Below are 60,661 nucleotides of genomic sequence, written 5' to 3'. Positions count from 1 at the left end.
GAAAACAGGTGTTTTAGCAGTCTTATCGCTCCCTTTCTAGCTCGAAATGTGTAGATGGCCAAGCATACAGTATTGCAAGATGGTTGACGTGAACAATGTGGTTGTGACTTGTCTTTGGTTTTGGGAGAGTTCCTCGAAAAAAGCTTAGAGGCGTCGAGATTCCCCGGTACCACTTTCGTCTGTTGCTTGATATTCCGTTGGCATTGCTCGGGTTGAGCACTCTTTGCATGGTCTAAATAACAGCTATTTTTTCATACTAAAATCAGTAAATCGGCCTCTTCATCAGACTGACGCAGTAGTTTGTGCAGCCGCCATAACGAAAGCGAGTTGAATGTTAAAGGTATACTGTCACCTGTTCCAATTTTGCTGCAGTTACCATGGAAAAAGAAAATCTAACCAATCACACATTTTAAGCGGGTGGCCGCTTTTTAAAAACAGCGCCCTCACATGGGCATTTTGAATACCACGGAACACCCCTTTGACCATATATGGGCATATCTAGATTACAGGTAACTGTATACCTTTAAACGTTACTCACACCTGACGCGTGAGGGAGTTTAGAACGTCTCTAAAACAGCTCGGTCCGTTCAGAAACCGTGCTGCGGATTCGACTTTAATCCGTACACCAGCTCAGGCCCGGGCGGGGTCCGGCCGGCAACACCGTCTCAAATCTGAAACGTTCAAGGATCACTAAGGACTCGGCCGTCGTACTTGTTTTAAGCTAGTATTTGATCCGAGACGTTTCAGAAGCGTTTGAATGAACCTTGTACTGCACATAAGATAAGGCCGTCCGAAAAAAACCGTAACGGTACCAGTCAACTTTTCGTGATAGCCAGCAAAAATACATCGATCAACCTCAGCCTTCAAGTACACCTCGAGCAAAAATAATACGCATATTATATAGGTAGAAACCGTCAACTAACTCGTACATGGTGTCTGAAATGATATATATTATGGGAAGCTGTGCTGTTCAGGGGCTTGCCAGTTTGAGAAATTATGTGAAATGAAATGAGGATTTTTTGAAAGTTCCGTTCCTTCGAGAAAAAGACTTGCCCTACAGGGAAATTAAGAGTGTGGTACTTAATTACATTGTAATAATTAATGGCAAGACTATATTTGTTCCCCGTTTTCGCTCCATCGGTTCAGATCTTTTACCAAACAGTATCTAGACTTGTTTATAAAGAACATATCCCCGTTGATTTCTCCCTGGTAACCCGTGAGACTGCATTATCGGTAACTCGTTTTTATTTTGTACTATGACGTTGAATATATTGGTCTATACCGAAATCCAGGTTTTAAAAGTTTAGATCCTTAAAATAAGGAATATATTAGGTATATATATATATATATATATATATATATATATATATATATATATATATATATATATATATATATATATATCGTGCATACTTTGACGTGTTTTCGTGATCACCCCATATTCTTGCAAGATATCATTCGAATGTATGGCTCGGCCGACATCACCTCGACTCTCTCAGGATGCGGGCAACACGCTGTCCAAGATGCCGTCACGTTTACAATGCTCAACATCTGTGTTTTATCAGAGTGAAATAAAGTCTGCTTTAAGGCAATGAAATATGAAATTAAATCTATTTTTTATACATCTTCCATTTTTTCCGTCACATTTTGTTTCTTCTACTACTCTAAGTCATATTCAAATGACAAGTGGTCACCTTCACCTTTCAACTCAGTGTGTTTGTGCATGACGTCAAGTGTTACTGAAAACGTCTGAATTTGATTGTATCCAGAACAGAAATTATGAAAATGGTGTGAAAACCTTACGGCTATTTTTTTCTTTAAATAAGTAACTTACGATAGTATTTCACCGAATTGGACAATAGTGACTGTACGTCTTAAAATGCAATGCTTTAAGTTGTAACCAGTCAGTGCTGAATTACTGCTCACACTGTCTCCCTTCGAAGCTTCGGGTAACAGCTGGCGAGAGGATGTTGGGATAGAGAAACAGAGTAGTGGCTCAAGCTCTTTAAAGATAACACCGTGTATTTCTTATACATGGATTTTACGTATTGTGTTGTCCCTTCTTCCGTCTACCTGCTGCTCTCTCCCAATACGTGCAATAACTATATGAACTCATCATATCATCCTAAGTACACGTGGACATCATGCGTGATCACTGCGTTAACATCATTACCATTTTATGGTTTTGTCCATGATTTCCTGACTTATTGGTCACTGGGCGAAAGGTAACAGGTATAGGCCTACTAGGTATTACGTAACAAAAGCAAAGTTGACGTTAAAGTAAATGACATCTGTAGCTCCTGAACAACTAAGTGTTTTTGTAACATTGCCTTTAAAGGGCTAATAGTACTAACTTTCACTACTTTTGTTTTTAATGTCAACCATAATTTCTTGTTCTACTCCCCAAAGCATGTTGATATACACAGTATTAGGCTTGTCAGTTCAGCCTGTTCATGCGTAAACTGCATTGTTATTGTTGACAAGTGAATTCTGGTCCGGACTAGAATTCAAATAGGAACACAATTATAATGCATTTTACACAGTTAGACGCTGTGTTTACAAGCTAAATACTGGGTGTTTCAACATTCCTGAGAGAGTGGAATAAGAAATTGCTATTGACATACAAAATAAAGATAACGGGGAAAAATCATAAAAAATAGCATTACTTGCCCTTTAAAGTCATGCTATGTGATACGTTTAATTCATTCTTGTTTGCAGTTATTATCTTGTCAGATCTCTACGTAACCATCAGTCAAATGTTCCGGGCAAATGGGTCTACGAGATACGGCACATTTGTCACTCGCACAACGCACATCATTCTCGGCCCTGTCTTAGCCTCAAAACATTGTCTATATAGTTGTCAGGAAAAATGAAGGGTACTTTTTTACTAGATTGCCATTGAAAATGACATTGCAACAAAGGCCTTGAGTCGCAAAGGCCTTGAGTCGCTAAAAATATCCCTCAAATATACAAACATAAAATCATCAGTTGTGTTTGAAGTTTTTAAACGGTGATAATTACGAAATTGATTTTAATTTATTTCTATCACACTCTGGGGCTATCAGCTTAGAATTCGAAATTGCCGAATACTTCTATATTCTCAGTTTAAGATCTGAATCGGTTCCGTGTGCAACCGATTTGGCCCTCTGTTGTTGTAATAATTAATTGTCTGTAATGTCGTGCCATGGAGCTACCTGCAACACACACTTACTGGATGCTCTCCAAGGCGTGGCATTCCCTGGGCATTGGAATAACTGTGTGCTTTCTCATCTTGTCTAATTGGCTGTCGTTTTCTTCATCAGTAGTAGTTCTTCAATAATAAAAATCGGCTCCGGGCAAACATTGAGAAAATTATCTTTGAAAACAAATTGTGTGGGTCTACAGATAATTAAAGCGACCTAACCAACTCAGGTGCAGCAAACGAAAAATGCACTTTTAAAGCGGTCCTTATTATGATAAGATTTATTGTGCAGGACAAGTAATATGAAATGACTAATTTTAAGTCCAGAGGTGTAGTTAGCTGTTCATAATTAGCCCTCCAACTGAAAATTTTTCGACTTACCCTCCCGCACTCAAACTTCATTTTTACCCACTCCCAACATATTCTTGCCTGTTTCCCCTCCCCCTTGTGAATTTTGAAGCTCCCCTGCCCTGTGGCAAACAAATTGCCGATTTTCCCTGCTCTGGAAAAAATTCCCCTTAAAATTTTATCATTTCCGTGCAGACATGAAGCTCCCCTCACCTCTCCCCTCACCTAAACGACTGTTCTGAAGCGCGAAAATCTAACAACGATATCATGAGCTAGAATTATTTTACAACCCTAACCACATTGCTGAAATTGGTTTGTGGAAGGTTAACTGGATTTTGAAAGAGAAACATTTACAAACAACATGCGAAGGGTCATTAGGTTGTACTCTCATACATGGCGTGACCGCTTGCGCATGACAATGCAGCTACATGTGCACCCTACCTTCGTGACTTACTTTCGGAGGTTTGTGTGTACGTGTTTAAATCATTCACGCCACTGATGGAAAGCATGTTTTGGAGGCCCGAATTCCACACAAATAGATGTCATATCAGTACCATTGCAGGGGTTCTCCGCCGGTGATAAGCTATCGGGTTCAAAATCGGGGGATGGCGGGCTCAGTACCCGAACATGGTATTGTGCCCCTGAGCAGACGATGCACTGTTATTTCAGTTGTATTGGGCTGTCGCTACCGTATCCTGCCAGTAGATTTCCACATGCATGTATAATATCAAATGATGATGAAGCTCTCCGAATGAAAATATAATCTCACACGGCAGAGAGAATGCATGAAGTACAGAAGATTTTGTAGTAAAGGGCACTTGGGAGCATTTGTGATGAGGATAGGGCCCAGCGTTGAGTTTTTAGAGTACGAGATGTAAAAAAACTACTTGATAGGGCGGGATTTTTTTGCAAAGCCTATCTGTGGTTGTGAGCAGCTTTTACCGAAAAAGAGATTTTACAAAAAGTATCGAACTATATTTGCGTGTTAAAATACACAATAACGTTTAAAAATTCTCAAAGGTGACTCCACTCCTGTCGCAGTGCGATCTTCTCTTATTCAAATGTATATTACCCTGTTTGAAGTACCGCGAGACTATATTTTGTGAGTCTCAGCTAAATCGCGTGAATTCATCGATGTCACTCTACAGAAAGATGTGCAACGCCATTATTGTTACTAAAAAGATATGCACAGTGCATTTTAAAACCTCACTATTCCCTGGCTTAACAAATAGTTATAACAGCGTAATTCAAATCAGTCAATGCCATGGCATGCCATTGGTTGATTTGCATTTAATGTTACCGAAGGGTTTAACCCTTTGAGTGCCAAAGTCTATTTTTGTCCCCTTTATAAAAGAAACTCCAGTCAATTTTTCTCTTATTTTTACCAAAATTTTGAGAAAAAACTGTAGTCAATGAAATGTGATATCCATTTGGTCCAAAATTATCAAAAAATTACAGAAAAATTCATAAAATTTGTTAAAATTTTGCACTAAAATTTTGGCGAGAGAAAATTACAGCGCTCAAAGGGATCATTAGTTAAGATAAGTTGCACTTCTGCTGAACTGAACCTATACAGGATCTTTAAGGTAACATGTTTTGAATTCTAGTCACGTAAAAGTGACGGCTGCCACGGCTATTTTAAAGTTTTGATAGCCTAGGGGGTCCCCTACAACCTGAACTGATGTTCGTCTATATACACAAACTGATGGCACATAAGCTCACTACAGCACAGGGTCATCGAGTACGACGTAACTATTCGACGTGCACTATGAAGTGATGAGCACAGCAAAGAAACCGCCCTGAAGATGGTGTCGACGTGTCCGAACGCGTGGCTCCTGAAGGTGGTGATTCTGTTTTTGGTAGCCGCCGGTGGTAAGTTTTACCCGCTGAAATTCACTTTCAAGTAGCCGTTTTCCGACATGCATATATTATAGAAAGCTATTTCTGTTCATGCGACCGGCTATAGCACCTACCAGATAAAAAAACAAATTTACTATACCAACGATATGTTTATTTTGGTGTCTTTAATATTCAAATTTCGACAGCGTGTTTTCAGGATATCCAACTAAAAAAAATAAAGCTCAACGGCCTAAATTAATTTTAATTACGGAGGAGAAATTAAAGAACACTATTAGTGATTTTACTCAAGTGTGGCTACAAAAGCAATAATGATCTGTCATTTTACTCCCCGAAAGGAAAAGTCATATTTTCGATACAAAATTTGTCATCGTTTCGTGATTAACGTCAGTGACCCGATTGGAATTATCTCGTGCTGGAAAGTGCCTTAAGCACGAAACCATCTATTCACACGAAACACATATGACTGGCAATCCACCACGTGGTACATCTGCTGGTAGCTGAAATAGATTCTCTCGGGGAAGCCAAACGAGGTGCTTGATCACAATGGCCGATGTTCAAAAATACACCATGCAAAATTTATATATGTATAAAATTAAGGCGACACCATCCATTATCAGATAGAAAAAAAACAACCCATCCATTATCAGACAGAAAAAAAGGCGAGTTGGTCGGAATTTTGAGCATGGAAGTTTGAAGGCAGTTACCTTAACGCTACGGTTGTACAAATGTAGTGATGTATTGGAGGTCTGCAGTGCGTGAATATAGTGTTCCACAGGTCAGTGCACTCACTGTTCACATTACATAGTGTTGTCTCGATATCCACTGGGTGACAGACATCATCTTTATTTGCAATGTACAAAAACAAGATATATGTTTATATAAAATGATAAAATGTATGAATTTGAAATATATATAAGTATATATATACATATATATATATATATATATATATATATATATATATATATATATATATATATATATATATATATCTTGTAAATATTCGTCGGATGGGTCATTACGAAATGGTTGCTATAGTTACAGGCCAGACAAAACAACATCCTGCTTGACCTTGACCTTTTCTAGGCTAACTTTATAGGTACGTACAAATGTATGATATATACATGTACGTACGTAGACAGACATGCACGGCATACCCCATATAAGAAGAATTGATATTCCATTGCTCTATCCAAGGTTTGGTATCACTTCTGTATAGCTTTATATCTGTGGACATTTTTGAACAGTCATATGTGATGTAGGTGAAGATTACAGTACATCGTGTTACCCTCTCTCTACAAAGCTATTTAACTTGAATGTTCTAAATTAGATAACCGGTTTGTTTTAAGACTTACAGTAGGGGTTTTGCTGGTGCAAATATAGGTATCCGACGGCTGCGCGGTTTTTTAAAGTTCTGTGACCTCATCAGCCGACGCGATATCGCCAATCTAGCTTTGAAACTATGAGCTCTCACAAGTTACACGCACAGACGGTGTTCAGACCTATCATTCTTTGTACCTCATTTGAATGTCGGGCCTAGGATAATTTTTTTTTTTTTTGTGCTCCTTTGAAAATGAGCGAAGGGCGTGGTGCACTTTACGCGTCAGGATTATCTCATTAATGCTATTCATCGGTTCTCGGCATATTTTTGCTTTCGAACTCGAGAACGAATCACAATCTGTATGAGCTACTTGTTGTGCGATATTTTGCTACAATTTTGCGGGCCTCGAAAACAAGCGCCATTTCCAGATTGTGGTGTCTAATTGATACTAATTCGATCAAACTATCACGACACGTTCCCAACATCTCCCATTATATTTTATCAAAAACTGGATGCAGAGTCCGACTAGCATTCAATGTGTTATAAGAATTCTTTTGTCTGAATTTGTAAAATGTACAGAAAAAGTTATTAAACAATTTGCAATAAAGCATAGGAAGTTATCACTTGTTATAGCGTTTGCATTACACGGCAAACGGAGACAAACTTTCAATTGGCAAATCGAACCTGGCGATGCCAACTACATCCCGTGATCATGAGAGGAACGTTTAACAAACCTTCGGACATGCAGAGTGCGACAACACAACTTTCAGCGTCTGGCCTCTTTGATGACACATTCTTGTGGAAACAAAATAACGTTATTGTTTTTAGATCTGTCAACGTGTTTTAGAAGCACCATCGAAATGTCACATATACCACAAGAATACTGTTCAAATTATCAAATAGCAAACTCACGGTTCATATTTGCACCATCGATCGTTACATGGAGATATTGATTGAGTTTCAAATCAATTTAGTTTTCTAATAGAAAGCTATTGCAAATCCGATCAATATTATGATATTATATCTTTACGTAAATCGGTGTATCTATATCCGTATTCAAGTTGCTATTTACTTGTCTCGCTATCTGTCGACGACACGGTACTCTGTCTCTTGTAGTCTCATATGAGAAGAGCGACGTATTTTGTATAAAGTGTATCGATAAAAGAGTAAATAACTAAGATTATTGCGAATGGTTAAAGTACAAACGTACTTACAAAAGTGTATAAGTATATATTAAACGTTAAGTTCCCGTAGGAATCATGCCAAAGCGTAGCCGGTAGCTTCTGGCTGACTTAATTTAAAATATAACATGTTTGTGGCGAAAGGTTGATTAGCACGCTAATACGTTGCATTATGCAGACTGATTACCACTTTGGCTGTAGGTCTTCTCGCACTGACTCGTACACTATAGAATAGATGAATTAATGAATAAATCAATGAATTTTATCTTCCCGATGTTATCATCGTCGAAAGACTCTATACAAATGAGAATTGAAAAGGGAAGATAATTTGCTCGGTGATGTCGCAGACAGATAAAGAACAAGTCTTTGCCAGAGTCTGTGTTCGCCTTTCTTTGCCTTTCCCGGGCCTCGCGTTCTTACTTCAACCCCAACGTGATAAACAGCCTCCCGAAAGTGTACGACGTCTATAAAAGGTTCACATACCATTAACGAATACCGAGCGCTGGTTCCTCACTTTTATTGGTCGGCGAAATGTGCGCCGTGTTTACCGGTATTTATCTGTCATGTATCAGTACGGACGTTGCACGCAAATGTCTTTTTTCTTCTGTCGTTTACTCTTGTCACTTTTCCGGGTGCCCCGTCTGATAGAAATCCGACTGATATCGGTGTTAATTTCGTTCAATTAAATCTGCTTTGCCTGACTGACCAAGTGCCTCACCTGTTTCGAGATAAGGCCATTTAAAGAAAACTCTTTGTTTGCCGTCATAGGATCTTTGAAAAACTAACAGCCAGCCAGAGGAAAAAAAGAAATAGACAAAAATACACGTGTATGAACATAAGCTCAACTTTTATTTTATTTCTTTTGGAAAAATGATATTTTTTATTTGTAATAGTGTTAACATTGTATTTGTTTTCTTAATTTTCTCTGAAAACCTACCAGCATGCGGACGGCAAACAAAGAATTTTATTTAAAGCGCCTAATGGTGAAAGAAGAGTCACAGACTCCCGCGACTGTGCTAACGTGTAGTCGAGCAGGTGCAATATATACGGCAAGGGACTCTCCCTTATATTGTCACCAATTCACAAAAGAATAGTGCAATCACGAAACAAATGTTTAAAATGATAAGACTCACGGGTTGAGAGAAGGACAAGTCTCATTTGCCCGACACGGCCTGTACAATGACTTCAAATGAACTCCGCGAAAAGACGACTGTCTCATTAGAAGGGAGCGATCGCTGTCTCTTCAAAGTTGAGTGTAGTTGCGGCGTGCGCTTTCAATCACCGTGTATTAGGTTTCAGATGACGCAAAAATCACTTCGCGCGGATCTATTCATTTTGCGAGTTTCTAAAGACGGAAACGACATTTGCATCCTGCAGTGCAGTTTCAAACGTATCGATCCGGAACAAACCTTGCATGTATGCATGCATGCATACATACATATTACGTATACACGTACTTACGTACGTACATACATACATACATACATACATACATACATACATATACATACATACATATATACATTAATTAATTAATTATTATTAATTATTTATTATTATTAATTAATCAATTGGTTTATTTACCTGATTTGAAAAAAAGTCAATTACATGACACATGAACTCGAGAGGGAGAAAGTAACAAAGTAGAGGGTAAATGGAGAGTCGGGAAATAGCTTACAGCTAGTCTAGCCCAAACCCCGTCATGATAGCTTGTCTGGAAAAACTGAGTTAGCAAAGGGGGCTCATGATAACCATTACAAGTAGTTCTTTAAGTAAATAAAAGAAAAGTGCTGAAATAATTACAATATCGTAGAAGATCACTAAATTACTATATGGGAAAAGTGAAATCTGTCACTGATTGATCAAATATTGTCTAAAAGTGTGTTTGAAGCTATGTAGAGAGTTTGTGGACTTTATATGAAAAGGTATGTCATTCCAAACTCTTGCTCCAGAAAAATACATACATACATACATACATACATACATACATACATACATACATACATACATACATACATACATACATACATACATACATACATACATACATACATACATACATACATACATACATACACATACACACACACACACACACATACACACATACATACATACATACATACATACATACATACATACATACATACATACATACATACATACATACATACATACATACATACATACATACATACATACATACATACATACATACGTTCCTAGGGACAGCAGACAGGCATACGAGGGCCGACAGACATGCCATCATTATTTCCTGTAAATTTATTTTAGCTCTTGTGTTTTATTAATGCATTGAGTGTTATCTTTATTTTTACATTTTGTCACATAGTGTCCATGATACTACACGCTGGTTGTTATGCATTGCTTAGCGCCTTCTTTGACACCTGTTCATGCCTGAAAACACCGACAGTATTAATAGCTTCGTAAATGATATTAAAATTAAAAGAGTACCCTGTCCTAAGCATGAAAGCCTCACTTAAAAATAGCATAGTCACTTAATATTTCATATGACGGAATAAAAACGTGTATTTTAAAGGTGACGACTTGGCATTCCCATTGATAATGTAGTTGATTTAAGCAATAATGTACCCCTACCCCGCCCATAATGGACTAAAGCAAACTCTACACACGCAAGTTTGCTTGAGTGCATTTAGGGCACAGGTTGCCCAGACATAATTAATGTTATTGAGTTTTTCTCACTGTTTTTTCTATCAGTTCATCTCCTTTACTTCATGCTCTGACTAATCGGAGTAAATAAAATAAATGATATAACCAAACCTAGTCTATTGACGCTTCATATATTTTACACCCCATCACAAAGACGTTTATCTGTCATACACACATCTTGTAATTAATTAGTCAACACCACTAATTATGCTAATCCATGCATTTATCAGGGATTTTATGGGTTGGTCAACACTGCAAAAGATAGGAAAAGTTCCTTTTTCATTTACATCTCCATCTTTCGATAATATAAATAACGTCTGGGCCGCCTGCGTTATGGGCCGAGATGGGATACATTATTGCTATTAGTCTATAGTTCTGGCAATCCTGGGGAATTTGTAGATGTAGGTAACATCTGGGGCCACAGTACTTGATAATTTGATAAATGATCGGTAATAATCGTGGCATGACGTCATAAAATTCACTTGTACTGACGAAGCCGTAATAAATTTTGAAACGAGCGAGACTTGATTAGTATTTTATACACACAATTTTAAAGAATAGATGAAAGCCTCGTGTACTCAAAAGCATTAATGCCAGTTGATAGAAAGGGGAGCCATTTTCTATAGATAAACAACAAGTGTCCTATAATGCTGTTATTATCTTATGTTCTCAAGTGATGCAACGTCTCTCGATAGTTGGTTCTTTCAACCGACTCCGCAAATTGCAATTACTTTTTCTTTTTCTTATAGAACTAATTATTGTCGTTTTTTATCAATTTGCAGTGGCTTGTCAATCACACGAGAAGCAAATCGTCGACTCTCTACTTGGGAATTACGACAAACGCCTACGTCCAGTGAAAAACGACAGCACCGTCACCATAGTTACTGTGGACGTGTCCGTGAAACATGCCATAAATATGGTGAGGTCTATTTCACTCTTCTATATCAGGCTGAGCGCGCATCATGACTTTCCGATACGCTTTCCGTGGGTCAAGGGTCATTAATCGCTCACCGTGCAATAAAACGATGCATCTTCCAGGCTGAATTCAGCTAAACCGTGTCACCTGTTGCTTCTTTCGGCAGCCCGTACATTCGAAAGTCGTCCATCAGTTTTAATATGCTACTAAAACTTGTATTGACAATTTAAATGTACACTTTCGATTAAATGCTAGACATTGTAGTACCGTACCAGCTGTTTTCAAAACAGTAGAGCGTTGAAACGATACAATGGAACACTTGTGTTTCGTCGAATAATATTCCCTGAATGAATGAAATGCAAGTTATGAAATATATAACGTAGCATGTGCTGCATCTAATTGTGATATTGGTATATCAACATATCTTCAAATTTTCTCAAACGTTCTTTGAATGTGACTATCTAAACGAATCGGCTTTTCACTTCAACCTAGAAATATCGTGTTTGTGACAGAATGGTTGCAACGGGTAAATTCATAAGTTTTCACTTCATTTATGGTTTCCTGCTATTTATAAAAAAAAAACTGGCCATATTACACAAAAAAATAGACAGTGCTGCTGGGTGCTGGGTCGGCAAACTGATGATTGTTGCTTTTAGGTTGCTGATGCGTACATGCTCTTTGCCAACAGTGTGTGCATAAAAATTGGTAAAAGCGGCCATATTATGCCGATTGATCACCCGTTTATTATTTGTCCTGTTCAAACTTGCGAATGCAGTTCACTTGTATGATTTATGGCGTTTGTATGCCGGTACTTTGTTAACATGAAATAAATGGTAGTTTCAGTGCACAAAATTCTGAAAATGATCCACATTTAGCGAACTCGTACACCTCTATGGTATCATTCATTCCAGGTTTAAAAAAAAATCAAGGAGTTTTAATGTAGTATTTAAAGGTATACTGTCACCTGTTCCAATTTTGCTAGAGTTACCATGGAAAGAGACAATCTAACAAATCAGATTTTAAGCGGGTGGCCGCTTAAAACAGCGCCCTCACATGGGCTTTTTGAATACCAAGGAACGTCCCTTTGACCATATATGGGCATATTTAGATTACAGGTGACTGTATACCTTTAAGGTAGTACGTGCCTCGAAATTTAAATACTTAACAGCTTTTGCTCAATCTTTCCTAAATGAAACTTTTCAGCATTCTCTGACCAAATCAAGAGTAAAAATCAGAGGCAACCGCGCAAAGTTTGGTACTAGAGAAACAAATTACCTAACACTTATCGATATTTGAAATTCAAAATGGCCGCCATCTCTGTGTTTACTCTATAGGGGAGATACAATCTTGTATTTCCAAAAAATTAAGAAGGCGAAAATTTCATTTACTCCAAGAGCTATAAAATGAACCCCACAGGTGACAGGGCAATATAGAATTGTAAAATTTTGAGAGTCGGGATATTTGTCCCCAAGGCGCGTTCTACGTTAATTGAAGGCAATCTTCTTATTTTGTTGCTTTCCGTAGTGCGGAAAATTCAACGTCATGATGCTATGCTCAGAATGTCTATATGAATATTACGTATACATATTGTATGAAATAGATATACGACGTTGAATGCGAGACCGTGAGTCCAAAGACATTGACAGATCATGCTCTGCTGTTTAAAAATTATCATATTTACTAAAACACATTCCATCAATACCTCTGAATAATCGACGTCCAAGTTTTCGATCAAACTTAACCTCAGACATTGGAAATATATGTATATCTGACCTTCACGCCATGCACAATGTCATATTCTAAAAAAAGTATATTCACCTATCCTCGTCGCCAGCCCATTTTGAAAGTCATTTTTCATGCTGTCCTGCTCATATAGCTAATATTTGGTTTCGAAGTCAATAGGGTAATAACAATATAATCTATCTACACACTTGAATAACCATTAAAATTCATCTCACCTAATTTATAAATGATGCATGTACTTTAAGCTACATTATTTGCAGGATAGAAAGAAGAAATTATTTTTACAGCATGATTTGGCTCATGAGGCCGGACTGTGAACATTTGTATGTCGCTTAGAATTCGAACGAACTCAGCAACATGACACAGTGAGGTTTTTATTTCTCAGTCAGGCAAAGCTAGATTAAAACTCAGCCCAGACAGGTTGAACGATACAAATATGGTAAAAATAGATGCATGCATAAAAAGCGCCGCAGGCAAAAATGAATTACCGACGGGTACTGACGTTGGTAAATGAGTCAAGCGCCATGCCGCGCGTTAAGGCCATTGATTTCAAACATGAAAAAGAACAAAGGATACAAAACACTCTATTCTTCAACAAAAGACACAGATTGGAGAATGAATTGTGAACCTGTGGAGTACGATGCGCACAAGGCTTGTGGGTTCATGCAAGGGTCAAGGACGTGGATGTGCCTATCTTGATGTATTGATGGCATGCTTTAGCCGGGAATATGAAAGAACTTAATTTTAGAACGTAAAACATACATGTATAGATACATGTAGATACACAGATAGTCAGGTACATACGTAGATATACACATATTCAGGGCTCAAAATTAGCGGTAGTCCCGCGTCCACAGACCACCAACTTTTTCCTGGGGCTACTAAAGTCCATGAAATGGTAGCCCACATGGACTACCAAAGCCTGGGACATGAAATTCAGTCAATACTTGGCGTGCTGTGTCCGGTCTTTCACTTTGGGGCGAGCTAAATGCAGTCAAATCCAGCTGGACACAGTAAGGCCAGACTGTGACTTTGTTTTCCAAATTACAAAGACGACCTTGCGATGGAACTTTGCAAGAAAGTTTCAATATCTCAACTGATGTACTTGGATGACAGGCATAGAAAATGATAGCCAATGAAAACGTGTTCTCATCGCATTTTGATCAAAATGTACCAATCACAAACTCCTCCCTGCTACAGAAAGCCCATGGTCTGTTTTAGCCCTGCTGAGAAGGTGGTGGACATTGCCATGACGACTATCAAAATTGGCATACTACTCTGAGAATGAAACGGGTTGTCAATGCAATGATAGGTCAACAAACTTTTTAGTGTCTTTGTCGTCAATTATACTAGTTTCCTTTGGGTATAAAGGTTTGCAAGTATTCACATCAAATGACTGACAAATTCACTTCATGGGCAGAACCTTGAAAAATAGCTTTTTCTTCTCTGGTAAATGAACCAAATCCCTAAACTAAAATATGCATGGGCTACCAGCCATTGTCACTAGGCTACCAACTTCAGAAAATGGTAGCCAAAGTGGACTACAAGGAAAAAGTGAATTTCGAGTCCTGTACATGTATGAATGCATGCATACATAGATACATAGACAGATACATAGATTCATAGAAACTGCATAGCATAGCATAGATATAAACATATGTTCATGTGTATGTGTGCATGCATGTATATATGTACATACGAATATGTACGTACGTATACAGAGACAGACAGACAGACAGACAGACAGGCAGGCAGGCAGGCAGGTATGAGATCACGAGTATGTACGCGCACAGTGGAGACACCTTCAAAATGACCATACTTTCCTAACATCTCTTTATACAGCAAAACAGGAAACAAGTTTTGAACGCGCTGATTGATTTAACATTGGTAAGTACTTGTTTCTTGTTACCAAAGGAATACGAAAGATAATAAAAGTGAAGGCGAGACAAATAAAGACATATTCAGAAAAATACGAAGACGAGCTCATACATTTCCAAAATTGCATGACCACTTATACAGTACCGAAGTTATTTTTATGCAGTGCTATTTTGAATCTGATTTCAATTTGTGAATCGAGGTTTTAAGAGATCGTCTTCAGGGACTTTTTCCTTTCAATATTAACCCTTTCACCACCATGGTTCCACCCAAACCCATTGTTATCAATGGTGATCTTGGACCTGTATACAGGGAACTGGGGGTGAAAGGGTTAAAAAAACACACTGTAGCAATATTACGACTTCGTAAAATTAACTGCTGCCTTTTGACGTCGATCCTTTATATATATTTTTTTGATCAAAGTTTTGGAACGATGAATACTTGCGATGGTATCCAGAAAATTATGGCGATGTACAAAGGATTGTTCTACCGTCGTCCGAAATATGGATCCCTGACATTCGTCTTTATAACAAGTAGGAATAATTATCTTTAGTGGTTTGTTTTTCTCTTATTTGTCTGCGTAACGAGGTACACTTGTTATTGTTATGCATGATTGCACCAATTACCTGCCTACCTGCCTACCTGCCCATCTCATTTAATAGCATCCCAACCATCCATCCATCTAAAAGTGCAGACCTGTCGTGTGGGCCTGTCTATATATCCTTTGTGTGGAGTGAAATAGAATAGAGGCAGCATATTTTAAATTTACCTGCAACCTCTCAGCACATAAAAATATCACATGAGCTGGTAACGATAATCTGGCAAAACAGGAGCAATGGCGCCACGTAAATGTTGACTGTCGGTGAAGCAGGAAAAATGAGAAAGAATTTAATGTGATTATACTCTGAAAATATACGAATATGTTGTCCATGTTTTTTTCTTTGAAAGGAAAAAGTATTTCTTCAAGAGCATAATCTAGGCTCGAGATGCCTTGTTCACTAACTCACAGTATACGGAAAGGGCAGATCATCCTCAGTTCGTTCGAAATGCTTTTCAAGTGCATCATGTATATCTTTATGAAAAGAAACGTGTTTACGACAACGAAAAATTAATTTATTGTACTAGTCTGTTAACATTATATAGCGTAAAAAGTTAAATTATCGTTGCCGTACAAGTCGTGTGATGATTGCAAACATTTTCCCTTTGTGTTTTACCAGCGTTGATGATAGCGTCGATAACTACGCGGCGAACATCTTGGCCAGCGTCTATTATGATGGTAATGCGACGCTGTCATGGCGACCAATCTTTGCCGAGGTGGCTTGCCGAGTATCGGTTCAACCCTTCCCGTTAGATACGCAGGTGAGAAAACAATATGGGCTTCAATGATGTTTGGAGTTGGCTGTCGACTTTAATTTTAGGTAGAAAGCGCTTTGGGGGCTTTCAAATTTTATCAATTCTATTCTGATCTACCAATTGTGGGGGTTCATTTTAAAGCTCTTGATGTAAGAAAACTTTCAACCGTCTTAGTTTCTCGAAAATCGACGTATTTCATTTTTCTCCACAGAGTTAACACAGGGATGGCGGCCATGTTGAATTTTAAATATCTGTATATCTTCGGTAATTTGTTTCCGTCGTACCAAAACTTGCACTCGTGACCCGTGATTATTTCTTGATTTTGAAAGAGAATTTATAAAGAGCCCTTAAGTGAAGTTTGGGCAAAAGTTTAAAGTCTTTCACTTTTGAGGCGCATATCACCATAACCCGTCTTCAAGTACATTACCGCTTCACACAGATGGCTCCCTTAACACTCTTCCGAGTGTGTGCTTAGTTACCGGTCAAGTAGCTGCAAATTTGCATTTAGTTTTTCTAGTTTTGCTAACTAAAATGAAGAAAATGTAATTTTCAATTTTGACAAAAAATGTCATTAAAACGACTTTTACTCGATGAGCCTGTCCCCATAAGTGGTAGACCAAAAAGCAATGTAAAGGTTTGAGAGTCCAAATATCTGTTTTCGAGACGCATTCTACCTTATGTTAGCGAACATTTGAATATTTCGAAAGGGTAGTCGACAACTCGATGCATCAAGAACACTGGCACTACGTAAATGATATTCACAAATTAAACCATGATTGTATTTGTATCAAACATTACGATATCCGACACTATGACATGCAAATTTTGATATCGTTCTTGATATACGGGAACAACCCTGGATTGGTTTATTCAATTTAGGTGTGCGAGCTGCCTTACGGCTCGTGGATGTACGACAACAGACAAATAGTGGTGAAGCAAAGACATCTAGAAATGAATATTTCGGAGTTTGCGGCTGTTGGAGAGTTCTACATGACAAACAGTACATCGATGCTGACAACCCACAGCGGCAAAGACGGTAAGTAATTTATTTTCTACGTTTGCTAACTTCCAAAAATATCGGATATTCTTTAGATTAGACATTTTAGCGCTCAGTAGTAAGCTACCTCTTGCAATGAACTGGCACTGATCGGTTTATGTTCGCCTCTTGTCTGCATTTTAGTCGTTGGCGGCGCTCTGACAATGCTGCATTTATACCAGGGCTGACCAAGCACAACTGCTTTTGAGTGGCAAAGATGAATTTTTTTTTGATATTTTTTTTAAATTTCAAATCACCACTTTCCTTCGCAGGGCGAATGTACAGCCTGGTGAAATTCTTATTCGTCCTGGAAAGGAAGAGCGTCCTCTACGCTACCTGTTACATCCTGCCCTGTATCGTGATCTCCTTGATGATGACCTTGAGTTTTATCATCCCTTACAAATACGGCATCCAGAAGATCAGCATAGGGGTGACATTGTTCCTGACGGGGATCGTGTATCTCCAATCCGTCATCAAAATTTTGCCCGCGACGACCGACCAGCAGATACTGCTAAGTAAGTCTGTCCATCACAATATGCCACTGCCTATATGGAGTACATGATCTTTACAATGACAAAGTCCACAATGGGTCTTCGTTACGACATGCGCACTCATAAGACAATACATAATTTACATTTACAGCCCTGTACAACTAATATCACATGAGTTAGTAAATAGTGCGAATGTTATTCACACAAACACCATGTCATTGTGACGTACTCTCAGTTAAATGCCTTCCAAGAATCTCTAGATGGTTTCGCAAAAGCAAAAATATGGTCATTTCAATGAGAGGGGGCGACTTAAGTACTCATGGGGTGCGTGGAGGGACTGTGTTGCATTCTGGCATTTTGACATCAACTATGAATACATTTTTTAAAAGCGGCTGCTCCTACCGACCGAGTCTTTTGTGATTTGTTTGCGAAAATGACAATTTTACAGTAACATGTTCTTGGGTGTCTGCGTGCCAGTAAGTGGAATTAGGCAACACTGCACTGCCAATGGCAACCCTAGTGCGTGCATAAATCTCAAATTTAAAGGCCTGCAGTCGCCTAACGCTGTTTTACATGACGCGATCACTTGGAGTGACAGGTTGTAGATTATTGGCAACATATTTTGGAGAATTTTTTGTGATGCTATAGGTAGTATCAGCACGCTTAAAGACCAAGGGGGGTTTGTTTGTAGAAAATGGTCTAAAAATTAAAAAAAACAAACAACCACTGACCTAGGGAGTCTCCCGACGATTAGGAAAGTCTATTATGCACATTAGTAACGATTTGATCCATGATAGTCATCCAGTCCACTGTTGCACATTTATACCGTACACTGCACATCAAAGTTTTAGTTATTTTTTAAATTTTAATTGATCTGATACTGCAGATCCGATTTTCTGAAGTCAGTATTTCATACCTCAGCAAAATAGGGTCAAAAATGATAGTTAACTCACTTCTAACCTTCCAAGAGTATATCAGTATGAAATTGCATGAACTTCTTTCTAGAACTTGACAAGTTTGGTTTGCAGGTGAAACAAGCACATTGCTTCTGGCACACAGCAGGCACAAAAACTTGCAACGTTAAAGGTACATCCATAACGTATGCTGGTTTCATTTGTTACATTGCACACATTTGTCTACACTGGTATAAAAAATAACACGTGACTTTTTCCCTCGCCAGGTCAGTACTATATGTCAATGTTGGTTGTGTTGTCGTCAGGCACGCTCATTAACGTGTTGTCCTTGATCATTGCAAACATTGGAGAGTGCGGCAAGCGTGAGGTAAGCTACAAAAATCGGAAAGGGACGAGGTCATCGGAACTGCGCTGAAAGGTCGCATGGGACCCATACGGCCAATGTAAACATTGTATTTAGGGTATGTTGGGGATTGATGAAAGTTAAAACATGTTTGTCAAAACGTACGTCGTAAAATTTAAATGTTGCAGCTAGGTTGATGTGATGCTTCAAGATATCGTACTGTATGATGAAATACACTGTTTGTAAACAAGCAAGTCCCAGAAAGCCGCACAGGCGCAGTTTCCCTCCATTCAATGATACATATTTATGTACCCAAAACAAGAAAGATTCTCTTCAATTTCTTCCGATAATATTGACTGTTTACAGTAGTGTCTTATCATTGTGTTTATTAGTCGTGTTTTGTTATCGTTTTTTAACGCCACACTGTATGGATACAAATCAAACGCAAGATTAGTTTAGCAGGCAATGTTCCTTAAGCCGAATATTTCTACATCGAGAAAAATAGCTTGCGTCTATTGTTATATAAGTTCGTATGTCCTCAATGCACTAGAATGTAACAGGACAAAACTCATGTTTTCTTCTCTTGCGAGAGTTGCTCAAATTTTGAAAATGCCTCAATTGATAATCTATCAATGAAATCATGTAATTCAAAAAGTCAGTTCGAGTGCGAACAGTGAGGGCGCTGTGATACACAGGTTAAAAATAGTCACCTAGAAGTGACAATGTATTTTGTGCTAGCGTACGTGTATATCATAAATTTATGTGAAGATCTGGACCCCCGTCCTTGCCACAGTTGAGAAAATCCAAACTTTTCACGATATAAACTTTTCTGCGGATAGTTTGACTTCAGCCTTGGCGTGAAACAACAACTTACACAATGTACTCACTAGTAATCGGTACGTTTATCAGCAGAAACTTGATGACTTTAGTTATGTACACATGTCTTTTCCCTTTTTGTTTACACAGAGGACAGTATTTACCATACATGTTTATATGTCGTTAGTTTATATTGCAGTTTATTCAGTGTTGATTGTAAAACTGCTTTCCATCGGTCCAAAAAGCACCAGAGCAACGGCAAATTGCAAAACAATAGAAATTTGATCACCTAGCTCGGACTTTGCTCGCGAAAAATATGAAGTATTGTCGTTCATTTTTAAGAATAATAAGCATGGCTGAGAATGTTAATATTAGGATTTAGAGATATCAATTCCTTAATAGTAATGGCCGCTATGCCCTATATGTGAACTCTATAAGGAAACATTCAAAATATTCAATTTTCACCTGTTGGACGAAAACTTCATTTCAAGATTCACAAAGATTCACACAAGAAACAGACCAGCGAAAATAAAAATGCTGAGTGTCCGAAACCTGTGCCAAAGGCCCACACTAGCGCAATCGCGAGCTGATCGGAAGGTCGAGAGGAGGGGGAAGGGGTGAGTGAGCACTTGCGATCAATTCCGTCTGAAAGGTAACCCCTTGTCGGTTCTTATTTAACATTCAGGTACCCTGGTTGCTGCGGAAAATCTGTTTCCTCGACGACAAACGAATGGGAACTTCGGCTCGGAATCCGGCCATCAACCTGGACGATCTCCACAACGACAGCAGGAGCACCAGTTCGGTGTTACGGCGACGTTCCCAAGGCAGTGTTGACGTACCGCAGACTACATCCCTGTCGCAAACCCTGACCAACATAGAGGGCGTCGCTTACGATATCCTGCGCTCCATGCGCCAGCATAAGAAATCGAGCGCCCACAAGGCGCGCATCGTGCACGAGTGGAAGACCGTGGCCAAGACTCTGGATCGGGTGTGCCTGTTCGCGTACCTAACAGAAATCATTGTTGTGAATGTTGTGGTTGTTTTTAGGGCCAAAATCTACGTAGAATCATACATAAATATTGACAACAGTGATTCTTGGTCGTTGGCCTAGCAACAATCGGACTGAGCCGTAAGGTAACGTTTGCCTCGAAATTGCCGAGACGCGTAAACTGTTGCTGCAACTGTCGACAAGGAAACTTCAAGCCATTCTCCTTCGAAATGAAGAATAAAATTAGGGGTTACCACGCAAATTTTGGCACTATAGAAACAAAATACCCAATATTGACCGATACTTGAAATTCAAAATGGCGTCCACTCCCGCGTTATTTGTACGAGGAAAACACATTTTCAATTTCTCAAAAATAATTCGTAAACTCTCCGTAAACTTCATAACGAGTCTCACAAGTGGTAGACAAAAAAGAACTGTAAAGGTTTGAGACTCCGAACATCTACCCCTGAGGCCCGTTTTACCTTAAACATGTCAATCATTTATCAACGTTCCACGATTTCTCACTTCATCAAGGTGCGATTAAAAGAAGACGAGTCAGAAGACGAAATATTTAGCACAATTTGACCCTACATAATCTTACATCCGGGTGATTACATTTTGCTGTTGTCCTTTTACTGTTCGCTTTTTTCGCTATTCGCTCTCACGGGTGAGCTTCTAACAAATGTGTGAATATGATAAAATAGCACGAAGGTAGTGCTTTTCCCTTTCGTCCAAGTTTCAAGTTGATATCGAAAAGTTACTACGACTGAAAACAAAACCATGCTAGGTCTCGCAGGGGCCAAGAAAATGGTTAGTTTCGTCTAATATATATGTAAGTTAAGTCTCTGTAATGAACATGAAATTCAAATGAATAACATAGAAATATCGAATTAATGGAATATATGTGCTCTAGTGGGGGCAGTAATTCAAACACTGGTACATAAATCAGAGGGTTATAGCACTTTCATTCGGTATGTCCGTCGTTGTCACATACACTTGTTTTTGTATAGGTAATTTATTCACCTATAAATATTACCCACCAGCCTTATGTGAAAAGACATCTTTGATTCGACGGAACTAAACTTAAGACACAAACGTCAACTCATGCACTCAATTAATATGCAATTTCACGATTTTGAAGTCCAATTTTTACTACACCAGTTAGTGTTTAAGACTGCATATCTTTTTCATTCAACATTATAAAGGGGTCACTGCTGGAAAGAAAAGTCTCACAATATCATTTTCCAATGCAATCAACTCGTGCATGTTAATGTCATTTTAAACTTTAATATCGTGTTGGGCCATACCATCGAAATATTCGAAATTAACTATTCATTTATTAAAAGATAGAAAACTTAGGTCGAGTTTGTTATGATGTGATGTATCATTTATTTATTTATTTATTTATTTATTTACATCTCTCTGTGTTTATGTAAAAACAAGCGTAATTTCTACGACCTCGATATGGTAAATAAATGAAATCTCGTTAAACGAACATAAGAAGGTGTAATGTATTGTCTTAAAGGCCCATTCGCTCATCTAATGCAAATTTGGAGGTGCAAAGTTCTATGCAAATGAGAACAACTGTAGCGAAGTGTAGCGAAGCTAAATTAACACTACTATTGAAAGCTTAATGTGTTAGGAGTGTTGGTTTATAGCATTCTGTAAAATTTGTATATTCAGATTCTTTGATGTATTGTCAATGTCAATTGTCAAGAATGGCGTACTTGATTGCTTGTCATGGAAGGATATGCATTGATATATTTCACTGTAATTAGACTTCTTTTCCTAGCTTTCGCTACACTCGCAACACTTAAATACGTAGCGAGAGGGTTGTCTATAAAAAGTTTGCACCTCGGATCTTGCAGTGTATACATTCGCTACATCTCAACGAAATTTTTGTACGTCAAACCATCTTGCAATTTTACCACTTTTTTGTGACTTCTATCCCTCGAACAAAGTAGCACCAAGTTTGACTGCTTCACACCAATATTGAATTGTGGCTGAATTGCAGATAAATGAAGCAGTTTACTCTTCAAGTTTAAAATTTCCGGCTATCTAACAAATAGCCATATAACTTACATATAAGACACATTCAAAAGCAAGGAGTGCCATGTGATCCAATGGATGACAACACTGCTTTGTGGTGAGGATTCTAACGTGTATAAAATCATGCATAACTCGCACTATTTATTGCGCATACGTGTGTGAGTGGAGGCGGCAGTCATATTTGACTGGGACCCACGTGTATTATTTATATAGTTTAGTTTTTATTTTTTATTTACATCAAAATCATAAAAACAATACACAATTAAAAGTTATGAGACATTCAATATCCAGATGTTCAAGTGTCTAAAATCTAATCGAGGGGATGTTGTTCCGCATATTTAGAAACCATATTAGATTGTTGTAAACCAACACATCAATACCAGACAAGAAATGTCCATAGATTTACTCTACCCTCCTTCATAACAGCTACAGCATGTAATTCCTTAATTTATGGTGCAATTAATTATTTCAACAGTTTACCTGCTGTTTCACGAGATCACCTCTGTACAGCAATTTAAACAAATGCTTTAGAGACATCCTTCTATGTGATTTTGTGTAGGATTTTGCAGTGTTGATTTTTTTGGCATATATCTCACCTTTTCTTTGCCACGGGATTTTGACTTTTCCATGTCGTATATTTTGCCCTTTATTCCCTCTAATGTATTTTGGGTTTGATTAATTACAATATTTTATTTTATTTTACACTGGTCCTACCTGGAAATCAGTAAGTTGACTGATGGAGCTAACTAGTATAAATAAATAAATAAATAAATAAATAAATAAATAAATAAATAAATAAATAAATAAATAAATAAATAAATAAATAAATAAATAAATAAATAAATAAATAAATAGTCTTTAACTCTCCACTAAATTGTAAAATTTACGTATGGTAGAACGAGCAGGCCGAAAAAATATTGTGAAGGCTGGAAATACAAGATTTACCGGATGGTCTCCAAGAAGTGCTCAGCTTGTTCACAAATAACTTTACTGCTGAAATTTAGGACTGGTGATCGCCCTCATCGGCATCATGTCACTTCAAATAAATAAACATTGGCTGATTTGCACGTCTAAAGGTGTCCCCAAGATGAAAACACAATATCAGAGTGATTTTGACGGGTTAAGTTTTCTTGGCAGAGAGACAGAAACAGACTTAGACCTTGCCCTGCGCTAGTTAAATATCAACCAGAGATTTGGCTCGGTTCGCCATCTTTTACCAGTTGATGACGGTGTTCATACATGTGTAGCACAGGTGCCAGCATTTGAAAATATCGTCTTGTCAGACTGGCATTGTTTCTGAAGATATCTCAGCGTTTCTGACCAACGCCCATCCGGAAAAAGAATACACCTTTGTTCATAAGTGGTACTGCGTGTGCACCACAATAAGCTGCTCGCGGGGAAGAAACTTTATCCATGCGGTCTCTTTAAAGGTGGAGAGGCTCCCCTGAATCCACTGACGGAGAAAAGGGGGGGGGCAGGGGACGGAATTTTATTCATTTGTTGAGAGTGGAACTTTGAAAAACTCAAGTGGCGGGCAGGTTTGGGACTCATCAAATCATACCCACAGGAAAACAAATGTCAATGTCCTGCCGGTTTGTTTTCGAGCGACCCGCCTTATTGTCTGTGTCTCCCCACTCATCAGTCATTCTAGATACTTATATAATTACTAAGGTCAAATATATATATAAAACATGTGTTCCCGTACCCCGAACTACCCTATATAAAACCCCGAACCCTAAACGTTTTTTTCTCACAGTCAAAAATCCAAAAATTATTTTGCCGAAATTTGCTGCTTTTTTTTTCGGCCACACTGAAATAAAAAAGAAATTAGAAAAGTTCCCAATTGACCACCCTATTTCCTTAGGGCTTGTTAGCTGAAACATAAAAAAAACTGTTTTTACTCCTTATGGCTATTAACAAGTGTTCTCACAGGGAGTAATGTAAGTTCCTATTGGAATGGACACGACAAATAAACTATCACACATGAAAGGAACAAAGTCACGTTTTTGAGCTTTTTTGCATGAAGTCTGTTTTGTGTTGTTTCACTTCTTGAAACATGCTGAAACACTGGTTAACTATGCACAACCTAAACTCTACTTTCAGCCAGACAAGATTAAACATCAAGTGACATTTCACGGTCTGTACCGAAAATTTTTTTTTGAATCAACCTCTGGAAAAAATTGCTGCCAGGGAGCACGAGTAGATAAAAAATTGTCACCATACCCATTTCCTCCAGCCCTCCCTGAATCAAATGGGCTGGCCCTTAATGTACAACCGCCACCATGCATGGCCGAACACACACTGATGTATAACGTTCGGACCTCATGCAAGCTTTTGTATTAGAATCTTAATCGGCGATGCCTTCAATATATATAACGACAACAGCTTTCCTTTATATTGTGCCAATGTATTTATATGTCACAGGAAAGCGAGAACTAGTTGTACAGGAAAGCTCCATTTTGTTGATAGGTCACAATCCTATCGAAATCATCTGTTTGCATTCTACAAAGGCGTGGTTTTTGACACTTTTGCAGATAAGTATCGTCGTCATATTGTACACTGAGTAACTGTATGCAAGTATTGCATGTTTTCTTGATATATGTATCACAACAGACAATTCTCCTTGTTTGTGATATCACAATAGGTAAAAACGGGCGACCTCGTTCCTTTAATCTGACATAAGGGTATCGTCACGTGATCTCAGAAAGCCGTATGTAAATTACAAGGCTATCATTCTCGACCAGGACCCAGTTTGCGCATTGCGTACAATGTTGGAACGATAGGGGAATGCCCGTTTGTATTTCGGTAGGCAATGACGCATTTAGTTTCACGATCCACTGTCTCAAGATTCTGTCTCTAACTGTATTATTTACTACAAGCGATGACCTTTGTTATGTCCGTAGCCCAGATAATCAATACCATCCTTTTAATCTACCGCTGACACAAGGAATAGTTGGTCATTTCGGGATTATTCGTTTACCGTAGTACCCTGACCGCAAGTGTTAGTAGTGTACGTCATAGTCCGTGGTGTCACGTTCGACCCTCCTCCAGTCCAGGGAGAAACACTACGGCGGTGTGGCATAGGATTATGTGGGAGGGTTACAAGTATTGCCCAGCAGAACCGAAAAACACGGTGGCGTATGAAAAGGTTTCCAGAGCTGTGAGAGTGTTACAGACGAAACATTTCCTAATTGCCTTGAATATTATTTTGTAATCCCGAAGTATGTAGAAAGGTCAGTGAACGATAAGAATTTTACTTCATCACGGCAAAACTTAGTTGTCCGGGACATTGATAATTGTATTGCGTCATTGACACCTGATTCCCACTTCAATACGCTGAGAAAAGTACACAAGGAAAGATATGACATAGTTTTTTTTAACAGTTCGTATACGAGACTCAAATTATGTAAATTTCATATATCTGATACCCAATGAGAAATATTATATAGAACACTTTCCAATTATAGAATATTTGAATTACTTTTTACCAATCAAGGATTATTAGTTCCTTAGTGACGAGAGAATAATCCAGATCATTCTACAAAAAATTAAAGGATTCTTTTTCAAAGGAGAGGAATACAGACCATCTTTCAGTTTAGCGGGACATATCTGACGTGAAACTTCACACTTCAGTGATAAACTGTCATCGACTGACTATCAACTACTTTGTGAGTCTCTACTCTGTCAAAGAACTCGGTACAAACTCTCAGCAATGAGTGAAACTCCCCAGACCGAAGAATCGGGACATAACACAAGGGTGTGAGAAAATAGGTTTGCGGACATTCTCTGCTCTGTTTAACAATGAGAGAGGGGGGAGACAAGCACACAGAAAGACAGAGACTGACAGACCAGTTGACAGATGTATTGTTTCTCAAAAAGGTTACCAACCGTTTCCTGTCTTTTTTCCTCGAAGACCCCATTCTAACTAGCCCAACCTCAGTTCACTTCCGTCCTTCTGAAGGTCGTTGTTTTCTTCATCTCACCACCAAACGCAGGTTTCTTTACAATGGTAGATGCAAGTTCTGACAACTATTATCATTGACATTTTTCTGTGTTGATATAAAACCAAGCTTTATTTCCACAACCTTGATATGGTAAATAAATTAAACCTCGTTAATCGAACTTAAGAAGGTGTAATGTATTGTGAATTCTATCCCTCGAAAAAAGTAGCACCAAGTTTGACTGCTTCACACCAATATTGATCGTGGCTGAATTGCAGATAAGTGAAGCAGTTTACACTTCTATTTTTTAATTTCCGGCTATCTTAGCAAATGGCCATATTACTTACATGTCAGACACATTCAAAAGCAGGGAGTGCCATGTGATCCAATACATGACAACACTGCTGTGTGGTGAGGATTCTAACGTGTATAAAATTATGCATAACTTACACCATTTATTGCACATGCGTATTTGAGTGGAGGTTGCAGTCATATTTGACTGGGACTCACGTGTATCTAGTTTCACATGCAATTCCAGTCTGTAAGTATAATACTTCATATGTGTTTCTATAAAGAAATTTACAGTAACAAATTTTTGATTTACATCAAAATCATAAAAACTATACACAATTAAAAGTTATGAGGCATTCAATATCCAGATGTTCAAGTGTTTAAAATCTAATCAAGGGAATGTTGCGCCGCCATATTTAGAAACCATATTCGATTGTTATAAACAAACACATCAATATCAGACAAGAAATTCTTATAGATTTCCTCTACCCTCTTACAGAACAACTACAGCATGTCATTTGTTTATTATCGTGCAATTAATTATTTCAAAAGTGTACCTGCTGTTTCACGAGATCAACTCTGTACGACTATTTAAACATCCCCTTTATGTGATTTTCATGTAAATTTTTTCAGTGTTGATTTTTTTTCATATGTCTCGCCTTTGTTTGCCACCGGATTTTAACTTTTCCATCTTGTTATATATTTTGCCCTTTATTCCCTTTAATGTATTTTGGCTTTGATCTATTACAATATTTTATTTTATCTTACACAGGTCCTACCTGGAAATCAGTACATTTTGACTGATGGAGCTATTCAGTATGAATATGAATGAATGGATGAATAAATAAATAAATAAATAAATGAAGTCTTTGACTCTCCAGTAAACCCAAACGTTTACGCACGGCAAAACGATCAGGCTGAACGAATACTATGCTGCCCTGGAGATGCAAAATTTATAGGATGGTCCCCAAGAAATGCTTAGTTCGCTTACAAATTACTTTGTGCTGAAATTTGAGACTGATCATCGCCCTCACCGGCAGGTCAGTTCAAAAAGAATAGATATTGACTGATTTGCACGTCTAAAGGTTTCCCGGAGGTGAAAAGACAATGAGTGTTATTTTGACGGGTGAAGTTTTCTTGGCAGAGTGACAGAAACAGATTTAGACCTTGCTCTGCGTTAGTCAATATGGCCTATTGCTTTTATAAATCATTTTTATTAAATAACAACCAGAGATTTGGCTCGGCTCCCAACCTTTTATCAGTTTATTACGGTGTCATACATGCGTTGTAAAGGTGCAAGCCATGTGCACATATCGTCTTCTTAGATGCCATTGTTTGTCGAGAGACATCAGCGTTACGGACCAACGCCCACTCGGTAAAAAGAATACAACCTTCTGTTCGCATTAGTGGTCCTGCGTATGCCCCAAATTTCTCTGGCCTATTCCAATTCTTAAACATCGGCATCTCGGCGAAAAAGCTGATCATCGCAGGAAAGAAGCTGTTTCCAAGCGGTCTATCTAAAGGTGGGGAGGCTCCTCTGAATTCGGTAACGGAGCAAGGGAGGGCAAGGGAGGGCGGAACTTTATTTATTCACTGAGAGTGCAACTTTTGAAAAAAAGCTCAAGCGACGGGCAGGCTTGAGACTTAGCAAATCATACCCAAAGGATACCAGGTGTCAATGTCCTCACCGTTTGTTTCCTGGCGACCCACCTTATTGTCTGTGTCCCCCAAAGTCATTATTCACTCTAGATACTAGCGTGTATGTGTGTATATTATATATATATATATATATATATATATATATATATATATATATATATATAATATATATATATAATATATATATATATATATATATATATATATATATATATATATATATATATATATATATATATATATATATATATATATATATATATATATATATATATATATCAGGTGAAATAAAATAATTATGTATGTTTCCTGTACCCAACCAACGTTATTCAAACGCCCATTACTCTAAACGTTTTTCTCATTTTCGAAAATCAGGCATGATTTAGCCAAATTTCGGGGATTTTGTTGGACCACAAGGAAATAAAAATAAAAAATAAAATAGTTCCCGATCGACCCATCCTATTTCTTGAGGGCTTGTTTACTGAAATACAGAGGTTTTTTCTTACGCCTTACAGCTCTTTACCGCCAGTGATTTCAGAGTAAGTGGTGTAAGTTAGTATTCCAATGAGACGACAAATAAACTATTACACTATGGCATTAAAGTAACAAAATCACTTTTTCGAGGTTTTTTCCAGAAATTTTGTTTTTAAATGAACAGTACTTTGTGTTGTTTGACTTCTTGAAACACGCTGAAATACTGGTCAACTGTGTACGACCTCAACTCTGCTTGCAGCCAGGCAAGATTAAACATCAAGTGACACTTCACGGTCTGTACCGAAAAATCAAGTTAGAGAGCAACTGTCACCATACATAATGGACATAATGTTTGGACCTCATGCAAGCTTTTCATAATGAAATCTTAATTGACAATGCCTGTAATTTACGTAATGATAGCAGCTCTCCTTTATATTGTGGCCATGTATTTATATGTCACAGTAAAGCGAGTCGGAGTAGGAAAAAATACATTTTGTGAGGAGGTCACAAGCAAAATTATCTGTTTGCATTCAGTAAAGGCGTATTTTTTACTCTTTTGCAGATATGTGCCGTTTGCATTTAGTTCACTGAGTAACGTTATGAGAGTATTCCATGTTTTCTTGCCGCATGTGTCACAAAAGGTAAAAAACGGCGACCTAGTCCCTTTAACATAGGGTATCATCTCGCAGGAAGCCATATGTAAATTGTAAGGCTATTGTTCTCAACCAGGACACAGTTTGCGCATTGCGTACGACCACGGTAGGGGAATTCCCGTTTGTATTTTGGTAGGCAATGACGCACGGAGTTTCACGATGCACTCTAGATTCTGTCACCAGCTGTACACTATTTACTACCAGCGGTGACCTTCGTGGCCTCCATAGCCCAGATAATCAATGTTAACCTTTAAAATTTATTATCTGACACAAGTAGAGGGTCATTTCATGATTATTGGTTTACTGTAGTACCCTGGCCGCAAGTGTTACTAGTGTACGTCATAGTCCGTGGTGTCACGTTCGACGCTCCTCCAGGGCGAAACACTGAGGCGGTGAAGCATAAAATTGTGCGGGAGGGTTCCACCTGTTGCCCGGTGGAACTAAAACTCGGTGGCGTATGAATAGGTTTTCACAGAGTTGTGAGAGGGCGTATGAAAACAGGTTGGCGAACATTCTCCGCTGATGTGCATAACAATAAGAGAGAGAGAGAGAGAGAGAGAGAGAGACAGACAGACAGACAGACAGACAGACAGACAGACAGACAGACAGACCAATTGGCAGATGTATTGTGGCAAGAAAATTACCAACCTTTCCGGTCCCTTTTTCCCTCGAAGACCCCATTCCAACTGGTCCCACCTCAGTTCACTTCCGCCCCTCTGAAGGTCAAAGACAACCACAAACGTACTTTTTCTGCTTCATTGTTTAATCATTATCTAATAACCAAACGCTGATTTTTTTACAACGATCGATATCAAACTACATTGAAAATAAATAAACCAATGAGAAATATTGAAATATGTTAGTTCGTGTAAGATATCTTTACTATTTGGTATTAAGAGTCTACAGCATCATATTCGCCTGGCCTGATACGCAGAACCTACGCTGTGAGAAGGGAGAGAAATTATGCAAATATTCCCATTCGTAAACGATCTGACACGATTTGGATATCCTAAAAATACCCCCCTCCTCAGAAAACCCTGCCAAAACAAATTCAAAAAAATGTATTATTAGTCATCTACTAGAAGCGAGGCCAAGATAAAACCTAGCGGCAGTTTCTCTTTCTCTGTTCCAATGTGATGGAATGCGTTTTTCTCGGAAAAAAGTTCTGGCCTTTAAGTCAAAGTTGACGGCCATTGGTAGGTATTGGTCAATTGTAGCTTTCAACCGATTCTTGTGCCTTTCCAGTAGTTCATTGATGGTCTGCAACTTAAGGACAATGTGTTCACAATTATCGTGTAAACTACAGCGCTTATATATATATATATATATATATATATATATATATTATATATATATATATATATATATATATATATATATATATATATATGTGTGTGTGTGTCAGTGTGTGTGTAATGTGTATGTTTTTTTTATTTTGTGTTCACAAAGCATTATATTTAAAAAAAGAAGTGCCCCTTCAGAACTATAATGGACGAAAACAAACTTTGCGCGACATAATGTATGTGGCGAAGCCGAGTACATTGTGGAGTACAAAGTTTTCCGTGAGTCAGTATGGCCCAGAATAGGCTTCATTATTGCTATTATTTTATGTATTGGCAATTTTAGTAAAATATTCGATGCAGAAAATATCTTGGGCGACAACGTTGAATAATCGGATGCATTATCAGTAATAATCTAGGGGGATGACGTCACAAAATTGACTGTTATTGACAAAGCTATAATATAAATTTTGTTCGTGTTTGTAAAACGTAGGTGTATCTGGGTGTAAGTATGTATTGTATGTATGTATGTATGTATGTATGTATGTATGTATGTATGTATGTATGTATGTATGTATGTATGTATGTATGTATGTATGTATTTTTGTATGTATGTGTGTGTATGTATGTATTTATGTATGTATGTATGTGTATGTATGTATGTGTATGTATGTATGTATGTATGTATGTATGTATGTATGTATCTATCTATCTATCTATCTATCTATCTATCTATCTATCTATCTATCTATCTATCTATCTATCTATCTATCTATCTATCTACCTAATCTACCTATCTATCTATCATAATGAATGAACAGTCGGTTAGCTCTCAATTCGTGACCACCTCAACAAGTGGAACATGCAGACAATCACTTGCCAGGTTAAGTTATTTCACGTTAACACCGCACTACGTCTCAGTGGACACTGTGCAAGGTTAGTGAATACACAATAGATTTATCTCGAAAGGAGATTTGCCCATTTTCCTTTTCAATAAAACTTGGTGTGGATTGATGCAAATGTTGAAAGCTTCCGAGTAGGTGAAATGTTTTGTTATGCCTCTTGTTGGCGAAACTAACACCCCCTCCCCCGACTACACATCGACGGTTCCTATTCACCGTAGGATCCAAAGGCCTAAAGTGACGTGCACAGCGAGCGCAAGCGCCAGCTATCCACTCTGGGCGCATATTTGTGGCACCCATATCACCAGAAGAGTAGCAAGAATCGCCGGTAAAGCTCTTATGGACGTCACCATAGTTCATAAGTGCCTCTAGGACAGACAATCCAGGTAAGTTTGCAGAAAATAGCTCTACTCTCCTTCGACGTTATTTGACGCAGCTGGTCGCACTGTATAGCCATGCACACAATCTACAAACATGTTTTGAAACCCTGCCCACTTCCAGGTAATTCATTGTTACAGCTCACCGCGTGATAAACAAACACTATATCTCCCAAGCACCACCGAAAAACACAAAGCGAGGCATAAACAGAAAGGCTTATGAAACTTCAGTCGAAACTTGTTCAACATTGTCTGATGACCAAGTTTTCTCTTGTTATTGTACAACTGTGGTCAGCGAAAGTCAAGGTGCACGGAAACTCTATTTTACAATCTTCAAAGACTTCAATTGTAGTTTCGACTTTGCGAAATAAAATATGGCGTCTGGTAAATACTTCATCTTCAGCTATTGGTTAGCGCTTGCGCCTGGAACTTTTGATCGAGGCTGTCTTTGTAACCCCGGTTCAAGTTGGTTTTTGACTCAGTATCTGTGCGGTTTACAATGCATGCAACTTTTCTCAGTGAACATCCGCCGACGGCCATATATAAAATCAATATAGGTTTTACTTTAACACACGTAAATCAAACCGTCTTGTCAGTACCGACCTTCTACAATATGGGCAGCTGTCCGCAAATGTGTCACAAACTTAATCGCTGAATTAGTATACGTACCGCTAAGTTGGCGCTGTTGACAAGTTATGTACAAACTTAAGTAGAATTGTCATTACAAACAAAGCACATGATGACAGGAGTTCCAGTAATAGCAGTTTCAATACATGCAGTCTAACAAAATAAGTGGCATTGTAGCTACGACAGTTTTATCAACTAGATATGATTCATTGAGCGATTCCTAGAAGACTATTTTTACCGAATAGACAGATATGTTGTTTCGGTTTCAATGGAGACGTGAAATGCTTGAGGCGGTTGCTTTTCTCTGTCCGGGCTCGTCGAGCAGCGTTCGGTTACAGCACCCATTCCCTGAATTCGAAGCTCGGTAAGATTAAATAGTTCGCGACGAGAGAATGATGAGCCCCGCTTTGTGTCACGGGGCAAATTATCCTGGCATCCGACAGCGATGCTCTCGCCCACACGTTACAATGCCCTACTCTCGCAGGTCCCTTGGATACAGGAAGTGGTTCAAGCTCCGTAACGGACAAACGTCAATCAATCTCTCAGTTTCTGTATGAAAACACCAAGCATGGTTCAATTGTCAGATTATGTACTAATCGCTCTGTGGTACCACGGAAAATGTTTCAGAAGCCAAGCTTTCCAAGTCTCTGATTGCTATCGAACAAGGTAGGTTTGCAACTGTCAGGCGGAGGCGATATTGTCAGTGAACACTCACCACACGGTACAAGACTTTTCCAGCAGAATCGGGGTTTGAGAATGTAAGTGCCGTCAGGGGACAGTTCGGAGTCTTAAATAAACGAAAAAGTCATCAATATGGTTAGTTTACAATCTCATACCAAACAGCTGGTTGCATAGGGGTCGTTGTTTAAGAATGCGCGTCTTTGACGGATGTTTGGACTCTAAAAATGTTATAATATTATTTTAACCTGAACCCGGAGGGGGGTCTCATTTTAAAACTCATAGAGTACACTGAAGTTCTAAGGCATTCTTTTGGTGAAGATCGAAATATGATTTCTTCCCTATAAGGTTATGACATAGATGGCGGCCATTTCGAATGTAACGGTGAGATGAATCAAGTTGATAGGTCATCAGATGAAAGATGCGCCATGTCGCTACGATCAATTGAGATTGTTAGAACTACGCATGCGCAAACATGGTACAATGTGGGACATCATCGTTCTTGTACCCTAGAACTTACAAAGTTTCAGACGTCTTATGGGAATTACTGACATGTCGCAATGCATAAACTATTTAAAGCTTCTTAGTTTTTGTCCTTTCAACATAAAATGCGATTGTGAACGGTTTGTATCTTATGTACGATAGAGTAGAGGTTATAGGTTTATCAGAAGCAAATACATTGGTGAACGAAATCGATCCTTATATGTTTTGCTGTAATGCAGTATATGTAGCACGTAAGACCGAATTTTATCAACCGAAAGAACTTACAAGATCCAGAGAAAAGTGCTAATGCTTAAACAGCATCTGACTAGATGTCTTTTTTGGCTCATTTTTCTTTAGACATTTATTCTTTCAATGTCAAGGTTCTAGAAAATTGTTGGCTAATATTTCGTTCTCCATCATCCTTAAAGAATTTCCTAGTTTATTCCTCTGCTAGGTTTCCGACTTCTTCAGTATTCTCAAGAAGGCACCCAAATTAATCGACGACACCGTGCGCATGTCTCTCAGTATGCCTCTCCCGTTCTGTCATCTAATCTCTCGGTGATAATTTTGTTCACTTCAGTGTTTATCATTTTTCATGTAAATGGCTAACCAAACATGCAAACTCGAGAGGAAAAAAGTTTACGCGCGTATCTATCGCAGCAAGAACACTGCTATAAGAGCTTTTGATAGTCTAACCGAAACCATTGACCCCCATGAAACAAAGGTCATAATGACGTAATCTGATTCTGATTTATGATCAAACCGGTATCACGAAGAGTCGGATACCAAACTGACCTCAATAAAAGTCAAGTGAAGGGGCCAAAATGTAATAACATTGTTCCTGGCGACGGAATACATTAAATATATAAAGTTTACGGGTACTAGTCTCTCCGACTGAACAGAAGTGTATTGCATTTTTCGACCTTTCAAAGTGCACGAGGATCATGGCTACTAATGACTTACATGTCTCCTAGCTTACACAAAGGTTTAGTTTATCAAAACCACTGGAATTTTAAGCGAGTGAATGGGCGATGACGAAGATTACCCGGATTCTCCACCATGAATGATTTGCTCATTTTTTTTCATCGTGCATCATGGCAGTACGTGCCGCAAATTCACTGTAGAAGTTTTAAACCCTTCACTTTAATTTTCAAGAATAAAAATTAGAGGTCACTGCAAATTCTTTACCAGAGGAAAAAAATACTATATTCGAAATTCAAAGTGACCGCTTTCAATACTGTGTGGAAAGTCTATTTTCAATTTTCACAATAACAAGACGGTGATTCAGATATTTTTATTTTCTCCGCCAGCTTCATAAAGAGGCCACATTAATTGCATACCAGCGTAGTATTGAAAATACTTAGAGTTCGATTATTTGTCCCCGATAAAGTTTCAGCCTGGCGCCATTGTCAAATCCAGGAAGATTTATGTCTCAATTAAAATACATCAAACCAATTGCAAAGTTTATGCACGTTTGCTTTTTTATTCCATATGAAAGACACGCTTTTGCGACGCACTAATCTGATAAAAGGAACACAAAGATATGTGCTAAATACAAGATCAAATGCGAAAATAAAATTATAAAATAAATATAACTATCCCAGAATGCCTTGTTGACTACTATCCAATAACTTTAGAGACTGTACCTCTTCTGTGATAAACTATATGCCACTATCCCATATATGCCTCGTTAACTATGATCCGTTTCTAAAACGACCGCAATTAGATGACAACAATAAGATATAAGTGTAATTCACCTCTATGTAAATTGTTGCAAAGGTAATACCGTATAATTGCCATGTGTATATTTACATTTTAAAGCTGAAGAAATAAATGTTTAAGATCACCGATTGATAACGAATGACAGAGTTCCATTTCGTCATAATGACCGTGTATACTTCATGAGAATTATAACTGTCTGACAAAAAGATCAGTCAATGTTTAGGTAAAGTATACAAAAAGATCAGTCAATGTTTAGGTAAAGTATATATTATGATATTGCCCTTCGATTGTTTAGTATTTTAGCCTTTTGAATTTATTTTATACCACTCGCCTGTATATGAGGTATTCCCAGACCCCTTGTATATGAGTAACTGAGATAGCAACGACCATCCATGAACAATACATGTACCGGACGATCGCGACTGGACTCCTCTCAGCCACGCCACGTGACAGTCTATATTCCTCAAAAGTGAATTACTACAGAAAGGAAAACTATACATATTGATTCAATAGTTTGGACAAGTAAACTCTGTGACTTTTTGTCTGTGTAAGAAAAAATGTATAAAACTCGAATCAAAGTATGAATGGTAAAGTTAATAAATGTGTTTTTAGAAACAAGGTGTGTTGTTTGAAATATCTATACATCACCCACGCCTAACATTCATTTTTAATCATATTGTCCGAATTTTCTTCAGGTTTTTCAAAAAGCAAGGCGTGATATCGGTGACAGATCATGTTAATTAATATACATTTACGTTGAATTGCTTAAAGTACGGAAACGTCAGAGTTATCATGACCGAAACCTGTCATTTTGTTACTTCTGACTTTTAAAATTTTTATTAAGCCCATATATCTCTGTTGACATCTAGTTGTGGGTGGACGTTGTGGGCCATCTAGTAGGATATCGCGCTAGCGGAAGTCTCTTATCAAGTATTTTGTTTCTACAAACATACGTTTTGTCGCCAAGGAAATAAATAATTACACAATTCTTTATTTGTACCTTTGGGCACTCCCCTGTACGTGTTACTTCACAATGTCTTACTTTAGAAAGGTAAAACATCCTACATAACTACAGAAGTCATAGCAATCGTGAATCTCCCCATGCCGTCATAGTATTTAGTCTAAAGGTTTTTGAGTTCCAATACACGGCTTATTCCTTTACACAAATAAATCATGCCAATTTTTTCCCCAAAATTACATATTTTCAGTGTAAAATGACAAGAATAATCTTGTTCAAAAGTGAAAAGAACGATTTTCCTTCTTTCTTTTGATCAACGCTTCCAGAGAAGCATCTCTCGCTTTATAATTTGCAATAACAAAATAATCTCTGAATCTGTATAATTTTAACCATTGTAACCTTAATATTCAAAGTAATGAATCCCCCCAGGAGAGATATCATTCGATGGGATATATCCATAGGGATGAGCATATTAATTGCGATAACAAGTTTGGTTATTTGCTTTGTTATGCAGTTACTTTTTTTGTTTATGGTGGATTGCCAGAAGATTTTATTAAAGTGTAACAATTTAATAGCGAAACGTCAAAAAAGGTAGAGTATATAAACTTACGCGCGCCCCACTCCATTCCGGATGCCAAAAACGCTTCCCTGTGGTTATGCAAGAACTAGACTAAAGAAATGACACTAAATTGTTATCTAGTCAATTTCCACAAGGTGCAGCCTTGGTCTGGCAATCCTCAGTAGGTGTATAAATAATTTTTTAGAACTCTCTGGAGCTAAGCATAAACAAGAAATTATTTCGTGAACAAAAGCTTGAATTTGAAAAACGAATTTGAGGTGATTGAAGGAGTCTGTAGTTTAAACGCACAATGGTCACAGCGTAAAATGGGCGAGTGGGCGTTAACGTGCTGACGGAAACATATTGTCTGATAAACAACTTCGTTTGTCGTGCTTTGCCATCGATAGGCCAACATACACTTCTCAGAATTTTGTTTAAGTTTTGAACTGATTGATAGCATGACTAGACATTTTCCGCGTCCTTGCCCAGAGTTTGACGCATAAATGTGGCGGTCTGGCCGTAAATATGGGACATGTCCTTTTTTCATCAGAGAGATTTCAAACAAAATAGTGCTCTACGGTAAACAATGATAAAGTCTTCAGCTGCTGTTGTATACTGTTATATTGGACGAATCTAATTAAGAACGTTTTGCCCCATTTGCAACTACAATCCATATGCTGAGGACAGTGGTAAACCCCTTAGTCGTCAATTACAAACCGTGCTTCAACGAAAACAGACAAGCAAGGAAACTGACACCCGTTTCTATTGATTTACCTGTTCTGAGGCGAGACCTGAGTATGATGACTGGCTACAAAAACAGTTTATGTATTGTAGAGATAGCAGCATTCGAACCCTGGAATGTGTCAATCTCTCACCAGTCGACTACGTCACGGGCCATGGCCCTGTGACTACCCTATAGTTTGTCAACTAATGCGGCCTACGGCCAATGGGCGTTTGTGTTGAAGTCACTGCTCGACGTCGACTGCAAACTATCTATATCAAAGTTGACGTAACTTTCCCCCGTATTATTCATGAAATGCAATGCCACAAAAGTAACGAACAATAAATAATTCGAAGCAAAACTATTTGTATATAATGAATTGAAACACTTTGTGCACCATGAAATCCAATGTGAAAGAGGAAATATCTATAGATATATAATGGTGCTCATCAAGAGTGTTATGCGCAGTGACAGCGTGTACAGCAGGCTAAATTGTCAACATTATCAACAGCAAACAATTCTGTCTGAGTTGTAGTCAAAAGCGTTGACGCCTTACTGTCCAAATATATACATAATCAGACTAGGAGACAATTTTAACAATACGAGGCTTTGTGCGCAAATCTACGTAAGTTAACATGACCCCTCTAAAGATGAAATAACAGATAGTGTGTCGCTATTGTAGTCAGAGTCCATAAGTTTGAGTTGGTTTCAATTTAAATCCTCAAATGAACAAGACACGTGACAAGTTGATTTACTGCGAATGTACAATGATAGTTGTGGTGCGCTTATAAATCAATGATTTTGCTGTTTAATAGGTTTACATATGACAAATGGTCCTGTTATTGTACAATCATCACCACAACCACACAGATCATCGTCACCGTCATCATCATCATCATCATCACCATCATCATCATCATCATCATCATCATCAGCTGCTATAAAGACAGCCAAATTGAACTTCCTGCGATATGTTGTATGAATAATTTCAAACAGTAGATGGCAGATTCAGTTACCGGTCATCATTTTTCACAAACATAGAGCATCCGAGAAAGAGACTGTCATATAAGATGGTTTACCATTAGAAATGGTTACTCTTGTGGAGATGATACTACTATTTACTGTTTGATCAATGAATGGGGATATCTGATGGTTCAAAAAGTCACTGGTCTATTTTGAACATACATCGTCGGCGTGCGGTAAAATATACTCAGCAGAGCTTCACCCAGACATTGTACATGACCCCATTACCGTGAAAGTGAATTTCCGAACAAGGTGATAAAACGAAATTTGAAAAAAAGAATTTAACAGGCCATCGCAATGTCGTGATAGTACGATGACCCACCAATAAATTACGATTTAATTTTTTACAGTAGCTACGGAAGAAGCCCACAAATCACTCCATATAAGGTCAGGCACTTTGTTGCTCGTGTAACTTACGGTACATGGTCTAACTTACGGCGTGCTTGACACGGTGGACGGACAAATCAACAAAATTCCAAACAGTCCACGCACGTCTCGTCAATAGTCGCGACAATCAGAAATCTGTTATCGGTTTGCGATCACTACATGAATGAACGTGTTAGATTTGATTCACTGTATAGCGTAGGACGGCATCGATATTCCATCAAGTGTTACTCAATACTCTTCTCCAGAATCGTCGATTTTTTTCTGGGTAAAGGAGGCAGGAGCATTTCAAGAATCTCGGATCTTTGCCTACCGATCGCCCCTTTTAATTTGTCACATGGTCATCAGCGAGCGCAGAGGAAGTTCCAATCATAATTATTGTTCTCTTGACTTAACTCTAGACCCTAAAGGAAGGATTAGGGTGTATGACCTATGGGGGCATCACATGCAATCGTATAAACGATGTCATATATATTGTTGTGAACTCTATTTTTGGAAGTCTGTTGCTAAGTTCACAGCCAGAGTCGTGACATCCTGCCGCACGCACACACACACACATACCGTTCACATTAGGTACCTCACGTCATCCGGAAGAAACGACAGAGGCTGTTCTGTATCCGCCGAAAACTCAGGTCACCTCAATTCGATGAGAGTTCATCGCACTGGACAAAATTTGCTGTAGTGTTACACCTTTTGCAGTGTGAAGTGTCACTGACTTGTCTGGAACCAGTTTATCATGTCGCCTCTCAAATCGTGTGGGAGGCATATCACATGAAAAGGTGACATATAGTCAATTCTTGCTGCACACATTACGTTATTTATGACTCTTACACTTTGTAACTTCAAGCAGATGCACCCTTGGTGTACAGCTGTTCTTCAGTTACTACCATAAAAGGAAGGGGAGATCAGTGGTGCTTGTATCGAACAGGGACTAGACGCTGAATTCACACTAATTTAATATAAGGTCAGAGTGATAGGAATATCCTACATGGGTGACCAATTCAATATGATATACAAACATATAGTTAAAAGGATATCAATTATATTGAAAGGTTATATTTCGCGAGCTACTGTGAGAAAATTGTATTCATCGTTTCCGTGTAATGTTGAGATGCAATCCCAGTCAGGGTCGATCTCTGAAACAAAATGTATGCTTAAATCCAGCAGCGTTTTCAGAGAAAATCCTTAAATAATATAATGATTCGGAGGCACGAATGACTGTTCGATCGAACAAAAATGACAACTAGTGAATTGTATCGATTAGTGCGAGTCGAAGTTAATAACAATAGTTCAAGTCGGTCAAACTCCTTGAAAGAAGACAAAACGGGCAAAGGGTTCAAACCTACCAAGATTTGCTCACACAATCTCAATGATAACGTTGAATGTCAATTTCAAATTTTAATGCATCATGCGGAAATATATTGCAGATAGATTCGGCCAGCCTTACCGTTGGTCTAGCTACACTTGTATATTCCACACGGCAAATGCGATGCGAAAGATAAGATAAGACTTAACCGGTGCCTAGTGTTTCTTATGCGATAAGGAAATAATTAATTACCTTTAAACACGATTGGGACTAATTTGGGATAATTGAATGGTGAAGTAATGTCGGTTTAATCTGCAAATGTAAGCTCATCTGCCTTTCTGTTTAAGTTATACACTTGTCTTATGAGTAATTTGTAATATTGCAACAATCAGCTGTAGGGCTCCTAACACTTTTGAGAAATTTGAACAATACGAAGATCTAATTCTCCCGAATTAGTTCCAATTGCGGGTTTTTGTCCAAATGGCTCGCAACGGATACTGACAACGGCATTCATATCCAACAAATCCCTACACCTCGCAGGCAGCTTTTTTGATAGGCACCCCCGGGGACTTTTTTACAATTGGGTCACTTATTAACCGAACATTATCCCCGACTCTAGCCAAATCAGTCGGTATGGAAAATGTCCAACAGGGAAATACCCCGGTGTAATCGTCCTCACACCTCACGTTCATTGTATCGCTCCGCTTAGATTAATCGACACTGTTTCGCTCCGCTTTGTAATCTAGATGTAGGGTCTCTCGTTAAAAAACGTAATTAATCAGATCATTCGTTGACTCCGAGTGAAGTAACAAAATAACATGTTCTTCTTTCTGTTTTATTATTTTTATTAATTCGCAGAGGAGTTCTAACAGAACATCAGTTTGTGTGCGTTTGTGTTGTTGTTGCTGTTGTTTATAATTGGAAGTTTATGGGATACCAAGGAGTGACAAGGCTCAACCACTAACACTGTCAAGTGTGTTTATGAACCTTATCTAAAACTATCAGACATAGATGAACCTTGTTATAACATTTTGAACGAGATTATGTGCTGTTTTACAGGCCACTCAACACAAAGTTATGATATGGGAGGATAACAACACAGAATACATGTTGAATCATATTTTTAAGAGTGTTTCCTTGTAATTTTTTAAAAAGGAAGTAAGTGTGCTGTGCTTGGCAAGAAGGAAGTTATTCGTTAAACTTACTGATGTCGAAGAATTTCACCCAAGCTCTTTAAAATATCCAGAATTTGTGATTGATTCGTAAAAATCGATTTGTTATGTGCAAAGTACAAATAGATTTAATCAATTTTATCGTTACTTAGCATTAGCCTCTCATGGAGACTGAAGATGAAATGTTTGGCGATTCGCTGACATACGCACAATGAAATCGCATGCACCTGCAGACTACTGTAGTCAAATTTTCTCGTTGATATCGTCAAACTGTGTTTGATGTTTCAAGCTCAAGGTAGAGTCGGCTTCTTTCCCTTTTCCCTCTATTCATATTAATTAGTGTGAGCAAAATATTTACGTGTATCTAAATTTGCATGAGAGAGAGAGAGAGAGAGAGAGAGAGAGAGAGAGAGAGAGAGAGAGAGAGAGAGAGAGAGAGAGAGAGAGAGAGGGCCTCAGCTTGCTACAATTGAGGTCGTTGAAAACTACTAAATACATTCATATCTAATTCCATTTCCAATAACCATAGGTAATTTGTAGAGAAGCAGGAATTAATTCAAATGTGTTTGCTTTAATTTATCATTACTATTAAAACGACTTGAATAAAACGTTCCTTTAGTGAATTAGTCATTTCAAGAGCTTGACAAAGGAACGGGTTTACAATGTGCAAGCACATGTTATGTTTGCTATCATGTCCCCCTGTTTCCCTTGCCAACACCCCGGCATTCACAGAATTTATTACTCTGTCACAGAAAATAAACCGGGAAGTAAAATATATATTCCACAACCCCTGGCTACGTCAGTCTCGCTACCTACTTTGTGATTGGTGTACACTCAGGGGACGTCTGGGTGACTCCGCAAACGAAACAAAACTTAGTCAGGTCTTATTCATATATAGATTGGGCCGCATGGATACAATTTTAAGACACGTGTTTGTTATTGTTTTGTATATTAGTACCACGAATCAAGCGGTACTGACAGGGAAGTACACTGTATATTAACCAATGCAATAGCAACTATTGTACATATCAGTCTTCGAGAACTTGTTTGTGCAAAATAGCATCGCGTTGGCTTTTAATGTTACTTGTTTCCCTAATGGCGAGGAAAAAGCACAATCACTGTCAGGTAAGTCATTCAAGATTCAAATATCCATCTAACCCTGGTAGCTCGACAGTCTTGTATTTGTTGCGTTGTTGGGGTTGACACTCGCACTTGTCGATCATGTGTTGCGGTGCTTGTTGATTTCCCTGGACGAAGTCCGAGGCACGAAGAGAACTAATGGATTTGGCTTCATGCGTCCTTCCGCTGTCCTTACTCGGCCGTCCCGGTATTAATTTCATTCAAAGTTAGTGCAAGGACAATATACTATGAGGTACATATGCACGTGTGATTATTTTCTTAGACGATCCACTATTGCCGCCGTGCGGCCTTTCCTATTTTTACGTTCCGCGATTTTGTTAGTTTCAATGTGCTATGACTTGCATATATGCATGTGCCTTTGTGTAGCAATACGATCCAATATGGATATATGGAGAGAGAGAGAGAGAGAGAGAGAGAGAGAGAGAGAGAGAGAGAGAGAGAGAGAGAGAGAGAAGAGGAGAGAGAGAGAGATGTATATATATATATATATATATATATATATATATATATATTATATATATATATATATATTTTTATCGATATATATCTAGTTTTGTCGTACTATGATTGTACAAGCTGCTCGGTGTCCATTTTAGGTATGATTTTAACAGATCTTTCAAGTCCTTATGTAAAAAAACATATACAGCAAAACGTATCTTGTCTGATATTTCAAGCTTGATACTCCAGCCACACAGTACAATTTTGCTTATATATATATATATATATATATATATATATATATATATATATATAGATATATAGATATATATCTACACAACTTAACTTTGATTATACGGATCACTAAAAAGAATTATTGCAATCCAAACAGTGATCAACACCTCCTAAAACAGCTGATCCAGTGGGGACTAGGTTATTTACCATGACTTGGTAGATTTGAACTTTAAACTGATGCCTTATACAGATCCGACCAGTGGGTGTGGGTTGGTGCCGCAATCGACAAAACCTTTCACGTGAATCCTGCTTTGAAAGAGCGTATATTTTACGGCCAACAGAGTTGATGATATCAGTTAAACTTTAAACGTCCCAGTTGTCTGAATGGCTGACTGCTTTAATATAATGCCCGCCGTGCTTTTTTGAGCTGACCTGTTTTCTTTCCCGTACCACCTAGCATAGAACCAAACCAGACTGACACAAATCGTTTTTTTTCCTCTTGCGCTTCGGTCTTTCTATCGTTTGATGTACCTCAAATGAAAACAATATGTTATATTTAATATTGAACAATATAATTAATTTAACAGTGGACTAAAAATACGTATGGCAGATTCATCGGTTGGTCTAGTATCATATTTACGCAGGGTTACGATCTAAACCGCGTACACAAATGCCAACTCCTCACAATGTGTCAAAGAATACCGCTGCATCTCGGCGTTCAAGTTATGTTGTTTTCAGTCGACAGGTTGTTTGATCTTGTAAGTTACGGCGAAAATAAGACATCAACAAAGAAATAAAAAACACGTAAATCTATTTCAAGGATGAGAAAAAAAACTATAGTATTAAGCCTAAATATAACCACAAGCAAAGCCATCCTTGAATATGAAAGTTTGTCGAACTATCTGGAAAGGTCGTCACCTTTCTCCCAATAAGAGACAAATGCCGTGAAAACACCTGCACTGCACTATGCAGAGGGTTCTTGTGAGCTTTCAGATAAATGTTGTGCCATAAACATGTACTCGGCATTGTTTCTATTATTGTTCTTGTTTAAATATTAACAAATCGCCCTAAGAGTGACCTATGCTATATTTTTTGCGATAAAATACAAATCGCGACACTCAGAATGGCCTATATTTTTGCGACAAAGTATCGTTTATGTGCAACAAAGTAGAGATAAGGCTTGGCGTCGACCATGCCAATAAGTATACATTATGGACATCGAGCTTCTTTGTATCTAATCCGTGCAAAGCTCGCTCGTCTATCAAACTAATTGCTACTTCAAAACGAGATCACAACAAAGCAAATATCGGTTTCCGGTCGACGAACAAAGTGTCTTTGCAAAATGATTTAACTCTTGGAGACATAGTGGACAATACGTTTGTCCAAATCAAAGTACGCATGATGTCATTGTTCGCCACTTGTTAGATGCTCGATAGAAATATCTGATATCCCGAGACGAAAACGTTGATAACACGGGTCAAAGACCATTGGGGTTGTAAGTTTATCGTTCTTACGTGCATTGTAACATCCTGTGCGGAGTTAAACAACTATACTTAGGCTTGTAGTGTAACGATTCATTTTGAAATCAAAACATCAGCGGATAAAGAAGATGAGGGTTGTTGTGAAACTATTATACGGAGACTGATCTGGTCAATTGACAGGAGATTGCCAGGTCCTTTGCTTCCGACCTTGCTCTAAACGACAAAAGAAGTAAACGCTAGCTATATTATAATGGTAAAACCTTCCAACCAACCCTGGCAGTTAATGTTATCCGTTAACATATACGGGCTGTTAACTCCGACGGACTGGCAACTATTCGAGTCACTCGTTCATGTAAATAAGAGTGTAAATTATGGTGTCAAAATGGGGCAGAATTTCCACAATTTCATGGCATATTCAGAGAGAAAATTATTCCTTACAGAGACAAAGCCTTGCGGGACCTGATTGCATATAGCAGGGAAGATCGATATCCCGTTTTCTCAGTAACGATATGCTGGTAATTCAATTCAATCTACTTATAAACAGGGTATCAGAATTGGCGAAATGCCAAAAGGTTCTTCCCCTGCTGTTTACCAACCAAATGTCGTGTCATACATTTTAGTTTCAGTCGTGAGTTTCATACGCAAAGTACAAACACCTGGCACAATAAATAATCAGGACAACAAAGCTTTCATTGTTTTTTAACGGTTACAATTCCACAGTCATAGCGAGAGAGGTCGCCCTTTGTGCCAAGCCGTGACACCATGGTCTCGACGGCGCTAATCGAGTTTTGATCTAACCCGAATACGTATATTTACTGTTTAGGTAGTGACACTGAATTGCGTGCGCAAAGGAGGTTGTCTGGATAGCGGAAAGAGGGTTGGCCACAGCATGTAATGTTCATTAACTTTTGATACGTACAAAAACACTCATAGCCTCCGGGATAGCATGGGTACCAGTTTGTTCTAAAAATATCTATAGGTTAAACTTGGACGCCGGGCTAAGAGGAAGAATTCAAGCAGTGAGCATGACGATGATGACAACATGGTGACGTTGTCGATTCGATGAAACAAGGAAGCGGCAAGAGATAAATCGCGATCGTTGATGTTCATGCAAGAAAGAAGCGACTTTTCAGTAACACCTCATATAACCAAATTAGCAGCGAAACAAGGTCGATTTTCTCATATTTACCTTCAGAGAGACGGAGTGCACTATGGTTCTTTAAAAGTTTCACTTTCATGAAAGAGACAAAGCTTGAATTGTCATCGTGCCCAGAGGGATATTTCTTTCGGAAAAATAACATGGGCCTAATGGCTTTCTGTTGAATCCTTTCTGTTGGAAACAGAAATAGGATCTTCGGTGTGTCCATAATGATCATGTGTTCTGTGTGTCATCGTGTTACGTACAAGCACGGTTACTCTCCTCCAAACCGTGGTACAATTGTAAGGGGAAACGCGATTGCCTGTTTTTGTGATCAATTACTGTGAAATATGTACCCAATTTCCTTTATTACCGGAATAAATGTAAAGTTTGCTATCACGTGCTCGGTTGTCTATCGTATGCAGCAGAGAGTGAATGTCTTGATTCATGGAGTAACTGTTATTTATTATTGTTTTCAAGCAATCACAAGTTTGTGCCATCAGCCATGACGACTGTCCGTAATTTTATCGAAACTAGGCCATCTTTATTTGCATGTGCTCTGCATCCGGCCAGATAACATGCTCAAATGCAGAGCTATTTTCGTCCCTCATGGTAAGGTACATTAGAAAAACATCAACATCAAGTCATCATTTGTTTATTTCGTTTTGCAGGTCACGAGAATGGACGAGATGGCCTCGCCGATATCAAACCAGGGAGCAAAGTCCGCTGCAAAGAGAACAAATGACTTTTTCAATCTGTTGCGAGAGCTCAAATTGGACAACTACTACTACGTACTCGGGACAGAAGTCAATGTGCGTAGTTTGTCGAGCGTCTCAGACGTTAAAGATGAAGATCTCAGGCAAGTTTGCAATTTTATCAGTTCCCACACAAAATAGGATTTTGCACAGTGCAACCCAACTGTTACGGTCTGTTGAATAGCAAACACTCTGTCCACTGTTATGATTAATGGCTGCACTATAGGAGCTGCTGTCAGATAGGGCATTGCTTTATAAATCAAAACTATGTGTGACACTCAATTGAGGCGAGTGCATGTACCCCGGCTGTATACATGAGTTCACTAGGCGTTCAATTAGCAAGAACAGTAAAACATATTGTAAATTACAGCAGGAACAATCCCAGCACTCGGCTAGTGTCTTAAATTTAGAGGTGCACCACCAGCCCTTTTAAGATAACTTTCATTTATAAATTACCATCTCAACCTACTCCACACAACATTGGGCATTTATGTTAATTTGCTCTTTTTAGTACATATTTAAAAGTAGCGAATGAATGTTATTCTTATTTCTACCTGAAGGTCAAAGGTTAAAATGATGGATAATGAGATCAAGGTATTGAGGGAACGTTACCACAGAGAGTATCCCGGTGCTTCAAAGAAGAAGAAATCGTCGGAAATTGGTCGTTCTAGGTCCTTTTTGGATAGATTCAAGGTGAGAAGGCCAAATCCATAGCTCAAGGCCTTGATGAATTAGCTAGCAATCAATCTGGTTTTACACTGAATCGAGTAAGAGCGTGAACATGTGTGAATATAATAATATAAGACAGTGGCTCAACTGTATGAGAATAACGCAAGGAAAAAATAGAACTTTGGAAAATAAGGGCGATGCGAAATGTTTAAACATCTTCAAATTACAACAATTCGGCAAAGTTGCAACAAAATGTTTCCTGTGTTCTACGTTTCACATTTGTGTTGTTGATGTTTTTATGTCCGTGAGGGTATAAACAAGATTTTGATTACTTCACGGAACATATGCGCGAGCGATAATGAACTGGAGTGAACTGGTCCTAATGTTACATCCGATGCTGATGTAGTTTTTACTATTATACCATAACAGTGCATCGTAATTCTGGTATGAATCTTTCAAAAGGGATTTTTTCAAAATGAGAGATCGATCGATCGAGACCAAGCTTTCTTACGTAGGCATTACCACTCTTAATTTCAAGTCTCGACCAATCAGATAGCTGCATTTGCGTCATCAATATACTGCTATGATATAAAAGCTATGATAATTTTTTTCAAAGCTAATGTTGTTGAAGAATACGACATGTGAAGATACAATCACCATTTGCATAATATCGGTGCCTTATTCCCGAGAGCACAAATGTCGTTGATTTCTTCACAATTCAGCAACTTTGGTTTCAGTCTTTTCGCTGAATTATACAAACTGGCCGTGGTGAATTATCAATCGTTCATTCTTCATTTTTTCAGCGAAACAGCGAGCCAATACAGAAGAAAAGGACAACAGTATGGTACAACGAAGGCGAAATCGTTCCGGTGAAAGATAGTCGAAGCAAGAGTGTACCAGTGAATGTGTATAATCCTATGTTAAGATTATCTAAATCACCAAGTAATTTTAGGGTCTATGGGAGAAATCGTCCAAACGAGTCAACTACGAGTACAATTTCAAGTATACACTCTGATGTTGGTGATGATGATGTTTTCTCCCTTCAACTTGACCGCCACTCTCAAGTCAAGGTTGACCTACCAGCTACCAGAGGCAAGTCCAAAAATGCCCGCAGAAAAAAGTCGAAGCAGAAAAGTCTGACAACGTCGGCATCAGCAACTGAAAAGATGTCACAAAGTGCTCCAGGCGGATCACATGACTTCCTGCTCAAGAGGCGTAGTGTGAACAACATGATACAGTGCGTCAGTATGGCCATGAAGAAGAACAACTCAAACAGAGGAGCCGACATGATTGGCAGAACTTCAACTCAAAGGATCCCTTGCAGTGGCCAGATACCTGGTGGCATTCGTGAAGACAGGCTACCTATTAGAGTACTTCCGAATTCCGGTGAGAGGCAAATGGTTGATGGTTCATTTCAAATAAGCCCCATGAAAACATCACCAGGTTTGGCCGACAGGTATAATGCCGTGAACCCGTCAGGCAGTGACAGGAAGTGGAATGAACAACATTATCTCACTCCCCCTCCATTGATGCCTAGGAGAGGAGAAACACAGAACCAAGAGAGCGCATGGTCAGACTTGTCCTCTCATGAATTTGACTATGAAATGATGTACGTCACCGCGTCGAGTGATGAGAATCTCGACCTTTTTCCAAGAAGGTCAGTCTTATCAATTGACTACGAATGCATGAGTCTCACTGACAGATATGAAAACTTCGATGTAAACCAAGACGATAGTGAAGACGAGTTGCGCTTGATGCAGCATGGTTATGAAAATATGCCAGAGCCAGAAAAACGACGATCTCAGAGCATGCCTGAGCTTCTTGATGTATACAACTCTTCTCCAGACCAACAGGAAGATGACTGCAGAAGCCGAATTACCCAAAACAATGAGTCCATGGAAAGTGTTTCAACAAAACACATTAAAAGACATCCGCCACCCGATAAACATGAATATGAGAATGTTCCATCGGATGTAGAGCTAGGGGAAGAAGAATCATACGATCTCGAGAAACATGATTATGAAAATGTCGCAACTGCTGAAGAGCCTTCAAAGAAGTCTGCAAAGCTCGAAATACACAGCAGCTGTAAACATGAACAGGATGAAGGGAGGTTTAGGAAAAGATCAGGAGACCAAAATCACACCACACAAGAAGAAGACGACGGAGACCAGATGGAGGAAGCAAAACATGATTATGAAAATGTACCATCAGGCCATGCTGAATTGAGTGAAAAAAGTAGCCCAATGAATTTGGATGGTCAAGGTACATTGAAACCTGGTTATGTAAACCTAGATGTTGGCACAAGCGTAACACTTCCCCAGACTAAATGTGAACTTTCACATCTCAAAGAACATTATGGCTACATGTGTCCACTTGATGAGATTTGCTCTGATTATTCTGACGGCGACTACGATGATGTTAATGAACCAGGCGACTACGATGACGTTAGTGAACCAGAGCCCCTGGCGCCGGTGGTCCGAGACAGAAAGAACAGTACATCATATGTTGGTCCTGAGTGGGAAAATAAACTCACGAGTAATCTAAATTCTTGCAATGTGAAGGGGGAATTTAGCCGAATGAACTGCACAAACCCTATTCAAAAACCATGCAACAAGAGCCAAGGGCAAAAGGAAGACGCTGTTCCCGATATCAGCATTCAACGAGTAGGCCCAATTCATGGTTACGAAAACGTAGATGCCACAGTGGAAGACAGGCACAACTCTTACATCGAAATATGTAGTGTTAGCACAGTACAACGGGAATTCATCAATTCTGATATCAACAATGAAGGTACAAAACCACATCACGCTTATGAAAACTTGGACTCTACAGTGGAAGGAAGCGATAACTCATTCAACAAACAGTGTAATGAGAGTCACGATGCAGACATTGGCTCCACTTCGCATTACTCTCGTCCACGTTCATATTACTCTGCTCAAAGTTACACTTCTGAAGAAGAGCTCCTGCAAAGGCACAAATATGTGAAGCAAATGAGCTCGGAAGATGTCGAGGGAGAACCCAAACAAAACAGACCGGCCTATGAAAACGTGGATGATGAAACGGAAGTCAGTCTTTCCTTGAATCCATGTGACAAGAACATACATATACATGATGATAGTAAGCATCACAGTTATGAGAATATACCATCGGAATGTGATAGCTGCACTACAGAAGATGATGAACCAAAGTGCCAACCTGTTGCCTCGAAGAAAACGAGAAGCAGGCAAGTGCCTTCAAAAGCTGCACTAGAAACTATCAATGGTCAACCCCCAATTTCGAATGGTGAAATTAGAGCGCGGATTAGTGAATGGCAATCTCGAGATTTGCAGAATTCGGGTGCGCAAGGAGGCCTTTGTCAACAGAGGGTAACTTCTGCTCCACATGTTCCTAGGTCTAAGCCTATTAATATCAATCGCCTTCAACAAAGACGCCGCACATCATTTAACGAGTATTAAGAGTGAATTCGACCCTCTAGATGAAAAGGGTTCCACTATCGATCTTAATACTGTGTTTAGGTTATAAAGTCAGGTACCACTTGGCTTGTACTCGACCAAGCGGTCAGTGGGATACAGAAGTTATTCCTTGTTCTTCTGAACTTGTTGAATGCAGGAATTAATATCTGAGTACAGTTTAAGTAACCTTAGGAGGACATGATGACAGAAAAACCGGCAAAGTTAAGACGGACAGGTGTGAATGACTTTGTACCATGCTCCAGAGGTGACCCTCTTGGACGAAAATGGTATTTTCAATCTGTTACAGTACGCTGAGGAGGTTATGTCGTCATCTGATGTGCTCCAGTCGCTAAGGTACTGCATGATGCCTGCCGATGGACCTTAACCCGTTAGAATGGAGAAACGAGCTGTAGAGCTCCAAGGAAGACCATGTATCTTTTGATTTAATTGATCATCCCGCGCCTCTTTACGCATAGCTTCTCTTCATTGAACCATGTATTGTAGCAAAAGCAAAGTTACTTACCCCTTTTAATCTTGTTCTTTCACATTCTGTTTGTCACCATGCCTTTGCTGATGATCATTAACTCTTGAAAGAAACCAAAATTGATCAGATGTACACTGTCAATGATTCTGTACGAGATTGCATAAAGGTGGACACAATATGGATGAAGTACAACTAAATCCAGTTAAGCAACAGTAAAACTGAAACCACGCTTATTATATTACCAAGACTGCAAGACAGATTTCCTCTCCTGACTCACACTTGTTGGGAATGCAGTTTTTAAATTTTTATTATCTGTAAAAAATCTTGGTGTGATAGCCATCTAACTATGTCAGAGCCATGTGCACAACGTATGCAAAGCTGCTTATGTTCATCTGAGGCGGATAAGTTCTATTCATCATCTGCTCTCTGCTCAAGCCACCCAGACTCTTGTTATTGTTTTTGTCTTATCTCGTTTAGACTATTGAAATATTCTTTTTTCTTGCTGAACGAAACACCTCATTGAGAAATTGCATCGTCTTCAAAATGCATCTGCCAGACCTCTATAATGCCAAACAATCGAACAATATACAACCCTTCTTAAAATTGCTGCACTCTTTACCAATCGCTCGTTTACAGTATCACCTATCTACTGTAATAATATGATTCGGCTTGGTTTCAGAGATTGGACATCAAGTCTTCTCAAGTCTTTTGCAAATGTATACTTCCTCGAGACACGTAAGTTTTTGATCTGTCATGTATGGCTTTAAAACACCACTTGATGCCACAAAACCTCTGTTGAAAGATATTTTGTCTCATTCAGGATCGAACACTTGGAACAACCTGCCTGCTAACCTACGCCACATGAAACACATTTTAAGGGAGACTAGTTTTGTTCTGCGGCTAGACTCCATTTCGAGATTTGGCTCATTGTTAATATTTTTCATTATAATCATTAACATTCATTTCATAGACGTAAGCCGACGAAAGCATACAAATTCAAACAAATAGTTTCTATTTTGACATTTCGAGACCCCGTTTACTGATACGTCACTCTTGCTACTGTGACATGGCTTTTATTTTGGTATACTCAAGATGTATTGTTTTTCCGCGTAGAAGGGTTACATTGGCATAGCTTATTTCTTTTGATAGATTTGCACTTATCTCCATCATGAACAAGTTCTTCATTTTCGCTTTACATTAAGGAGCCAAAAGTAACATGTCGTGCTATGTTTTTACAAAATGATCATGTTTCTGTACTTCCAGGTTTTAACCCTTTCACCATCATGGTTTGTCCAAAATCCACTGTTTTCTATGGTAAAGTTGGACCTGTATACAGGGAACTGGGGATGAAAGGGTTAAGGCCAGGGCGTTGCTTAGGAAAACCTTTTAGGGGAGACCTAAAAATAACTTCACCTTGACAATTTACCCAATACTGTACTGACATTGTTCAACCACAAATATTGCAAATTGATTAGAAAATGTAACACAACCTTGTTTTCATTCAAAAGAAAAATTTATTGTTTTCACTAGTAAGCAGAAAGAAGTAATATATAACTATATAATGTACACTCAACAGTGACTCATCGGCAATACTTGATCATTTCCTAGTTGAGTTGAGTCAATTGTATTTCATTTTCAACATAGGTGTATATATTTGTAGCGTCTGAAGGTCAAAATATCGTTTGTTTTACGTTTGAGCTTGTGTTAGAGTCTTACTTCCTGAAGTGCTCGTGCAAAGTATTGCAATTGCCTTCAGGTTCTCTGTTGGTCTGGTCACCTGCCCATTTTCTGCCGCTTGCAACACTGTGTCCATTGATGAGCATAGCACAGATAGTGTTTAAGAGCAGGTAACCAGGCGGAAACTTTCTAAGAGAGCAACCACTGCTCGTAGTTTGTTGGAACTTTTGTCGGTTGTATGAGATGAAAGTACCCTGAACGTAAACATGGAAAACCGACATAATGAGCGATCGTTACTATCAGAGGAAAGAAAAATAGTTCAGAGCAAAGAATGTCAGAACTAAACATATCAGTGTTCGGTCCTAAGAATTCTGATCCTACCATTGCAAATGCCATTCGGTAAACTTTCACATTTCATGACAAATGTACTGCCAGAGTATGTGACTGCATGATTGTGAGATTATAGTATGTTAGCGATATGTACATCTTTGGAAGCCGATGTGTTGTTTGAAATCTATGTGAAACTGTGTTCGATTGATATGTAGGCATGAATTTATAGGGTTTCTAATTTAATAGATACTTTTTATTACGTCAAACACTTTAATTTAATGTACAGTTTACACTTCATAATTGAGCTTTTCTTTGACTTCTTTTATGCATTGTACACATGTAGCTTTAACACTTAGTTTTACCATATTTTAGTAATAAACCATGAAAACAGATGTTTTGCTTCTCTCTTTTTTCCCTTTGAATGAGCTGCTTTAAGGAACACTGAGTGGTGGAGTCGAAGAAATTTAATAAATACACTTATTATTGGCGGTCTACCCTGCAGATTCGACTCCTTATCATATCCCCTCAGTATCCCTGGGAAGAAAATCCATTGGCCCAAAAAAGCCCACTCAGTCTAAAACTTGCGTTAAAATATTTGTTCAATGGTTAGTAGTTGTAGCTGTTTTTTACATTTAGGGGCCAAAGCCTACTGGACGCGAGCTCCTATTGGTTTTTTCGAAATCTACATCGTTTTCTTCATAATCTTCTTTAATTCTTCTTCCATAAATATTTTGTCCATCATATTCTTAGATATTAGTGCCCGTATATTTTCAAACCTTCACGCCTTGTTCGGAAGTTGGGAGTACTAGTGGCTAGCGCATTTGGACTTCAGTGGATCACATGAACTTGGCAGCCATATTGGATTTTAAGAAAAACTACTAACTAGCACAGTCGCAAAAATACAGGAAAAATCCACTTCAAATTTCTTGTGTAGAATGCTTCAACTAAGTATACTAAAATTTGGAATCTAATTGCGACCAATCCCGTAAATCTGTAAAAACCTTCTCCTTACGAATCAATAAACAATTCGCTCACATCATTATCAGTGGGAGTGCCAGTAAGTTTGTGAAAAAAAATAAAATCAGATGCGCTTTGGCAGCCATATTGCCATACAAAAGTTATGATTACCATAAATAATATTAAAAAATCTTCACCATCAAAACAATTGAAGAGATGGACAAGTATGACACGAAAATTTCTTGTACATTTTTTGGAGAACCATTAATGATCCATGATCTATTTTCATGTAATTCAGTAACTACAAGGGCTAGAGAATTGCTTTTAGTTGGATACAAATCAGTAGGGTAATAAACCTTTTCTCCAAAATGTAGATGCCCTTGGATGACCTTTACGTAGTCTCATGTATCTTAGCAACCGCAAGAGCATGAAGTGTTTTGTCTTACATATTGACCATTAAGCAACAACTTTTTTCCAAAATGCTTGGCTAACCTAAGATGCCCTTGGACCTACTTTCATGTACCTCAGCAAGTATAGGGGCTAGAGATTTGATTTTTCTTGGATAATGATCAGTATAGGACAAAATATTTTCTCCAAAATGGAAGATGACCTTTGACCAACGATCACGTATCTCATCAGCTATTTGGACAACGGTTCTATTTTTTTTGTATGGTGACAAGTATAAGATATTTTTTCTTTAAAGATGGGTTGACCTTGGATGACGTTTGGGCTACTTTCTTGTATGTCAGAAACTAGAAGTTCTACAAGTACTCTTTGATTTATTAATATGGCTAAATTTTCCCAAAAGCTTCTGATGACATTTGACCTACTTTCTTGTATCTCGGCAACTGCAACAATTTCAGATACTACAGAGCATTAATAATAAACAGCAGGTACCTTGTCAAGCTAATCACTTACAGGAAAAGGACATCTCACTAACACTGGATAAAATGCTAGACAAACAACAATATATACACATATACCGATTCTGTACATTTGTCAAATACGTTAAGTATACACGTACATACACTACTAAAATGCACAACTACAGTGTACACTTGGTGTGCAAAATCTGCATTGCGTATACTCATGATCTGCATAGATATACGCTACATATATCAACGTATTGGAATCTTCCATATACAAAGATTTACGTTAGGTATGTAATTAGTGTTGTGTTCCGTATATTACGTCAATATACATAAATATACCGAACGTATATCAAGCATTTTGTCCAGTGTAAATATGTACATACCAAATTTAATGCTGACAAATACGTCTGGACAATTGTGTTGCTTCATATGGAGCAGAAAAGATCATTCTCAGCTAAGTTACTGGACTGAAAATTTCTTTCATTAAAATTACCATGGGGCTTGCGTCCTGGTAATGCTGCTTTCAGATTTAATCTTTCCAGTATTTATGTTCCTGATCCAATTTATTTCGTTTTGTGTTTTCCTAAATAATGATGTTTACTGCTGAATTTATTACAGCTTTAACTCGACTTGTAATTACCATTAGGCTGTAGTGGCAGCATACTTTGAAGCAGTATACATCAACAGTGTAAGCTCTGTACTTGAACTTGTTAAGTGTCCTCGTATTAAAAGAGATGTCCTCAGATCCAACCCTTTCAAGTTTCCTCCACACTCCAAACACTTCCGAGTACCCTCCTCAATTCCTCTGACCTCCAACAATTTCTTTTTGAACGAAGCCATATAGTGTCTGCCTACCTACTACCTACCAATCTACCTACCTAATTACTTACCTACCTACTTACTTACGCACTCACTCACTCACTTACTTACTTACTTACTTACTTACTTACTTACTTACTTACTTACTTACTTACTTACTTACTTACTTACTTACTTACTTACTTACTTACAGTGACTTTTTTCTTTCCTTGATACCTATGTGTACAGACGGACTATTTAATGGTGTACTTGAGTTTATTATTACTAAAATAACAACATGAGTCATTCCTTTAATAAATAAGTAACTTATTTCAAGAGCTCTATATCAATGCATTAAGACACGGATTGCATAAATACATACATCGTGCTATATCCATCCATCCATCCATCGACATACATACACACATACATACATATATACATACATACATGCACATACATACATACATGCATGCATGCATGCATGCATGCATGCATACATCCATCCATCCATCCATCCATCCATCCATCCATCCATCCATCCATCCATCCATCCATCCATCCATACATACATACATACATACATACATACATACATACATACATACATACATACATACATACATACATACATACATACATACATACATACATACATACATACATACATACATACATACATACATACATATACTTAGAACCAATGTCGTCCAATAAGGGAGGCGTGAGTTCAACTTTTATCACACGGATACACTAGTAAATGGCGTGTCTTACTTTATTGTACTTGGGCCTCAGCCCAAGTACATTTGTTTTCATTCCGTGGGAAAAAACTGTAAGGTATAACCATTCCTGGCTGAGACCAGGGAGGGCAAAATGTATTGGCTTCATCTTTCTTGGCATAATAAATGGCGTAATGATGTTAATTGAATGGAAGTGCTGCTCTCAGCCAGTCTTGAATAAGTGAGATGTGAATATAAATGCTTCTCTATCTGAGTTCTGGCCACAAAATCTTCTGAATATAATCAAAATGTGCATCGAAATGCAACAATTAATGCCACCCTCCGTTTCCTAGGCGATGGCACGACCCTTGCTACACCCACTGGACGAGCCAAAGTGGGAGGGGTAATTTCGGTTTGGTCGAACAGGAGGGCTCGAGACCAGAATTTAACATTTAAACTTGAAACATGTTTAATCACTGACAAGATGTGGATTAGTTTAATCAAAGAGAAAGTTTGAAAAGGAAAGGTTTTATATCCCGGACACAATGAAAAACATTACGACTGGAAACTGTACCCCGAGTTGAGAATAGTAATGCCCACAGCGATGGAGAACACTTATCCTTGAGCTGAGAAAACCAGACCATCATTTCGAAATAGAGCTGCAGATTCGAGAAGCTCGTTAAAATAGCTAGGTACACCCCGTAAGGGGTAGTTTCGCGTCTTGAGGGCAAATTTCGCCTCCTTCATTTAGAAATCGTACGTTTGTTTTACCAGGGGAACACATCATTTGACACAAAATTTGCATAGAAAGGGGTCGCCAGTAAGCACGTGGTCAAATCTGGCATAAGAAACAATATGAAATGTTGGGTAAAGCCAGTCCAAAATAAACTGATTTGAACTTTTGTGTTTTGTAATTTATACCACTGCAGTAACATGACTTTTTTTTGACAACATCACACAATGTAATACGTTTTGAAACTGAATACTCCGACGTATTCTGTGTCCCCTTTGCTAAAAAATACGGTATGCCGATTACCATGTAAGGAGATGATGACGTCAAGACAGATTTGTAGTGCGTTTGGTCCTGGATGGTGCACGAAGTTTTGTCGAGGTAGCTTGTGTATTTATTTCCTAATGGGAGATATTAGGGTCGATCTAAAGAAGGCCGAAAAATGTTATGATACTCTAAGCGAGCTGAACTCCAATGCGAATGGTTGGATAATTTGGAGGATGTCTAGACTGATCTCGTCTCATTAAGATTATTTGGCGGTCAGTATTGAATTTCAACTGCGTCACAAGTTTGCGTCGAACGGCCAACGAACGATATTTTAGAAATCTGGAGACATGGCATCGCAGTTTTATTTTAGTATTTTATATTTTACAAAAGATGTAAGAAGCAATGATTTTGTTGAAAATTCTGAAAAAAATATAGGAAGATTTGATCGCGAACACATTTTCACTTGGGGTCAACTAGCCCTGCGTACGATGCTGTGTGTTCCGCTACAGCTAACCGCCCCGCACACCACACCCTGCAAAGACCCGTACGTTGGGTCGGTACTTCAAATCCATTTTGGGACTTGACGTAAAAAGCCAAATTACTGCCGAAATTCAGCGTTCTTGGGCCCAAGTCGTATCCCAGCCTACCTCAGCTACTCGATCGCTTCCAAAAATGACAGTCTTTTATTCACTTCTCGTAAATAACCGTCGATGTCGGCAACTCTCTCGCTAGCCCTGCGTTTGCTGCGAAAACGAGCCCTGCCACTCCTTGACGTGTTCTGCTGGGAGTATGACCAAGCTTCCGAGTGGCAGAGGCTACGGATTCGCAGCAAGCCCTGCGTACGATGCTGTGTGTTAGCTGTAGCACATAGCATCGTACGCAGGGCTAGGGGTCAACATGGGGTCGCAGCCATGTTGCCTCAAAACTTATTTCTGTCTGCACTCAAAACTCAAAAATGTCGCATATGAACCTGAAAAATCGATGTAATTTTGTCAAACTTCGGCGAAATTTCAGCCTATAGACAAAATTTCATCTAGGTAAGGTAAATTTACTGAAATTTGATCGACATATAATCCTGAGCTTGAACGTGACAGATCGCCTTCTCCGGGAAGTCATGCATCCGGCCAGCTGCCCATATGGCCGGGTGCATGAGATTGTTTCAAGCGACGGCGGCAGACCGTACGGGGCTCTGGATATGAACCTACCGCCGGTGTAGCTGTAATAACTGTTGCGTTGTTTTTAATCACCATGGACGAAGTCCGAGGGGACTTATAGGTTTGGTCATGTCCGTGCGTCCGTTCACGCCTAGTACCCAACCCCATACAGATGCACGTCGATTTGTTTCACAATGCTTTCAAATTTGGCCGTGTTAGAGGACTTTTTAGTTTACACCTCCATAGACTCCCATGTATAAGGCAGTTCTCCATAGATTCGCATGTATGATGCCAAGAAAAATAAAAATTTAGTTTCTCATCGTATTCATATTGCCTAAAGGATGCAGTGACACAGTTTTTTTGTCCCCACGGATAAAGTCCAGGGGGCTTATAGATTGGCTCATATCCGTCCGTGAGTCCATCAGTGAGTCCATCGGTTCACGCAGATATCTCAGACATTTTGACAAAATATCATGTGACCTTGGTGACCTTTGACCTCAAATATTACATTATTGTCCATAACTCAGTAACCACAAGTGCTAAACCTTTCATATTTGGTATGATGGGACACCTTATGACGCCACATATTGTACCTCATTAATTATGTGCATATCTTATTTTGAGCGAGCCAATAGAGCTAGAGGTCTGATTTTTGGTATATAGGAATAATTTAGCAATACAATTATTATGACAAAATGTGACGTGACCTCAATGACCTTTGACCTCAAATATATATATTTGTCCACAACTCAGTAACCACAAGTGCTACATCCTTCATATTTGGTATGATAAGACACCTTATGACACCAATATTGTACCTCATTAATTATGCGCATATATAATTTTGAGCGCGCCAATAGAGCTAGAGGTCTGATTTTTGGTATACAGGAATAACTTAGCAATACAATTATTTTGACAAAATGTCACGTGACCTCGATGACCTTTGACCTCAAATATATATATTTGTCCACAACTCAGTAACCACAAGTGCTACACCCTTCATAAATGGTATGATGGGACACCTTATGACACCACATATTGTACCTCATTAAT

The 60,661-nt window shown here is 38.5% G+C and overlaps 2 protein-coding genes across 4 annotated transcripts; both read left to right on the top strand.

The window, feature by feature from the left end:
• The first annotated feature begins 5,193 nt into the window (after positions 1-5,193).
• On the top strand, positions 5,194-22,793 carry LOC139137083 (acetylcholine receptor subunit alpha-1-B-like). Its single transcript, XM_070705048.1, has 9 exons — positions 5,194-5,401; positions 11,362-11,498; positions 15,081-15,125; positions 15,537-15,646; positions 16,331-16,472; positions 17,346-17,502; positions 17,775-18,017; positions 19,174-19,274; positions 20,752-22,793. Exons 1-9 carry the CDS (start codon positions 5,335-5,337, stop codon positions 21,175-21,177), a joined length of 1,428 nt encoding a protein of 475 aa, XP_070561149.1. The 5' UTR covers positions 5,194-5,334; the 3' UTR covers positions 21,178-22,793.
• A 9,720-nt stretch (positions 22,794-32,513) lies between these two features.
• Positions 32,514-54,503, top strand: LOC139137077 (uncharacterized). 3 transcript variants are annotated; one of them, XR_011553304.1, is made up of 5 exons: positions 32,514-32,689; positions 47,416-47,603; positions 48,060-48,192; positions 48,972-53,367; positions 53,458-54,503. XR_011553304.1 is itself a non-coding variant. In XM_070705043.1 (4 exons), exons 2-4 carry the CDS (start codon positions 47,425-47,427, stop codon positions 51,621-51,623), a joined length of 2,964 nt encoding a protein of 987 aa, XP_070561144.1. In that variant the 5' UTR covers positions 32,518-32,689; positions 47,416-47,424; the 3' UTR covers positions 51,624-54,503. The 3 variants fall into 3 exon arrangements, 2 of the variants coding, with proteins under 2 accessions (XP_070561144.1, XP_070561143.1); XM_070705043.1 differs by having other exon boundaries at positions 32,518-32,689; positions 48,972-54,503; XM_070705042.1 differs by lacking the exon at positions 32,514-32,689 and adding an exon at positions 43,277-43,438 and having other exon boundaries at positions 48,972-54,503.
• The last annotated feature ends 6,158 nt before the right edge of the window (positions 54,504-60,661 follow it).

This window comes from Ptychodera flava, chromosome 7, assembly GCF_041260155.1.
Source record: "Ptychodera flava strain L36383 chromosome 7, AS_Pfla_20210202, whole genome shotgun sequence".
Classification (NCBI taxonomy): Eukaryota; Metazoa; Hemichordata; class Enteropneusta; family Ptychoderidae; genus Ptychodera; species Ptychodera flava.
The sequence above is the reverse complement of the archived record's forward strand: the minus strand, read 5'-3'. Positions and strand labels throughout refer to the sequence as shown.

Bases quoted from the DNA above. Each gene is read 5' to 3' on its own strand.
- LOC139137083 (XM_070705048.1), top strand. From the start codon at position 5,335: ATGGTGTCGACGTGTCCGAACGCGTGGCTCCTGAAGGTGGTGATTCTG. The intron at 15,647-16,330 runs GTAGGAATAATT...GTGTTTTACCAG, and splicing joins GACATTCGTCTTTATAACAA to CGTTGATGATAGCGTCGATA. The intron at 19,275-20,751 runs GTAAGCTACAAA...TTTAACATTCAG, and splicing joins GAGAGTGCGGCAAGCGTGAG to GTACCCTGGTTGCTGCGGAA.
- LOC139137077 (XM_070705042.1), top strand. From the start codon at position 43,391: ATGTTACTTGTTTCCCTAATGGCGAGGAAAAAGCACAATCACTGTCAG. The intron at 47,604-48,059 runs GCAAGTTTGCAA...TTCTACCTGAAG, and splicing joins GTTAAAGATGAAGATCTCAG to GTCAAAGGTTAAAATGATGG. The intron at 48,193-48,971 runs GTGAGAAGGCCA...TCATTTTTTCAG, and splicing joins CCTTTTTGGATAGATTCAAG to CGAAACAGCGAGCCAATACA.